At 41.7% G+C, this 53,908-nt stretch overlaps 2 protein-coding genes across 3 annotated transcripts; one reads left to right on the top strand and one right to left on the bottom strand.

Moving 5' to 3' along the window:
* Window positions 1–226: 226 nt before the first annotated feature.
* nup88 (nucleoporin 88) lies at window positions 227–33,085 on the bottom strand. Its single transcript, XM_059972914.1, has 17 exons — window positions 32,871–33,085; window positions 30,443–30,612; window positions 25,579–25,704; window positions 24,263–24,349; window positions 23,679–23,843; window positions 20,474–20,660; window positions 18,667–18,817; window positions 18,309–18,407; window positions 17,429–17,519; window positions 16,095–16,199; window positions 8,514–8,666; window positions 7,154–7,279; window positions 6,727–6,792; window positions 5,512–5,592; window positions 5,279–5,405; window positions 4,123–4,253; window positions 227–1,524 (listed from the first exon to the last, which is right to left on the bottom strand). The coding sequence occupies exons 1-17, from the start codon at window positions 33,075–33,077 to the stop codon at window positions 1,461–1,463; spliced, it is 2,136 nt and encodes a 711-aa protein (XP_059828897.1). The 5' UTR covers window positions 33,078–33,085; the 3' UTR covers window positions 227–1,460.
* A 66-nt stretch (window positions 33,086–33,151) lies between these two features.
* Window positions 33,152–53,320, top strand: rpain (RPA interacting protein). Of its 2 annotated transcripts, none has more exons than XM_059972912.1 (7): window positions 33,152–33,280; window positions 42,773–42,961; window positions 45,453–45,525; window positions 46,376–46,490; window positions 48,221–48,284; window positions 48,516–48,650; window positions 53,158–53,320. In XM_059972912.1, exons 1-7 carry the CDS (start codon window positions 33,218–33,220, stop codon window positions 53,185–53,187), a joined length of 669 nt encoding a protein of 222 aa, XP_059828895.1. In that variant the 5' UTR covers window positions 33,152–33,217; the 3' UTR covers window positions 53,188–53,320. The 2 variants fall into 2 exon arrangements, with proteins under 2 accessions (XP_059828895.1, XP_059828896.1); XM_059972913.1 differs by having other exon boundaries at window positions 33,164–33,280; window positions 42,860–42,961.
* The last annotated feature ends 588 nt before the right edge of the window (window positions 53,321–53,908 follow it).

The following is a 53,908-nucleotide window of genomic DNA, read 5'->3' as shown; positions in this document are numbered from 1 at the left end:
CTTCTCATTTCAAATGGGTACAGAGTCCATCTGCTTAAGAGTGGCAGATTAGGGAAATTCCACCTTTTCCAGGAATTCTTTCCACTCTTTTCACTGTGTAATAGGATCAACCTGGAAAAGCCTTATTGTACATACTGTCATAACTTCTTTCCTCCAAGTCAACTCAAGTTCCGACTAACATGGCCAAACCTGCTTTATCGAAATTCATGAACAAGATTATACAAAGTACCACAAAAATATTTATTCAGACATAAGTTTGTGCAGTACAATAATTACATCACAATTTACCTTTTGAAAATAAGTCATTTGCTTCTATACTTTAGGTTGCAGGTTTAATAATTTTAGTTTTAGAGTGCAAAACTGAGCAAAATGTGAAACCTTTGACATGATCCGTACATTACAGATTGGCCAACTTTGGTTTTGCACAGCACTTTTCCTTCATCCAGATTACAGATTCACATGAGTAAAATATGTGTGGTACAAAAATAAATGAGAGTGCAAAAGGTGACAGACTCATCTGCAGGAGCTCCTGAAATATTCCAAATATTAAAAGGTTTTCTTTAGTCATTATAGAAACGGACTGAGGCAGGATGATTAAACTGCCTGAGCAGCATCCTGTTTTGCTAACGGGTTAAGCAACTAACATTTACGGCTGACACATCTGTGCTGAGATGTACTGAAATGGCAGCACTATGAGCAGACGACTGTTTCTCAGATCACTTTCAGTGGTAAAGAATGTTGATCACTACAGTCTAGTACTGCTGACTCACAGCTCCAAGCACCCAGGTCCAACGTTACTTCTGGGGCTGTCAGTGTGGAGTTTGCATGTTCTCCCTGTAACACCAAGGTTTCCGTCCATAAATGTTTTTAGATTGATCAGTTACTGTAAATTGTGCATGGTTTATGGTAGGAAAATGGGTTTGGGGTACAAGAGGGTTATGTGGGGAATGGTCAGTATTGAAGTAAGTAAACAAACAAATTAAGAGCAGAGCATATCCAAGAGGTTTGGTTTCAGCTCCTCATGAAAGCTGATGCCCAAATAGTGGATCCAGTTGATATACAATCCTTTAAAGCATAGAAAACCTGCATCGAGCAAGAGGGGGAACTACTTGTTTCACCCAGTTTCTAGTCTTACACAAGAACCAGCATTTAGGGAAGGGATGCATCTGTCCACAGCATGAATCAGGGACTTGATAGAAGACAATATTCTCTTGAAAGGAGCTTTTTAACAATGAAATATAGAAAGCAAAAACTAATTTAATCACCTTCAATGGAGGGCAATAAAAAAACAATGTGTATTGTAAACAAACCAATTCCATCTTGTACAAAAAGCCATCAAAACTGAAAGCTGGAAGTTAAAGAGTCTGAAACACTGCCTCTGTTTCTAGAGAATTCTCACTGTTTTGCATCCTGTTTTACAAACATTTCACTTTGAAGAATAAACTGCTGTCTGAGAACATTTAAAAGTTTATATGAGTTCGTATGCTATTAATTTTCTTCACCATTTCAGCGATATGTTCACCCCTGAAACAGAAAACAGTAACAAGTTAAAGGAGCTTGGTTTCTCTGCCAAGTAGTCCATTCAGATCCCCACTATTCCACACTTCAGTTTAACCACAACGAGCAGCTTAATTCTCTACCAGCCAAGATCCCAGATTATTTTAATCACATTCCATCTGTTCCAAAAAGTTATTCTGCAAATCAAGTATGGTGTTAGTCAACTAATCTACCTACTATAAATAACATTTAACTACTTCATACAAACCTCATAATACTTGGGCAAATTTTAAGTAATCATAGACTATTCTTTGGAATAAGATGTGGAACACAAATTCCTTAATCAATCTTGTGCTGCACTCAGTACCCCAGCGACCAGCCAGTTGCTGTGTGTAGGGGGCACTGACCAAACACTCATTTACACTAATCCTACCCAATCTCATTTTACTTCCCCTCATTTTGATCTTTTCTCAACTACCACTAGCAGCAATTTAGAAGACAATTAACCCAGTAATTCACACACCTTGAGGATGTCAGAGGAAACATTGGCCTTGGTGAACAAGGTTCAATGTTGATCTTGGCTGTCTGTGTGGAGTCTGCATGTATTCTCTCTGCCTACATGGGTTTCCTCAGGTGCTCCAAAGCAGTAACTCTAACAGCGGTTGTGCTGTCAGGAAGAAATTCAACACTTTGTCCTAGTGACAACACATACATTTATAAGTCAGGGGCGGAGTCATCTGGAAGAGAACTTGCTGTAAATGTTATGTTATACAGCTCAGATCTGGGACTTAGAATCAAAGGAACCTTTGAGTCTTTGGAGTGCATTGTATATTTACAGAAAAGGCTTTAAGAAATGGAATTTGGAATTCTCTTGGACAAACTGATGTTGGAGATTAAGATCTCCTGAGCATCAGATCAGGGGACAGCTTTGTCTAGCACTTTCACCTCATCTGCCACAAAAGGTGCATTTTCTCAGTAGTCACCAATTTTAATTCTTCTTCCCATTCCCACTCTGCCATGTCAGTCCATGGCTTCTGTGTTGCCTTTATGGCATGTGTTTAGTTTATAATATTTTCACTTAGTAATTCATTTGTTAGCATTTTCTAGTTAAAGTTAGGATTGTTTAAAGTAAATTCGTTGTCTGTGATATATCGCGGCATGCGATGACGTCACATCCAGTTTCACTGTGTCTTGTGGGAAAATACCGGTTTGGAGAAACAGGAAGGTGGGGGCTCACATGTGCAAGATCAGCGCAAGAAAAGTTGTCTTCTACGCATTAGAAACATAGTGAAGCAACGCCGTAAGTTCATGAGATAATCGATATGTTGAATTAAAATGTTAACGCTGATTCTGTTAAAAGTAATGACGGTTGATAAGGTTTATGTTTTCATTAGTTAAAGAGATGCGGATAGTTTGTGTTGAAGTGTATTTAAAGCAGTCAATGGTGTAGGTAGATTCTGACTGTATGCTGCACTTTAATGTAATGTAGTTGTTGTAGTTTTACTTTTGCAAGTATTTACGATGTACATGTGATATCAAGAAGGAAACAAATGCTGTACAAATCTTGTATTGTTTTGTCAACAGTTTTCACCATACGTTAATGAGGAAGAGTGAACAGTAAATGGTTAATCTTACTGCGACCCTGTTTTCATTGACTACGGTTTATCTCGGCGTTTAGTTCGGCGTTCCATTACACCCGAGCGAGAACACTACAGCTTCCACTACTGCCACGGTGAGGCCACTCTCCAGTTGGAGGAGAAACGCCTCATATTGTCTGGGTAGCCTCCAACCTTTACAACCAAATGTCAATTCCTCTAAATTATGGCAACTTCTCCCTACTCCAGGAGTCCAATCTGTTGAACCAGATTGATTTGATAACTATCATAGGTTATCCTTGACCAGATAATTAACTAAGTATCAAATATCAAGCTTCAAAGGTAGTGGATCATATGGTTTCCCTGTGTATTTGTGAACGAAGATTGTGATAGCAGGTTTCATCTATTCCTCAAAGTGAATTCTCTTCTTTATCCTGTTTGCTTCCCTCAATATGATCACCATTAGCTCCCCACAGGGAGAGAGTCTATCATGCTACAATAGACAGCAGGGACAGCCATAATTGGTTTAAGAATATTCTGCCACATGAAAATCCCATGTACAGTATCATCTACTGCAAGTACAGAGTTGTGATTAAAGACAGTGAATCTAGGTAACATTGTGGGGAAGAGGTAGTGACGACTGTGGAGACAAACAAATTTTGAGGAAAAAGCCAATACATTTGTAGGTGGGGGAGGGGTGAGAAGCAGGTCAAAATTAAAGGCACTACTTTCCTGGAAAGTGATAGGACTGCCCAACTGATGAATTTCTGGAAATCTAAATTAAACTTTAACACTGTTCCTGAGCACACTCACCAGCTTCCTTTGTGCAGCAGAATGTACACTTTATGCTGCTTTACATAACTATGTGCTCAGCACTCCTTGATCACAGAAACAGCATCAATAACTGGTGTGTGGTTGCCTGCTCCAGCCTGAGAAGCTTCAGTACTCCTGATGTACAGCAACGTTGGTAGCTGCTGACCAGTACAATCTATAATTAAACCAACAATCACAAAGCCCCAGTGGTACTCACTGTTCCTTTAGCACGGAATGGATGCATTTCTTCTGAGATGCACTGAGAGTGATGCTCTTCTTCCGTGCAGAAGGGAAACCATTCTCTTCTGGCTGTATTTCCTTCTGCTGGTACTCGGTCTTCATTTGAACCTGAGATTAAAAAATGTTAAAGTCCAAAATACTGTTTAAAACCAATCTGAGCACATGCAAGACTGCAGATTCAATGATTTACAGTTTTTCTACACTATGGTAACTCCATTAGTATTGCACCAATCCAGTACAGCACAGTCAAGAGCAATTCTAATATAGTGCTTGCTGCACAATACCAAAGGAAAATAACAGCACTGGAGATCAGAGATACGAATATGGAATGTGGAAAATACTCAGCAGGTTTGTAGAATTGATGAGGAGGGAAAGAGAATTCACATTTGTACTGCAGCTAAAAGGGTTGATAATGGAACATGATGGTCACGTAACAAAATATCGGCACAGAGTTGGTGCTAATGGCAGAAGCAGAATTATCTGAATTAACAAGGGAAAATAACTACAGTTGCCTGAAATGTGCAAAATGGAAAATGCTGGTAGCTTGATAACTGAAATCTTTGAACTTGCTGTTGAGTCCAAAAGGGTACTATGTGCCCAGTTGGAAGTGATGCCCATTCCTACAAAAAGCTTCACTGAAACATTGGAGAATGAGAGCAAAATTACGTCTTGGGACTGGAACAGGCAATTACAATACAAGTAGTCAGCCAGGTTGAGCTTGGTTACCCCAGTAGACAGAGGGCTAGTTTATCATAGTCAGGGAATAGGGAATAGCTAATGGAAATATGGGTAAACCACTATTTCACTAGGAGAAACACTGAGTTCTGCACCGCCCTGAAATCAGCGTGCCCACTGCTCTATTGAATAGGAGGGTGCTATTGAACTGGAAGTAGGGACTGGTGGTGATGGAAGAGACAACCAGCCGTCATTTCAAAATGCCAAAACTCCTGAAGCACAGAGACCACATGCTGCTTTTCAGACCAATGTCAGAAGTCAAGGGATGTTGTTTCAGAACCACTTACAGAAATCAAAATGTGCACATTATGTAAAATAAGATCTCACAGTTGTCAGAAACAATATCCTCCAAAAAAAAACATTCAGGAATTAATATTAAATGACAGTAGGATTTATGCCTGTGTAATGCTGCTTTCCAGGTCACTGAGCTGGTCATGGATAATAACAAGTTCTTTCTTCATATCCCTTTCGCTGTCAGACAGCACAGGAAGACGCGAATTAAAATTGTGCAAAATGCTCTTCACCCTGTAATGTGAAAAATATCATAAGTTTTTCCACAAATACTGAACTTTACTACTCAATCCTTGTAAATCTAGAAAGTTTTCTTCCAGATTCTTCCTTTGACACATACCTTTGCAACACTTCCTCTTGTTTGAACTTCACCTCTTCATATTTACTAGCAAGTTTCTCTGCCATTTCCTGTAGAAGCTTTCTGTTGAAAAACGTTAAAACTGGTCAGCACCTCCAAAGCTCCTCAGCTGATAATCTGTTAAATTTACTCAATGTATTAAACAGTAAATGACAAAAGATGTCAAATATCCCCCATCACTTTCACATAGCTGTACTATCAAACTGTCTTACTGGATATTGACATAATGTCAAAGGGATACATTGATAATGTTGCCTGTTTACAGCTACCAGGAGAGAGGCGTCAAAGCCCGGGGCTCCACCGGGGATGGGGAGCCACTGCATCCAGTCTGGAGGAGAGACTGTGTGGCCTAACTGCTGCGCTTGGAGGGCAGGCCTTTGGGTCTCTCTCTTTCGAGATATTGGAGAACATTAGAGGTTTTCTGCATTTACTGATGTGGACAATGGACTATTTTTCAGACAGTTTTTATATTTTGTTTTCACCCGTTTTCTCATATTTTTGTGCAGGGGAGGGGAATGTGGGGGTTGATATTCTTGTTGCATTTTTTGAGGGCAGAAGGGGATTTAGAGCCCAATGTTCTTATTGCATTTCATGCATGGGGAGGGGGTTTGGGGATCAATGCTCTTGTTGCAGTTTGTTTGGGGGAGAAGGGAGTGTTGATGATCACGTTGCCATTCTGTTTTTGTGCAGAGGGGTGTGTTTGCTGTTTCTCTCTGAACTGACTTCCATGGTTTTTCTTTGCTTTGTGGCTATCTGGAAAAGAAGAATCTCAGCTTTGCATACGGCATACATACTTTGATAATAAACAAACCTTTGAACCTTCATTACTATTCTTTCTGTGTATACTCAGAAGCTCTGCAATTTGGCTTCTTTTGGTATTGGCCCAAAACATTGACTGGTTATTGCTCTCCACAGATGCTGCCAGACCTGATTTCCTCCAACATTTTGCGCATATTGCCCTGGATTCCAGCAGCTGCAGAATTTCATGTTTACGATTGGCTTCATACAGTCTATAGTTTATGTACATTTTCTACATGTAATCTATCTTTGCTTAAACTGTTTTTTGTCTTCTTCCAACTTGAAGATGCTTTGAAATCAAAATAAAGTAGCTGCAGCTTAAACGAATGAACCAGCAGGCTAGCCTTCCGTGCACCGTGATCTGAGTGCTGCGACTGGAGATCTACGCCACATACTTACTCCTCCTTGAGGCACTGCACAAGATCCTCCTGCTGCTTATTCTTCTGATTACTTAGGAGCTTCACCCTGGAATACATAAGTTGTGTGAAGCAGCCTCACTCAAACAGGCAAAGACTGTACAGTACTGAGAACAATGGAAAAAATATCAAGACTCAAAATTCTGCACACATCAGCCAAACTTTTGCCCCAATACTGCCTCAGAGACAGAGAGATCAAGAAAAAAAAAGCCATCAGAATTAACTTGGTGATAAAGCAGTGTAAAATTTAATCCAGGGTTTGAAAAATTCAGGAAGCTTGGAAGAAAACCACTGTTTTGTTGCACTACAACACATTTCATACAACTCAACCTTGGAATGTCTGGGCCAATTGACAAAAACAGTGTGTAGCACTGATTTTAATTCATGTTATAAATGACCTAGAGGATTACCTCCGTGATATCTCTTCTCTTGCAAGAGCCTGTTTGAGGATGTATTCTTCTCTGAAAACTTGGGTGGCTCGACTCAAAAGCTGCAAGCACTCTTGTGGTGGCGGAGTTCCCTCTGCATCTGAAGCTCTGAATTAATGAGATACGACTACTTGGTTAATACAATTGCATGAACTAAAATGTCTAACCATGGCATAGTTTAGAGTAAATTTGTTATCAAGGTATATGTTACTATTCACTACTTTGAGACCTATTTATTTAGTGATCCAGCATGGAGCAGGCCCTTCTGGCCCGTTGAGCCTGACAACCCTGATTCACCCTAACCTAATCGTGGGACAATTTACAAGAACTAATTCACCGACCTGGTAAGTCTTTGGATGGTGGGAGGAAATTGAGCACCCAGGAAAGCTTATGCATTCCATGGGGATGACGTGCATACTCCTTACAGATGGTGCTGGGGTTGAACTCTGAGCTCTGTCACCGAGCTGCAAAAGTGTCGTGCTAACAACTATGTTACAGTGGCACCATTAAATCACATGTAGAGCCAGAAACTTGCAGCATAATTTTACAAAAACTACGTTCTAAGACTGACAACCAATGTACAAAAGACAAACTGTGCGAATAAAAATAATACAGTGAACACAAGTTGTAAGAAAGCCCTTGAAAGTGAGCTCGTAGGTCACAGAATCAATTCAGAGTAGTGGTGATTGAAGTTATCTGTGCCAGTTTTGATGGTTGTAGGGTATTAACTGTTCCTGAATCTATACAAGCCTTATTGCATCGTAAACAGGATGCAACAGAATAGAAAAAAAAACATACACAATTCGGGCAAGAACAGTATACACCAATGGGGTTACTAAATAATGCAGGCAAGAATGAATAAGCAGCACAGCACAAGTACATGAGACTTCTGACAACCAGTTACAGAATCTGTGTCCTCCATGTTTGCAAATCACGTTAAAAATGGCAACACCACTTTATTGATGAGGAGTATCACCTCATTCTATTGCATTATTTACACTGACCAACTAATAATTTAGTAATATAACTGCCAAATTACAGAAAAAATTAATCCTGCAACACACCTAAAGTTCAACATACCAAACAATCGTGTCATTTACACTTCAGTTATGGGACAGTACAGTGGAAGATGGTCAACATAAATAGAGTTTGCCCAATTTATTGCTGGCCAACTAAACTTGCAAATGCTCTTTTCTTCAACCTTCAACACTACATTGTGCCTCTACACATTAGTTTATCAGGGATGTTATATAAAAACATTTTAAGCCATTTTGCTAGGTTGCATTTCAGTCAGGAACATAACTGCAAGCAATGAGTGCACAGTACAGGTTAAAATCACCACCTCAGATGCAATGGATTTGTTGTATTGCGACGCAAAATGTTGGCGATGTGTTGCTCGAAGGAACTGCTGGAGAAGTTCCGCAGTGGTGATACTATGGAGCTGGTGTCTGGGTTGGAACACAGTAGTGGCGGTGACACTGGTCGTGTGGTTGCCCTGCGAACAATTGGAAAATCCATTACATAACGATCAAGACACGAAGTATTCAGCAAAGGAAGATATTCTTAAATTTTCTTTTTCATCTTCATTATATCAGCTTAGTGGTTGATATGTCAGTGCAGAGAGCACATTAGGAGATAGTCACTATAAATCTTTCAGTTTCAAGATATAGACATGGAATAAGATATATTTAAAATCCCAGACTGGGATTGATAGGATTGTGGGAGTGGTGGTGGAAGCTAATTTTAATGACATTGATTGGGTGAGACTGTTTGCAGATAAAGAGGCTTCTGACAACTGTGACACTTTAAAGTAGTGGTCACCAATCTTTTGAAGCCCAAAGATCCCCTACCTCGGCCTTAGTGGAAGGCAAGATCGACCCCAGATCGATTAGCATGCGCACTGGAGCAGAAAAGACAGGAAAGTAAAACCCTGCAGTCCGGAAGTAGAAATTAGGGATAAACACCAGGGGTACCCACCCTTCTTTGCATTTTCGCGGCTCTCGGTACTTAGCTTCTGTCCCGCTTGCTCACGTTTTGTCTTTCAGCGCAGGGTGCTTGGACTCAGGGTAGCAAAGCAGGTTTGAGGGCTTCATTGCCTCATTAGACAGCCTCTGGGCCCGAGCTCCAGCCTCCCACCCAGACGCCTTGGCCAGTTGCGGCTGGTCGTGGGTGGGGTGAGAGGACGAGGTCAGGTACTTACGGAACTCTGAGCTGGATTAGGTCGTCTGCGAATATTTTAGCACCGGGTTCCCCATGTCATTCAGGGTGCTAAACAGGTTCAGAGGTGGTACCCATCTGTCCGCGCTCCTGGCCAGTAGCAACGGCACTTCCCGCCGGCCGCCCGAGGCCAACCAGTGATCCCTGGCACTAGGGTATCACTGCGTTTAGGCGACCGATGACCTCGCGTGTATTCAAGTTCAACAGTGGGCGTGACAGGGAATGAGGAAAGGTGCAGCTGACTCGTATCGTTTCCTTGCGGCCCGGTGGTTGGGGACCACTGAAGTACACTGTAGTGTGTGGCGGGGGAGTTACACGCACACGCACTGGGCAGAAAGAACGGAACTAAAACCCTGCAACACGGAAACAATCTCTCAACAATATTTGTGTATTTATTTTTCTTGTTTTTGGGATCTACTGGGAAAGTCTCAAAGATCGACGGGTTGGCGACCACTACTTTAAAGTGAGATAGTAAAAATTCAGGACCAGTATGTTCCTGTTAGAATGAAGGCAAGACTACCAGGATTAGGGAATCTTGGTTGACTAGGGATATTCAGAGTCTGGTCAGAAAAAAGGGGCATTTATCAGGTACAGGTAGCTGGGATCAAATGAACCCCATTAGTATTACAGATTTAGGAGTACACATCTGGCAGGCAAGTTCAGAAAAATCTTGATTTTTAAGTCTAAGAGCGAAAGAGGAGATATGGAGAGAGATTCCCTTAAGGATTAGTGTGCTAATTGTGTGTGAAGACATGGCAAATGGTGAGGCCTTAATACTTGCTGTTTGTATTTATTGTGCTGACATGAATGGTGGTGAGGGAGGAGGTGTAGCTCTTGCACCGCTTGCAAGGATAAGTGCCAGGACAGAGATCAGAGGACAATGGAGTTGTGTAGGGAGTGATCCCTCCAGTAAGCAGAAAGTGGGCGGGGGGGGAGGGCGGGAAGAGAAAGATGTGCTTGGTGGTGGGATCCCATTGGAGGTGGCACGTTTTGGAGATTTGCATGCTGGATGCATAGGGTGGGGTGGTTGGTGAGGACAAGACCCTATACCTCCTCCCTCACTATCACCCAGGGCGATAAACAGTCCTTCCATGTGAGGTGACACTTCACCTGGGAGTCTGTAGGGGTCAATTAATGTGTTCACCTTGTATTCCTTACATAACACCTTATATTCCGTTTGGGTAGCTCCCAACCTGATGTCATGAATGTCGACTTCTCAAACTTCCAGTAATGCCTCCCTACCCCCACTTCTCCATTTCCTATCCCCTTTTTCCTCCCTCACCTCATCTCAACAATCAACTCTCTAGCTCTTTACTTCATGCCTTCCGCTCCCGGTTTCACCTAGTGGTTTTCCCTCCCTTCCCTCCGCCTTTTAAATTCGCCTACCGACACAGCCGATGACAGATGACACAATAGCCACTGCTCTACATACCACCCTTACACATCTGGAGAAGAAGGATGCTCATGTGAGAATACTGTTCTCGGACTACAGTTCAGCATTCAATACCATAGTTCCATCCAGACTCGACAAGAAGCTCAGAGACCTCGGCCTTGACCCTGCCTTGTGCAGCTGAAGCCTGGACTTCCTGTCCGATCGCCAGCAGGTGTTAAGAGTGGGTCCCCTCACCTCCAACCCTCTGACTCTCAATACAGGAGCCCCTCAGGGCTGCGTACTGAGTCCCCTCCTTTACTCCCTGCATACCAGTGACTGTGTCACCATCCACAGCCCAATCTGCTCATTAAATTTGCCGACAATGCTACATTGATTGGCCTTATCTCAAAGTGGCTTACAGGGAAGAAGTCACCTCTCTGACACAGTAGTGTCAAGAAAACAACTTCTTCCTCAATGTCGCAAAAACTTTGCTGGTTGTGGATTACAGGAGGAATGGAGATGGGATAACCCCTATTGAGATCCATGGATCTGGGGTTGAGAGGGTAAACAGCTTTAAGTTCATCGGCATTCTCATCACCGAGGACCTCACATAGTCTGTACATACAGGCTGTGTGGTGAAAAAGACACAACAGCGCCTCTTTCACTTCAGACAGTTGAGGGAGTTTGGTATGGGCCCCCAAATCCTAAGGACTTTCTACAAGGGCACAATTGAGAGCATCCTGACTGGCTGCATCAGTGCCTGGTTTGGGAACTGTACCTCCTTTAATCGCAGGACTCTGCAGAGAGTGGTGCAGACAGCCCAGTGCATCTGTGGTTGTGAACTTCCCATGATTCAGGACATACAAAGGCAGGTGTGTAAAAAGGGCCCATATGTTCATTGGAGACCCGAGTCACTCTAATCACAATCTATTCCAGCTGCTACCATCCAGGAAATGATACCGCAGCATAAAAGCCAGGACCGACAGGCTCTGGGACAGCTTCTTCCACCAGGCCATCAGACTGATGTACTCACACTGATCTGAGTGTACTCTCTGTTACATTGACTTTTATTTATTATAAATTACTATGATTACCTATCTAGGTGGAGACGTAAAGAATTTTGTGAAGGATTAAGAAATAAAGCTCCTCCTCAGCTTTTCTCCCCTCAGTCCTGCCAAAGGGTTTCAGCCTGAAACATCGACTATACTTTCCATAGATGCTGCCTGACCTGCCGAGCTCATCCAACATTTTACGTGTGTTGCTCGGATTTCCAGCGTCTGCAGATTTTCTCGTTTGTGGAAGATAGTGAGCCCGGAAAGGAACTATGTCAACTTGGAACATATCAATATTACTAAGTATGAAGGTCTTGAAATGCTTTCATCCTTGGTAACATTTATCCAAATTTAGTAAAAGATGGATAAACTCTAAGGAGCTAAGCAGCTATATATTAGGATGTTATGGGAGCTGCAGAGATCACTGAGCCCCTGGCAAAGCTTTTGTACCTTTGCCACAGATAAGTACTAAGAGACTGGAGGATAGCAGCAGAGATAAGCCAGATAACTACAGGCCAGTGAGCTGTAGATAGGGTAGGGCAGTTGTAGTGTCATACAGCATGATAAAGGCCGTTCAGCCCAGCTAACCCAGATTACTGCCCAAGATGGTCTCACTGCTTGCGTTTGGCCCATACTTCTTTATCTGAACTTTTCCTATCCAAGCACCTGTTCAGGTACCTTATAAATGTTGTTAATATACCCACCCGAGCACTTCCTCTGGGAAGTCATTCCAAATACAATACAGGGTGCAGTAGTTGCCTCTCAGTTTATTATTAAACCTCACCCTAAATCCGTCCTCCAGGTTTGAAACCTCAACCCTGGAAAACAGACTGCACATTCACTCTTCCTATGCCCTTCAATTTTGTACACCTCCAAGATCACCCCTTATTCCTCTATGCTCCAAAGAAACAAGTTCCAAACTGCTCAGTTTCTCTCCATAACTCAGTGCTTTGAGTCCCAACAAACACCCCTGTAAATCTCTGCACTCTTTCTACCTTTCAGGCAAGTTTCTCTTTCCTTCATTATTGCACAGGCAGAGCAGTGAGAATGGTATACAGGGCAGTGGTGTGCCCCTCTGTTGATTTCTACAGCTGAAAATGTAACTGTCTGCAGCTCATTGCAGTCTGCAGCAGGGAACTGGAGCTGGATGACCTACAATCATTTGGAAGAATGAGGGGTTGATTGACTGAAACTAAAGGGAGGCAGTGACAAGCAAGTTGCTAGCAGGCATATAGTTGAGTGACTGTCAGGAGAGGGAAAGGGTTTATCAAATAGTGAAGAGTGCCCTTGTGGCTGTTAGCTTCAATAACAAGAATACCACCTTGGATACTATCAGGGATGAGGGAAACATACTAGTGGAAAGCCACAGTGACCAGGGCTCTAACATAGTCTGGCTCTGTGGCTCAGCAAGGAAGGGGTGCAGGAGAAGAGAGTGGCAAATGAAAGGATTCAATTGTCTGGGGAACACACAGGAGACATAGGAGAGTCTGTGGAAATGAGACATCCAGACTGTATGTTACCTCCTAGATACCAGGGTCAGGGACATTTCAGATCAAGTCCAAACCATTCTTAAGGGAGAGGTTGAGCAGCCAGAAGTCATTATAGATATTGGTATGAATGACATAACTAGGAAAGGGATGAAGCCTTGGAAAGTGAATAGAGAGAGCTAACTAAGATGGAAGTAAAATTCAGGAGTAGTTTCCGGATTCCCAGTGTGGGTAGGAATAGGATATCACAAATAAACGTGTGGCAAGATGATGCAGGAGGCAGGATTTCAGAAAGTTAGATCATTGGGATCTGTGGGTATGACCATGCAATAGGGGCAGGTTACACCCAAACTTATCAGGAATAAGGGTTAGGAACTTGAGTACAGAAAAGTACATGGAAATAGACATTGTGACCATTACAGAGACTTTGCTTTCACACGAGCAGGAACGGTTGCTGGATGCTCTGGGGTTTAAAGAAAGCTGCAGAAAGGGAGGACACCATAGAAGGATCACCTACTGTGAGTGGGTGCAAGTCAGAAATAGGAATGACACAATCACTCCACTGGGACTATTCTGTAGACATCACAATAGCAAGAGACACAGAGGAACAGAATGGGTGGCAGAACTGGGAAATATGACAAGAGGAATTGAGTATAGGAGTAAAGAGGTCCTTCTGCAGCTGTACAGGGCCCTGGTGAGACACCACCTGGAGTATTGTGTGCAGCTTTGGTCTCCAAATTTGAGGAGGGACATTTTTGCTATTGAGGGAGTGCAGCGTAGGTTCACAAGGTTAATTCCCGGAATGGCGGGACTGTCATATGTTGAAAGATTGGAGCAACTGGGCTTGTATACACTGGAATTTAGAAGGATGAGAGGGGATCTGATTGAAACATATAAGATTATTAAGGGATTGGACACACTGGAGGCAGGAAGCATGTTCCCACTGATGGGTGAGTCCAGAACTAGAGGCCACAGTTTAAGAATAAGGGGTAGGCCATTTAGAACAGAGATGCGGAAAACCTTTTTCACCCAGAGAGTGGTGGATATGTGGAATGCTCTGCCCCAGAAGGCAGTGGAGGCCAAGTCTCTGGATGCATTCAAGAGAGAGTTAGATAGAGCTCTTATAGATAGCGGGGTCAAGGGACATGGGGAGAGGGCAGGAACGGGGTACTGATTGTGGATGATCAGCCATGATCACAGTGAATGGCGGTGCTGTCTAGAAGGGCAAATGGCCTACTCCTGCACCTACTGTCTATTGTCTATATCAGTGACCAACTTCAACTTCCCCAACGTTAATTGGTACCTCCTCAGTACAAAGTTCAAGTGGGACAGAGATTGTTAGGTGTGCCCAGAAATGATTCCTGATGTAGACAGGAGAAGCCATATTGGATCGAGTAATAGGAAATGAGTCTTGTCAGGTGACCGATCATGTGGGTATTTGGGGACAGTGATCACAACTCCATGATCTTTACCATAGCCTTGGACAGGAATAAGAGTAGTGAGTATGAAAAAGTGTTTAATTGACGGAGAGGGATATATGGCACGATTAGGCAGAAACTTGGGCAACCATGATTGACGAAGGAAGTTAAAAACAAAACAGTGGGCACATAACATAGCAAGCAAGTAGTGGAAAGTTAGAAGATTGGGAAGCTTTTATAGATTGATAGAAGGTAGCTAAAAAGTCACCAGGAGTAATATAAAGGCCATAAAAGCCAGTAAGACAATGCAAACATTTTTTTCAGATATACAAGGAGTAAAAGAGGCAAGAGTGAATTCCTACACTGTAGGAAAAAGATGCTGGAGAGGTAGTAATGGGGACAAAGAAATGACAGACAAATTAAATAAGTATTTTGTGTCAGTCTTCACTGTAAAAGCACAGTATGCCAGAGTTTGAGAGTGTTAGGCTAAAAAGTGAGTGTACTTGCTATTACTAAGGAGAAGATGCTTGGAAAGCTGAAAGTTCTGAAGGTGGACAAGTCACCTGGGCTTGGTGGAATATACCCCAAGGTTCTGAAATAGATTGTGAAGACATTAGTAATGATCTATCAAGAATCACTAGATTTCGGAATAGTTCCAGAGGACTAGAAAATTGCAAATCTAACTCCATTCTTTAAGAAGGGAGGAAAGCAGAAGAAAGTAGGCCAGTTAGCTTCAGTGGTTGAAAACTATTGGGAGTCCATTATTAAAGGTGAGGTTTTAGGGTAGTTGGAGACACATGATAACGTACTTCAAAGTCAGCGTGGTTTCTTTCAGGGGAAATCTTACCTGATAAATCTGAATTCTTTGGGGAAATAGCAGGCAGGATAGACAAAGGAGAGTCTGTGGATGTTGCTTACTTGGATTTTTCGAAGGCTTTTGACAAGGTGCCGCACATGAGACTGCTTAACAAGATAAGAGACCGTGTATTACAGGAATGATACTAGGATGGATAGAAGATTGGCTGACTGGCAGGAGACAAAGATTGGGAATAAAGAGGGAGGCCTTTTCAGGTTGGCTACCAGTGTTGGTGATGTTCTCTAGGGTTCAGTATTGGAACCACATCTTTTCATGTTATATATCAATGATCTGAATGACAGAATTGATGGCCTTGTGGCCATGTTCCAGCATCTGCAGATTTCTCGTTTCTTCCTAGCCCACATAATTTTGACTTTAATCATGCAATTCAAACACCATTGCTCTTGTTCATCATCCTTGCCTCAACACACCCGAGACAGGCAACTTTCAGTCCTTTGTCCAAGTGGCCATTCATTAACCATATTACAGGAAAGAGCGTGAAAATTATACCCAATACTTACAGTAATTGTCTTATGATGCATTCATATGTATCCATAATGCAAATCATTGCAGCTCCTAGAGAGAGATCTGAAATGATCCAGAATCCTTTGATTGGTGCAGGCTGACTATATGAATTTGTAAAAGAAAAAACAAGATGGTAAAAGCAAAGCCTTTGCTAATTTCTTTCTAAATAAAATACTATCTTCTTTAGGTACTAGTGTTCCTGCTTCTTCCTCCTCTCTACCATTCCTGTAGCAATTGTACCCTGAAACTCTGAGCTGCCAATTCTGCCCACCTCAACTATGACTACATGACCTCAATGGCTACAATATCTTAGTTCCATAATAATCCATACCTGACATCATGGTGTTGGCCAGGAAGAACTACAGTCTACAAATCAGCAAATTCAAATGAATCAAGGACAGTGCAAGCAGACAGACCAATTGCCTTTGTTCTTGCCATGAGGAAGATGATGGAGTTGCTTGGCTTAATGTTTTAAAGCTGACATAATGATGCTCCAGGTAATCTGCTGGACTAGAGATCAGTTCCAAATAAGAAGTTATTTGTGAGGTGTTTTCTGGTTGAATATACCATGCAGGTTTGTGAATGTTGGGGTCTATATTTGTCATGTGTAATCTAAGCTGGTTGCTGATTAAGAACATAAATTAACTATTATCACTTGCTGAAGAGGGTAATAAATGGATACTAGCTTGAAGCAGAACCAATAAAGGTGTTAAAAGTCAATCAGGTGACCTAAAGTTAATGATACTGGAATACAATATTTGAATTGATAGGAATGGATATAAAAGTGGATGCTTCATGTGCGCTGGCAGCAGTAACTTTGAAGAATGACCACTGCAGATACAAAAGTGAGCGACCCTGTGTGGAATACGTGAAGAGTGAATTGGCACGAGGAATGCCTACCCAGGTGTTACCTTTTCTATTCTTTTGACTATTCAGTAGAGTCAGGGAAACTTAGTGGGTGTACAAACAGGTAGTGTATGGCTTCACGTACTCGTTAGTTTAGACGTTAAAGGTACTTGTCGATAATTACAGATTCTCTCAGTGCCTCCCTCATCATTATTACAAGGGTGATTCTTGTAACAATGCATTATACTGTGTCTACCTTGCATTAAATATATGCAGTTTAGCTAATCAGATCTTCCCCACTTGCCGTTTTGCTTACTGGGCTAGTTCACTTTAAATTATAAATTTGCCTCAACTTTAATCTTCCACAGTACAACTTCAGATTTAGAAGATTAGGGCCTATCCCCAGCCAGGCTAATAAACCAGAGGATAACAAACGAAACTGGGTTTCTCAAAGTGTTTGGTGTTCAGAACAAAGCAGCAATACCTGCATGGCAGTGGCTTCGTGCACAGAATATGTTCCACTATGCATTTCTGCTCTGCTGCCAATTCCTGGAGGCAAGTTTTATCTTGTTCTTCTATTAAAGGAAAATCATGAATTATCATTATCAAAATAGCAATCACACACGAGCACTCCTTAAAATATACAAATAGCTATAGTGAAACCCCATTAAGTTGTACTACTGATGGTGCAGACCAACAGATTTTCTGGACTACCTGATGTTGTTCCAATTAATACCTCAACATAGTTTATTTATTTTTTAAAAATGTTACATAGTAGAGCTTTTATTATAAATTCAAGTGGGCCCTGCGTATTTAGGAATTGGCGCCCTGTTGAGTCAGATGCTGGAACATTGAGATTGCTAAGCAATGTAAAAGAAAAACAGACCAGGTAGATCCTTTGAGGATATTAAGTATTTGAGCAGAAAGGAAACTAATCATCAACAGTTCTCCACCTACAAGCTGTTGCATCATTGATACCATCTGCTCTTTTACACAGAATAAAGACCATCTAGCCCATCTTGTCTGTGCTGGTGCTTATCCATCCCATCAACAACAATTTTAATCCCATTTTTCTTCTTTTCTGTGGTTTGCTCTCTCCTTGACTTGAAAGCTCTTTCCTAACTTTCCTGGTGGGTATTTCCTTTCCGTTCCTCTCCATGAACAAGCAGGAAAAGTGAATTAGCAAAATTTTAAAATCCTACTTTAACAACATAAATGAACCAAAAGGAATCCATTCCTTCTCATACAATATTACATGTCACAAAGATTAAAACAAACAGATTAATCACACTATTTTGTCTTTAAAATCAATAGTGATTGCAAGACAACCTTTTGATTGTTAAACGTTGAAATGACAGACTTACCCGTAAGGAGAAATTGCTCCAGTTTATTGACCCACGTTAGCCCAATGCTGTGGACACCAGCAATGTGCGTGCAATGATAACGCGTAGGACATAGTGAATCTGCAACGAGAATATTATACCAATGCAAAAAAAATTATACCACTTGGAGACTACAGTTAAATGGCACAAACTGAAACTGTATGACAAGGAAAAGCTAATCAGTATCATCCTTACACACATAGGGTAGAACAGATATTTAGTTGCCATAACAAGACATCAGTTTAATTGTGTGCAGCATTACTTCAGCTACATTTAGTGTCAAGCATGTGAACTATTATTCATACAAAATACATATGAAATACAAAGAAATATAGTTCACCTTTGTGTAATGTGATTGGACAGGAGAAATCTGATTGTAGCTGCTCATCATCATCCCCTGTTGCCAGTTTCAGGGTCAATTCCAATTCCAGACATTCAAATACGTATAGTGAAGGGATAGGCTCACACCTCAGGTCCCACGATTCATTAGTCTAGAGGCAACATGGAAAAAGCAACCCGACAATTTCCTAACGTCATTCAAAACTATATAATTCAACCTACAGAATCAAAATTTTACAATTCTTAATGAAATCATTCCTTGAATCAGCATACAATAAAAAAATTTCAGAAATTGAAGCCAAAAGTTGATACGATTGTCCTGTCAGCCTGAATGGGAGATGCTGAGGATTCACTCCACACAGGCCTGCTCCTATCCTCATCTTACCCAATTACTATACCATCCAATTCCTTGCCTCATGAGTCTTTGTTAACAGTTAAATGCATCGATTTGACTTACGAGCTCCAGGCTGACTTCTGTTTCTATCACCTCCGTAGGTATTTCAAAAAGCAAATGGTTAGCATTTGTAGTGGAAAAACTTGCAGAACATTCTAACTACTCACAAGGACTTTGGAATTTCCTACATTTATAAATACAAGGTAGTTATTTATGACATCCACTTCTGGTCACTCAACATTAGAACAGACCTGGTGAGACACTTTCAGGTCAAACATTATTTTTTTTTCCCCAAATGAGAGAACAACTTCAACCCTTCCTTGTGACTGCAACTTGGCCACTCTTCTATCAAGGATAATACTTTTTGTACTACTTCAGTTTTTCAATATCATGTTTAATAATATGGAGAGAAAAACCATCCATTTGGCCCAGATAAGTTAAGCATAACAGGTCTACTTTATCAAACGATGCCTCCGGAAATAAACCTCAGCCCTTTTGAAGTCTGATGACCCGACTCAACTCAAATCACTAATTAAAGTGACCACTGATCTGTACTCTAGATGCCGATGCACCATTGCAAAAGAACAATATTAAAGATTTATTTACCTAAATCCATCACTTCACAATGCTACGAACATTTGTCAATTAAATATATACTCTGCATGTTAATCTTTGTAATTATTCCTTCTGCTGGTTATCCCATCAAGTTGTAGTTTGCTTTGGTTGTTTTACATCCTGTATTGAACAAAGTGGCCACTGAGTACATTTGTGGTCTTCCGTTGCTGTAGCCCATCCAACTCAAGAAGTGCTCTTCTACACACCACTGTCGTAATGTGTGTTTGTGTTACTGTCGACTCCCTGTCACCTTGAACCAGTCTGGCCATTCTCCTCTGACATCACTCACTAACAATGCATTTCTGCCCACAGAGCTGCTGCTCACTGGAATTTTTTTTTGTTATTTGCCCATTCTCTGTAAACTCTAGAGACTACTGTGTGTGAAAATCCTAGGAGATCAGCAGTTTCTGAGATCCAATCCATCCCATCTGGCACCAACAATCAAAGTTACTTCCATCATATTTCTTCCCCATTGTGATGTTTGGTCTGAATAACAACTGAACCTCTTGACCGTATCTGCAGGCTTTTATGCATTGGGTTGCCACCAGACAATTGGCTGATAAGATCTCTGCATTAAAGATCAGAAGTGCAGGTGTACCTAATAAAGTGGCCACAGAGTGCATCTTACATTCAAAGCCTAGCTCTGCCATGAGAAAGGTCAACTTCAATAATACTCTACTTGTAGCAGTAACTATTATCAACTTAAAACTTCACTTTAATAGGTGAATTGGAGAGTGAAGACACTGTGGGTGGATGGGGTAAGGTGAAAAACATGAAAGAAAAACTTTGCCAATCTTACCATCTGATCCTCCTCTTCATCCCCCTCAAGCACAACGCAGTGATACAGCATGCCAGACTGAGTAGCAATGACCAGAATGTTGGGGACACTGGGTAGGCAGAGTATTGCACAAGCATCATATCCATAATTATCCTCAGCAGCTGGGTGCATGGGCAGCGGACCCAGCAATTTTCCAATAAGACCAGTGCTAGAAGGTTGGAAATAACATGACAAAACAGATTTACAGATATGATTAACTTCTCCTGCTGATAATAGCTAATTGTGAAGATTAAGAGTGCCCATTTCATTGTGTAGTAATATACTTGGCTCTCACACAACAGTCATTGAGAGAACATTAATGTGAGTTCTGCATCATTTAGCTTGGAGCAGGGGTTCCCAACCTTTTTATGCCATGGACAAATGGCCATTAAACAAAGGGTCCACAGACCCCAGGTTGGGAATTCCTTGCCTAGAGGTAGAATGGGAGACTTCCCTCATTGACCTGAATGGAAGGGAACATTTGGGATGGAACTATGCTAAAAGTATTTGTATATTCAGATTTCTAAAGTATCAAAGGGAACATCAGAGCACAAACACCTGGAGCCAAGTATTCTTTAGAGGGTTCATAATGAAGCTGTGCAGCTGCTCATACGTCATCTCTATTCGCTTTTTGGTAGGCAGTGCTAGTTCAAAATATATTTAATTTACTTCCCTAAGTCCTTAGACACACAGGATCGTATACTTCTCTGCAAGTTTATGTCAACAAAATCACATCAAGCTCACTTCCTTTTTTTTAAACTATACAGAGTAGTAGGTGCGTGAACACAATGCCATAGGTGGTGATAGAGGCAGATACATTAGGGACATACTTTCCCAACCTCCCAATAAGACATTCAAACTCTGCTCAATTGTAATGCAAGCATCATTTGCCTTTGGTCATTCCCATCCCTTTGACCAAGGTCAAATCCCAACCTGACTGTTCTGCCACTTCAAACAGATGAGATACTAAGTTATCCAGAACCTATCCTGCTGTCAATGGAGAGAAAATTACAGGCTTGACTTTTGATTTCTTCACCATGAGAAAGTCAGGAGGAATTTGTGCTTTCTACACGTTAAAATACATCCGCTCGTAGCATCACATAAGTGTATCTAAGTGTATCAGTGTACCACTCAGAGATCTTTCCAACACCCCACACTGCCCTTACTGTCCCAAATTTTTTAATGTTGAGAACTAACAAGCATATAAGAAACCAAAAGCACCTCCTGGTCAGAATTGACCATACATGTGATCCTCCCTTTGCATCCCCAGAGAAAGGGCAATATGGCAATTTTCTGCAATGCAAAGCTGCATTGCTTGCACCAAAAACATTTAGCACAGTACAGGCCCTGAGGGCCATGATGTTGTGCCGACTTTTTAAAACTACTCTCAGACCATTTTATCCCTCCTCTCCCACATAGCTCTAATACTTTTCAACCACATGTGCCATGGTAGTGTAGCATAATCATAGCTCAGGGCACTGGAGTTCAGAGTTCAATTCTGCCACTGCCTGTAAGGAGTTTGTACGGTTTTCACGTGACCATGTGGTTTTTCTGGAAGGTCCCGTTTCCCCTCTCAGCCCAAAGATATACCAGATAGTAGGTTAATTGGTCAATGTAAACTCTCCTGTCATCAGGCTAGGGTTAAATAGATGATTTGCTGGGCAGCACTACTCTTTGAGCTGAAAGGGCCTTTCCTGTGCTTTCTAAATAAAGAAAAAAAATTTAAAACATCTGAAAGAGTCTCTTAAGTGCCCCTGACATACCTGCCACTAGCACTACTTGTGGCAGTGCATTCCACACACATAACACTTAAAAAAAAACAGACACTCCCCAATACTTTCCACCAATCACCTCAAAATCATGCCCTTTTCTATTAGCCATTTCTAACCTGCGAGTCTCTGGCTATCTACTTGATCCATTCCTCTTATCTTGTACACCTCTCACCCTCCTTCATTCCAAGGAGAAAAACCTCTCCACATAAAATACACTTTAATCCAGGCAGTATTCTGGTAAACCTCCTCTGCACCCTCTCTAAAACTTCCATATCCTTCCTACCATGAGGCAACCACAAATGAACACAATACTCCAAATATGGTCCAACAAGAGTTTTATAGCACTACATCGTTTCATAGAAACATAGAAAATAGGTGCAGGAGTAGGCCATTCAGCCCTTTGAGCCTGCACCGCCATTCAGTATGATCATGGCCGATCATCCAACTCAGAACCTTGTACCTGCTTTCTCTCCATACCCCCTGATCCCTTTAGCCACAAGGGCCTCACGTTGCTTGAACTCAGTTCTGACTAATGAAAGGCAATACACCATATGCCTTCTTAATCACCCTTTATCAACTTGCCTGGCAACTTTGAGAGATCTATCGACCCCCAGATCCTTCTGTTCCTCCATACTGCTAAGAATCCTGCAATTAACTATTCTGCCTTGAAGTATGACCTTCCAAAGTGTATCACTTCACACTTCTCTGGATTAAACTCCATCTGCCACTTCTCAGTCAATCACTGTATCCTATCATTGAAACCACTGACAACTTTCTACACTATCCACAACATCCCCAATCTTCATGTCAACTGCAAATTTACTAACCGACCCTTTCATTTCCTTATCCAAGATACTTACATAAAAAAAGAGCAGGGGTCCCAGAACAGACCCTTATAGAACACCACTGGTCACCAAGCTCCAGGCAGAATACACTCCATCCACAACCACCCTCTGCTTCCTATGGGCAAGGCAATTCCGAATCCACATAGCCAATTCTGGATCCCATGTCTCCTGACTTTCTGAATGAACCTTGCATGGAGAAAACTTGTAAAACAACTTACTAAAATCCATATCACCACATCCACTGCTCTACCTTCATCAATTGGTTTTGTCACTTCCTCAAAGAATTCAATCAGTCTTGTGATGCACGACCTGCCCCTCACTAACCCTGATCATCCCACCACTACTTAAATTCTGAGAACACAGATTTTATTCCATAGCTCAAATAACTGAGAAATGACTACAAGATTTTATTTCTGTAACCAAACAGCAATAACAAAGGGTTTGTTAGGATCTTTAAAACAAGTTATCTAACAATCGCTTGAAACATCTACGTATTTAACTCTTTTGCACATTCTCTAAGCTGCACCCTTCTCAACTTATATCTAGACCAGTGTTATAGACAGTGATTACCTTTTCTGAGTAAGATTGCAGTATATTAAGAAGGTTTCTCCATTTTCATACAGGATATAGAGTGGATGAACCAAGACCTCTTTGGAACGATGCCTGGGAGCATTCATCAAAGGTCCAAAGTCGAATGCAACTGCAATCTCACCCAGTGTTGCAGCATATGACCTACTGTGGAAAGCAAAACACAAGCAACAGTAACAACCTGAGCTGGGCACATTCTACAAACAGTAGAAAGCTGAAGTGCAATAACTATGGCCATATTAACAAAACTGATCATAAGGCTCAATGTAAATTCTGATTCACATCATAGACAAACCATTGTCAAGCAAGAACAAATTATATAAAAACTGTGGCTACAGTAGGTCAGCTCTTTTTGACATATAAACCTTTTTTATAAAATAGGAAAATGGCCACACCAGGTTTTAATCTTATTCTCAAGCAGGTCGCAAGTACAGTGGTCTACAAAGTGGATTAGTGCCGTATTCAGGGGCAATCAGGAATGAATAAAATATTTCTGATCCCTATTGCCAAGAAAACTCTCCTTCAAACTCAATCATAGGTCAGATACAGCTCCCATAGACTTTTACCTTGTAGTTGGTACAATACTGTCTTCTTCACTCTGAGTAAGGCAGAACATCTTGACGGGTCTCTGAGGTTGCTTTAAGTCATAAAACCTGTGATGAGAAAACATTGACTGCAGATGAACTTTCATTAGCTGCTCTCTTAACATTGGCTAGTATAATGATGTAATTAATATACAAAGAGAATGCTGGAAAGCATCTGCACCAGGATGGGTCATCGGCCCGAAGCACTGTTGTTGTTCCTCTCTTCAGACAAGCTATCTGATCCAAGTATTTCCAGCATTGTTTTAATTTCAAATTTTCAGATCTGCATTTAGTTTTTGCTTTCCAATGATGTTATAGTTCAGCAGTATTCCAGTTTAAGATCCAACATCAATATTAAATGATGACAGTTCCATGCAAACAAATCCTTTCCCTTCTACCTAAATAATGTAGATATTCCATCCTCATCTGGAGTCTAGATCAATTCCACATTAAATGAAAAATTCAGTTCTGCCCCTCCAAAAGCAATTATAAACACAAAAGACCCTAATAGTGACAGACACCTCCCAATCTGTACTGGACTTGCGAATTCTGCCATTTCAAAATGGCCTGATGGAAGGAGAAACATAACATAGCAGAATTACATGAAAATTTCATTGGTTAATAAAAAATAAGATGGTTCATTAGGGTTTATGTTTGAATAGTTTTGACTTTGTGAATTGACAGTGAGCTGGCTAAGTGTTAAAACACAATCAGTAGCCACTTTATTAGTTACACGCTCTCAGTCTTCTGTTGCTGTAGCCATCTATTTCAAGGTTTAGCAGTCATGAATTCAAAAATATTCTTTTGCACACCACTATCGTAATGCATGTTACTGTCGCCATCCTGCCAAAACCAGACTGGCGATTCTTCTCTGACCTCTCTCATTAACAAAACGTCTTCACCCACAGAACTGTTACTCACTGGATGCATTGAGTTTTTCTGCACCATTTTCTGTAAACTCTAGAGACAGTTGTGCATGAAAATCTCAGGAGATCAGAGATAGTCAAACCACCCCATCTGGCACTAATAATGATTCCATGCTCAAATTTGCTTAGATCACCTTTTGTCCTCTGATGTTTGGTTTGAACAATAACCTCATGACCATGTCTGCATGCTTTTATGTATTAAGTTGCTGCCACATGATTGGCTAATTAGATATTTGCATTAACAAGCAGGTGTACTTAATAAAGTGACCACTGAGTACATTGGTAGCCTAGCAGCAACGCATTAAAGTGCGGAAATACCATTTTCAGATCAATTAGCTTGTTTTTAGTGATCTTACACATAACGTGCATTACCTCACAGAATTATCAGAGGTTAATACAGCAACGTGAGGCTCCTCAGTTTCACTGGGGTACCATGCAGCATGTCTTACTGTCAGTGATGTTGAACTCGTAAAGAATCTTTCTGCTATTGGAACTGTCCTGTGAATTCAAAAGAATTAACTTAGCAGTCAGAGTATTTTCTTATTGTAACTAAAATTAAACAATAAAATTCTCATTTTAAGTTAGTGCACTTTTATCAACACATTGATTTCAACTCACAACCATAGGCACATTGGAAACAAAAAGCAATTACGAATTTTTCATTTCTAGCATCTTTCATTTGGAATTTCAGATAAGATTCTTCCTTTACTTTTATTTAGAAATACAGCACAGTAACAGGCCCTTCTAGCCCAATGAGCCAGTGCCACCCAATTACACCTATGTGACTGCTTCACCTACTAACTGGCAGGTCTTTGGAATATGGGAGGAAACTGCAGCGGCTGGAGAAAACCCATGCAGCCATGGCGAGAAGTTACAGTCTATACTAATCATTCATACCTTGTCTCTTCAACACTCTTTCACCTTGCATTATTATCCCTTGTCATTCAATATAGAACATAGAATAGTACACTACAGGAACATGTTCTTCAGCCCACAGTCCTGCAGCTCTCTGTATGACAATCATCCACAAAATGATTGCCAAATGACTGATGGTTACGTATTAATAATTCAGGGCTACTTGTTACTCTGATAAAAGCACTACCTTTGGCATACGAGGCCATGTCTGCACATGCTTTGAGAGTTTTCTAGACTCAGGTGTATTTAAACCTGGGTGGAAAAGCACTTCAACACACTTAATGAATTACGAATAGCTTCTTTTCCTCCACCATCAAATTTCTGAATAGTCAATGAACTCGTGAACATTATGAAAAAGGATCTAGAGCTTTTCAGGCATATGTGACAAATAAATTCTTCTCAGGCTTCAGCCGGGTACAGTATCGATTATAACCAACGTTTTGATGACAACGGACTGGTGCAGAGCCAACAACCGGTCTCTGAAAGTGAACAAAACAAAACAGATGGTTGTTGACTTCAGGATGGCACGGAGTGACCACTCCCCGCTGAACATCGAAGGCTCCTCGGTAGAGATTGTAAAGAGCACCAAATTTCTTGGTGTTCACCTGGCGGAGAATCTCACCTGGTCCCTCAACACCAGCTCCATAGCAAAGAAAGCCCAGCAGTGTCTCTACTTTCTGCGAAGGCTGAGGAAAGTCCATCTCCCACCACCCCCCACCATCCTCACCACATTCTACAAGGGTTGTATTGAGAGCATCCTGCGCAGCTGCATCACTGCCTGGTTCAGAAATTGTACCATCTCGGATCGCAAGACCCTGCAGCGGATAGTGAGGTCAGCTGAGAAGATCATCGGGGTCTCTCTTCCACCATTACAGACATTTACACCACATGCTGCACCCACAAAGCTAACAGCATTATGAAGGACCCCATGCACCCCTCATACAAACTCTTCTCCCTCCTGCTGTCTGGGAAAAGGTTCCGAAGCATTCCGGCTCTCATGACCAGACTATGTAACAGTTTCTTCCCCCAAACTATCAGACTCCTCAATACCCAGAGCCTGGACTGACACCCTACTGCCCTATTGGTTTGTTTATTATTTATTATAATGCCTGCTCTGTTTTGTGCACTTTATGCAGTCCTGTGTAGTCTGTAGTCTACTGTAGCTTTCTCTGTGTTGTTGTTTTTTTTTATACATAGTTCAGTCTAGTTTTTGTACTGTGTCATGTAACACCATGGTCCTGAAAAAACGTTGTCTCATTTTTACTATGTACTATACCAGCAATTATGGTCAAAATGACAATAAAAAGTCATTTCCACCATCTTCATCATCCCTAGCGAGGCAGTTAGCACAAACATTCCCCTCGTGACCATGTGGGTCTCCTCTCAGAGACCAAAGACATACCGGTTGGTAGGTTAATTGGTCATTGTAAATTATCAAATGATTACACTGGGATTAAATCTGGGGATTGCTGAAGGGGCATTACCAGAAGAGCCTATTCTGCCCTGTATCTCAACAAATAAAACAGACTTCACATCAAATAAGCCAGTGATAATATACCCAATTCAATATTGCTTATAACACATGAAAACATCCTGACGCTCAGCCATGTCTTTCTAGGAATTCTGTAAACTAGTGTAGTGATTGTGCTTGGTTGGATTCTGTTGAGTTTCAGTTTTGCACCATTGTAAATGTAACATTCTTCCTGCCAGCAGTGTTTTATTTTGCACTATTACGTGGTTAATTCATGGGCCATAAAGCACACGAATTTCCTCTAATTCAAAACAGCGACACACTGAAACCTTCAACTGAGACACTACCAATGCTGCAAGAATCTTGAATGCATTTAGATTTCAGGACCATTTTAATGATTAACAACTTTTAAGTTCAATTTTAAAATCACAGCTAAGTTTAACACAGAAATTTAAGTCTGTAGAACAGTGAACTTAGGACAGTATGCTGAATTTTTAGGACAGTCTATATTTTGAGCTTTTTAATATATTGTTTTTCTGGAACAGAAAACAGACCCCATTTTGTATACAAATAAAACCATTTCAGGACTTGCAATTAAAGGTGTGATTGTAAAATTAAAAATCTCACTTGTGTATAAATAAAGAAATGGTTAAGCAAAATAACTGCATGCCAGTGAGCATTACATCATTGACTGGAGAGGACTTGTACAGGTGTCCCCTGCTTATGAAATTTTGCTTTACGCCACTTCGCTTTTACAAAAGGCCTACATTAGTACCTGTTTTTGCTAACCAAAAGAAATCCAAAGAAGATTTTCGCTTTTATGAAAAAAGGTGCCTGCTTCAAACTTGTGTTTACCCTGAAAAGACTACCATGACCGTGAAGCCTTGCGCGGGCAGGTGTGCGCAAATGCGTGTATGTGCTGTACTTTTTTACAGATTGGTTTTTGGCTAAACCTTCCCGGTTCTGGTAAGTGAAACTACACTGGTCATGCATTATTTCTACTCTATATGGGGTGTGTATTTATCGTATCACTCCTGCTTTTACTATATGTTGGTGTTATTTTAGGCTTAGGTATATGTTGGTGCTATTTGGAATGATTTGGTAGGTTATTTTTTGGGTCTGGGAACGCTCAAAAATTTTTCCCATATAAATTAATGGTAATTGCTTCTTCGCTTTACACCACTTCGGCTTACGAAAGGTTTCATAGGAATGCTCTACTTTCGGATAGCGGGGGAAACCTGTATATATTTGGAAAGGTAGGGGCAGATCAGGAATAGCCAGGAACAGGCTTTGTGTAGGGGAAAGATGGTCACACTAGTTTAAGAGTTTTGTGGAATTATCTAAATGATTGGAGTCAGAGTCAGGATCATACAGCACAGAAAAAGACCCTTCAGTCCATCTAGTCCATGCTGCCCAAGACACCCATTTAAACTAGTCTCATTTGCTTAAATTAGGCCTGTATCCCTCTAAACCTTTCACATCCATGTACTGTCCCAGTGCCCTTTAAATGCTGTTAATGTACCAGCTTCCTCTGGCAGCTCATTCCAAATACGTACCACACACTTGGTGATAAAGCTATCTCTCACTTTCATACTAAATCTTTCCCCTCCCACCTTTAACCTATGCCCTCTAGTTTGATTCTCTAACCCTGGAGAATCCTACACTCTATGCCCCTGAGACATTTCATTCCTCAGTCAGATTCATTTATTTACCACATACATAAAATAGTCTAACGTGTTGTTCATGTTAAAACCAAAGATGGCTGGGCTCAGCCTGTAAGTATCTCCACATGTTCCAGCACCAACAAAGCATGCCCACAATATTCAGCAGAAAAAACATAATAGCAAAACAAGCCCTTTTCTCCCTCCCATCCACACAATATGGACAGGCAGCCTCCGGTACTACAACCTCCAGTCCCTGGCCCAGACCAGCAGACACCAGGCCACTGACTTCCAGATTTTCCAAACCACGGGCTTCAACCATCAGGCCTTTGACCTCCTGGCCTCAACCTCCAGACTCGCAAAGAACTGGACCCTGGGAATCGCCGACCTGGCAGTGGACTGGCTCTCATCCAAAGGCGCGCTGACTTTGGTCATTGACCATGGGAATCATTGATCTTCATCCTCAGCAAATGGCGAACTGGCATCCATCCATTGAGATCCGTGGCCTTCAACCACCAGCTCGTCACCAATTCTTCATTAACAGGCCTTGACCTCAAACTCCCCCTCATCCCCGTCCCTAAACCCAAACCTGATCTCCAACACCCCAAAATCTGAAACACAACCACACCACAACCTCAACAGACATAGCAGCTCGTCACCAGTTTGACTGGATGGTGTGATGCTCATTCTCCAGTAAATGAAGCCCAACTTGTCCAACCTCTTTCTATAACTCAGTCCCTCAAGTCCCAGCAACGTCCTCAGAAATCTCCCCTGCACACTTCCCAGCTTATTGGCAGGGAGACACAATACTCCAAATGGAGCCTGACCACCTTCCTGTTCCACTTGGAAAGCTCGTCCTGCTCCTGACAGTCAGCTTTCTTCATAAGTTATACAAAAAGTGAGATAAAGAGTAAATCTGTCATATCAGAACAGAACAGTTCTGAGACAAGTGTACTAGTAATGCAATTCACTTAAGAACCAATGGGAAAGAATGAACTGCCAAATTCTGTTTACATTTTAGGACATACATGCATGAACTGTAGAGATTTTTAAAAATTAAAATCAAATGCTGCAGTGTAATTGTTAAAATAATTATTTTCCATTAATTGGCAGACTCAAAAACTCATAATAACTGAACCTTAATTGCAGCAGTTTAACTTTTAAAAAAAAAATCACAAAAACTACTTACAGACAATTGATACTGGATTTTCCACCCTCAAATTCAGATCTTTTGCCCCATCGTTGTGGCAGCTCCAATACCATCATACCTTTAGTTCCAATAAGCAGCACATGATGCTGTGTTGGACTAAGCAAGACTTCATTCACTTCAAACAAGGGTGGGTTTATGCAGAGTAATGTCTGAAGAACAAAATGAAAAACTAATGCCATTATATAATAAAACCTGCAGTTACCTTAGAAATACCTTGAGCAGGTCATAATTAAATATCCTGAAGTGAAACGTCAATGTGATACTTCAGCATTAGACCAGACATGGCCTATTTATTGTCAGTTGAGGTCTCTAATGCCACAAGATATAGCACAAAAGACAAAAATGAATTAAGAGGACATTTGCCCCACAGAAGCCACTTAAATTGTGGCAGCTTATTTATTGTTGGTCACTACTAAAAGAGCCAGGTTTTACTGATAAGATCCATCTAATCTGTGACAAGAAACTGCAGAATTGTGGATGCAGCCCAGCCCATCACCAAAACCAGCCTCCCCTTCTGTGGACCCTATATATAATTTGCTCTACCTTAGTAGAGCAGCTAACGTAACCAGAGACTGCACCCACCTCAGACATTCTCTCTTCTTCCCTCTCCCATACAACCAGGCTCAGTAACAGATATTAACCACAGCCTCCTAATACAATAACTCTTGACCTTACAATCTACCTCATTATGGCCTTACACCTTTTTGCCTGCATTTTCTCTTGTAAGCAACTCCTGACGAAGGGTCTCGTCCCAAAACATCGACTGTGCTTCTCCCTATAGATGCTGCCTGGCTTGCTGCGTTTCACCAGCATTTTGTGTGTGTTACTTTATTCTGCGTGCTGTTACTGTTTAACCTTGAAGTGCCTCAAAGCACTGTCATTTCCTGGCAGCAATCTTGCAATAACAGTCACACTGATTTAACATAACACAGGTTGGCATTCTCAGGCTTTACTTATGGACTCTGCAGAGACTGGTGCAGACAGCCCAGCACATCTGTAGATGTGAACTTCTCACTATTCAGGCTATCACTGCCTGGTTTGGGAACTGTACTTCTCTCAATCGTAGGACTCTGCAAAGGGTGGTGTGGACAGCCCAGCACATCTGTAGATGTGAACTTCTCACTATTCAGGCTATCACTGCCTGGTTTGGGAACTGTACTTCTCTCAATTGTAGGACTCTGCAAAGGGTGGTGCAGACAGCCCAGCACATCTGTAGATATGAACTTATCACTATTCAGAAAATTTACAAAGACTGGTGCGTAAAAATGGCCCAAAAGTTTATTGGGGACCCGAGTCATCCCAACCACAAACTATTCCAGCTGCTACCATCTGGGAAATGGCATAAAAGCCACAACCAAGAAGCTCTGGGACAGCTTTTTCCACCAGGCCATCAGACTGATTAACTCATGCTGCCGCAACTGCATTTCTATATTGACTATCCTGTCGTACATACTATTTATTATAAATTGCACATTTAAGTGGAGGTGTAATGTAAAGACTTTTTATACCTCATGTACACAAAGGATGTAAGTAATAAAGTCAATTCAATAGTGACATCAGTATGGATGACAGGCAAAAACATTTTTCTACTGGATCTCAGTACATGCAATAATAATGATCCAATTATTTGGTTTTAAAGTGGAATTATATTGATCAGAGACTCTTCCTTTAAAGTCAAAGAAAATCAGCACCAAGACTTACAAATCCTATGCAACTTTCCTAGCAGCAATCCACTGATAATAATTCCACTGATTAACAAAGCACATGTTGGCTTCTACTTATGAAGGAAGGCAAGTAACAGGAACAAAAGTTTACAGAGAACATGTCCTTAGCTACTAATAATACTACCATACTTTGCACAGGGACAATGTACTTTTAAAATCAAAGATCAACTACATTTCTGCAATAGCAATTGCAGCATAAAGAAGTGGGGACATTACACAAACTGTGCAAGTGCTTAAGTAAATCTAAACCATTAAAGACACATGAGCCATACATCAGGAGATTTGGAGGCAATGATTATTCATACTGACAGCATTGTGGCCAAGTTTGCAGATGATACAAAGACAGATGGAGGAACAAGGAGCATTGCAAAGCCAGGGATTTGCAGAAGGGATTGAGTAACGTGTCAATTGGTGTGGTGTTATGCAATCTGGTAGGAATAAAGATGTGCGCTACTTTCCAAATGGGGAGAGAATTTAGAAACTGAAGGTGCAGAAGGACTTGAGAGTTGTGTTCAGGGTTCCCTGAAGTCTAATGTTCACGTTGAGTCAATAGTAATGAGGGCAAAGGCAGCATCAATCTCAATTTAGAGGGAACTAGAATATAAAGCACCGCTAACGTTTTATAAGGTGACAGAGTTCAGAAGGGTTACCCACCCTCCCCACCCCCCCGCTGCCGACGCTACCTGGTACGAGACGACCCCGGAATTCAGATTCTTGAGGTTGGTGGTATAAAACAGGCTCTTCGCTCCATCCCAGAAGAAGATGTCGCTATCCAGGCAGAAGATGAGATTCTTGGCGGGTTCGTTGAGGCGCCGGCCGCTCTCCCTCAGTTGCCCCAGCAGCGGGTGTTTCAGCAACTCACCCCACCAACGCTCACACACATCCACCATCTTTCCTACCCGCCCTCTATACGTCACTGTCACCCTAGCCAATGGGGTGTCAGGTCGTGTGCATGCGTATTGCGTACAAAGGGCGGGCGAGTGCGCATGCGTTGGCTGGTCTTTGCGGGAGCCGGGCTGAGGGAAGCGGGATGTCGCGGTACAGAAATCTGTTCAAGCCTGGTGCTGCCCCGTGGAAAGAGACCTACAGGAGGGTGAGTGAGCCTCAGCGGGACCAGGGCCCGAATGCTGTGTCCCAGTGCGCTACAGTACCGGCGGAGGGCTGCCTTGGGCCGCCATCATTTGGCACCGTCGGAGTGCTTCCCTTGTAAAGTTAGTATAACGGTGGTTGTAGACCGACATCGGGTGAGTTGGAGTGTGAGGCAAAGAGACAGAAAGTATCCCCTCCCCCGAAAAAACAGAACATAAAAAGTCTCATTCTTTTCAGCATCTTAAATACGCAGTTATATAAATATTACAATGCAATGCTATCACAACAAACATATGTCAGCCTGTGGATGGTTGACTACATCTCAACATTTAACAAAATCATTACTACCGTCCTGACGGAAAGCTGCAGAACCGCCCTCTGCAACTGGATTCTCGGCTTCCTCACCGGAAGACCAGAGTCTCTGTGAATCAGAAATAGCATCTCCACCTCGCTGACCATCACTGGGGGTGTGCTTACCCCACTGCTTTACACCCATGACCGTTTGGCTAGGCACAGCTCGTGCCTTCTATAAGTTTGCTGTTTGATACAACAATTATTGGCAGAATTTCGGATGGTGATGACAAGGTGTACGGGAGTGAGATGGATCAGCTAGTTGAGAGGTGTCGCAGCAGCAACCTTGCACTCAGTGTCAGAAAGACCAGATAATTGGATTGTGGACTTCAGGAAGGGTAAGACACCAGTCCTCAGAAGGATTAGAAGTGGAGAGAACGAGCAGTTTCAAGTCCCTGGGTGTCAACGTTTCTGAGGATCTATCCTGGGTCAAAACGTTGACTTTACAAAGTAGGTGCAACAGCAACTATATTTTATTAGGAACCATAGAACATTACATCATAGAAACAGGCCTTTTGGCCCTTCTTGGCTGTGCCAAAACATTGTTCTGCCTAGTCCCACTGACCTGCACCTGGGCCATGTCCCTCCAAACCCCTCTCATCCATATACCTGTCCAAGTTTTTCTTAAATGTCAAAAGTGAGCCCGCATTCACCACTTCATCTGGCCGCTCGTTCCACACTCCCACCACTCTCTGTGTGAAGAAGTCCCCACTAATGTTCCCTTTAAACTTTTCCCCCTTCACCATTAACCCATGACCTCTGGTTTTTTCTCCCCTGGCCTCAGTGGAAAAAGCCTGCTTGCATCCACTCTCTCTATATCCATCATAATTTTATACACCTCTATCAAATCACCCCTCATTCTTCTACGCTCCAGGGAATAAAGTCCTAACCTATTCAACCTTTCTCTGTAACTCAGTCTCTCAAGTCCCGGCAACATCCTTGTAAACCTTCTCTGCACTCTTTCAACCTTATTAATATCCTTCCTGTAATTAGGTGACCAAATTAATTTGGATTGTAATTAGGAGTTTGAGGAGATTTGTTGTATTACCGAAGACACTTGCAAATGTCTGGAGATGTAGCATAGAAGCATTCCATCACTGTCTGGTATCGGGAGGGGGCCCTCGGGGTCAAAAAAAGCTGCAGGAAGTTGTAAGCTCAGTCAGCTCCGTCACCGGCATAACTTACTTCACTCTGTCATCACGTTTACCGATGGACATTGAAGCCCATGAACTCTACCTGACTCTCTTAATTTAACTTTTTAATGTATACTGTAATACAGTTTTATTATTATGTATTGTTGCTGTATAACAATTTTTCACGACATAAGCCAATGATATTAAAGCTGTTTCTGATTCTGAACTTTCCATGTTAGATTGTGTGTATCCTAAAGATCTGAATTTGGCAATTTGACACTTCCTTTGAGCCTCATAGGAACTGCATCATTATGCTGCATCATTTCTTGACAAGTATACTGCCTACAAATTTCCATATCATATATATTAATTCTGAGCAAGGAATTATTTAACCCAGCATGTCCAATACATAAACGTCTAAGTGTAATTTTTACTCCTTTTGTACCCATCTCCAGTTGAGTTGCTACCAGCCTCTGAATTTTGTATAAATGCCATCCTTTCTTTTCCTTGTCCTGATCTTTGTTGCCACAGTGATCGAATGGAAATTTTAATTATGGCTTTCACCTCCCCTTTATGCAAAGGCACCGCTACTTTGAAAGTACAGTGCAAGAGTCTTGGGCAGATTAACAGAAAATCTGTAAAGCAAAGATGCTTTAAAAATGATGCAATGTAAAGTTTCTAAATATCAGAAAGTTACTTTAAGAGCATTAAGAGGAAACTGCCTTTTGATCGCTGGTGGGATCACTTGCTGCTGGAGGAGGAAAGGCTTGCAACAGTACCCAGAGAATTTTACCCAGGTTTTCTGCATTTTGGAAATGAGCTTGGATGATAGATTTTTTTTCAGTCTTATAGTTTTTTATATTCTGTGTTTTCCACCCGGTCTGACTTGTTTTTGTTGTGTGTGTGGGGAGGGGGATTTGGAGGTTGATGATCCTGTTCCATTTTAGTTTTTTTGTACGGAGAGTGGGATTTGGGGGTAGATGATGCTGTTGCAGTTCTTTCTTGGTTTTGTGGCTGTCTGAAGAAGGAGAATTTCAGAGATAATAAATGAACCTTTGGTTAAATAGTAAAAAGACTAAATCAAATCAGTACCTGTATTTTGTGTGACCACTCTTTACCTTTTCAAACTGCATCAGTTCTGTAAGGTACACTGTCATGCAGCTTTATAAGAAAACTGGCTGGTAGGTGGTTCCAAACATTTTGGAGAACTTGACACAGTTCCTCTCCATCCTTTGGCTGCCTTGCTTGCTTCTCCAGATAATCCCAGGCAGCTTTGATGATGTTGCGATCAGGCCTCAGTGGAGGCCATTACATCTGTTACAGAACTCCTTGTTCTTGTTGAAGAATTGAATTGACTTTATTACTTACATCCTTTATATACATGAGGAGTAAAAATCTTTACCTTACGTCTCCATCTAAATGTGCAATTTGTAGTAATTTATAATAGAGTATGTACAACAGGACAATCAGTATAACATAGAAATACAATTGTATCAGCATGAATTAATCAGTCTGATGGCCTGGTGGAAGAAGCTGTCCTGGAGCCTGTTGGTCCTGGCTTTTATGCTGTTTCCCAGATGGTAGCAGCTGGAACAGTTTGTGGTTGGGGTGAGTCAGGTCCCCAATAAACTTTTGGGCCATTTTCACAAACCGGTCTTTGTAAATTTACTGAATAGTGGGAAGTTCACATCTACAGAGGCAATGGGCTGACCGCACCACTCTCTGCAGAGTTCTGCGATTGAGGGAGGTACAGTTCCCATACCAGGCAGTGATGTAGCTAGTCAGGATGCTCTCAATTGTTCCCCTGTAGAAAGTTCTTAGGATTTGGGGATCTTACTTCAATCATCTGAGGTAAAAGAGCTGCTGTTGTGCTTTTTTCAACACACAGCTGGTATCTACAGACCACATGAAATCCTCGGTGTTGTGTATGCTGAAGAATTTAAAGCTGTTCACTCTCTCAACCCCAGATCCATTGATGTCATTAGGGGTTAGGCTGTCTCCATTCCTCCTGTAGTCCACAACCACCTCCTTTGTTCTTGCGACATTGAGGGAGAGGTTGTTTTCTTGACACCACTGTGTCAGGGTGATGACTTCTTCTCTGTGTAGGTCGCCTAATTATTATTTGATATAAGACCAATCGGTGTTCTTTATTAACTTTGCTGTGTGTTTGGGGTCATTGTCCTGCTACAGAATGAAGTTGGAACCAATCAGATATGATACTGTTTGATTGATGAGAACCTGCTTGTATGTCTCAGCACTGAGAATTCAATTAATTCTGATTGGATCACAACTCCATTTGCAGAAATGCAGCCGCAAACCTGCAGGATATCTCTACTATGTTTCACTGTTGCCTCCAGACATTCACTCATGTAGCATTCTCCTAGCGCTTCTATGGACAAACTCCCTCCTGTTTGAGCCAAACATTTCAAATTTTGACTCATCAGTCCAGGACACTTGCTGCCATTGTTCAGCACCCCAGACGTTGTGTTCAGGTGAGTCTCGTGGCTTTGTTTCCACTTTGGAGGAATGGCTTTTTGGCAGCAACTCTGACATGAAGACTACTTTTGGCAAGACTTCTCTACACTATAAAGAGTGCACCTGTAAATTCCAGTGTGTAAGCTGAGAATTTAGTCCTTAAATTTTGGTCCTAAAATTAGGGGGTTTGTTTATACAGAGGGTGCCAACTTTGGAAAAACGAATACACAGAAGACAGGTTGTATTGGCTGTTTTTGAGTCAAATAAAAAGAAAATACAAATGCTTATGAAATCTACACAAAAGAAAAGATCTACAAAACACATTGTTTCTCAATTTACTTGTACACACTGTTGTCATCAAACATTCAGAGCTTGAAACTCTCACACACTTAATTATCTGACTCTTTGAAAATTGCGTCCCATTCTTCGGCAGTCACCATATCATCGTAAGGATTGTCAATGTCTGCTTCGACATCGTCAGTTGCAGCTTTACTGGCTACCAAACAATACACGGGAATTTTTCTTTCTTTGGGAATGTTTTCCTCTTTAAAAATCATCATCGGTGGTAGTTTGGTCCCATCAGCCGTACACGTTAACACAACAGTAAAATGTTGCTTCTCGTATCCAGTTGTTTTGATAAGGACCGTTTTCTCCCCCTTCTGATTGACAGTGCAGTTGCCAGCAAAATCAAAGAAAATCGGTGTCTCATCCACGTTACCAATCTGTGAGAGTGGTTAAGAATGTGCCTTCTGATGCTTGGTTACAAATGATTGGAAGGCCATAATCTTGTTCTCAAGGTCGCTCAGCAACTTCTGAGCAATCTTTGTTTTTTGTCTCAACACAAGATCATGTCTATTCATAAATCGGGTGCACCAACTTCGTGTAGCTTTGAAATTTTCGCTGACCTCACGGTGTTTTTCGACCCATTTCACTGCTTGAACTCAAATCATTTGTCTGGTGACAATGTATCCAGATGATTGCTGGTGATTCACCCACTCTAAAAGTTTTTCTTCCAGTTCTGGCCGCTGGCATGTCTTTCCGTGGTTTGCACACTTCGTCTTTGGCATTTCCCTTAGTGTGTCCTCTGCCTTTCTCCACTCTCTCACTCTCTCTCATTTACACTAAACTTCTTAGCAGCTGCAGAATTATTCGTTCCTTCAGTAAAATCAACAACCTTCAGCTTGAAGCCAGCATCATATTGCATTTGTCTTAATCTTTTGTACGTGGTGGTCACAAACTCAATACCGAGTACATGTACTGATCCTGCCACCCTGTGTCAGGTTATAACGAGATTACGATGGGCACTAAATGGTTTCACAGGTGTTACATTTCAGAGGATTTTTTACCATTGGGAACCTAATCCAAAACTTCCCTCCCTGATTTATTTATTAAGAATGCACTTATAACGCTCTACAATGTGTAGGCCTGTTTTCTTAGCAGTTCACAAAATTTCCAGGTTCCGGATCCGGCAAAACTGAGTACCGGCATGTGAGATCTCGTAATCTTTTCTGGTTAAATCAAAAATCTACAAAAGGGGTCGGCTTATACAAAGTTAAAATGAAAAAGTCACTTTTTTAACCTTGAAAATGGGTGGTCGGCTTATACACTGGAATTTATGGTATTTATGTTCCAGTGGTATCTGTGAGTTCAGAGCAGATAGAAGAGCTGGACTACTTTTGATTTTCAAAGGGACATCAGTTTGATGTGCAGTTGCAAGAAAAATTATGTGACCCTCTGGGCTAATGCCTGCTATATAAGCTATTTGGAGTCAGGTGTTCCAATCAATAAGATAAGATTGGAGATCTGGGTTGTAGAGGTGTCCTGCCCTATAAAAAAGACACACAAAGTCTGGTTACTTCTCAAGAAGGATCTGTTTATGTGCACCATGCCTCTATCCAAACAATATTCAAAGGACCTTAAAAGAAGAATTGTAGAGATGCATGAAGCTGGAAAAGGCTACAAAAGCATTTCTAAAGACCTGAGTGTTCATCACAGTAAGAGAAATTGTCTACAAATGGAGGAAATTCAGTACTATTCTACTCTCCCTAGGAGTGGGGGTCCTGCAGAGATCACACTGAGAGCACAATATGCGATGCTGGAGGAGATGAAAAAGAAACTAAAGACCTCCAGAAATCTCTAGAACTTCCTAAAGTCTCTGATTATGTATCCACTATAAGGAAAACACTGAAGAAGAATGGTGTTCATGGAAGGGTACCATGGAGGAAATCACTGCTCTCCAAAATAAAACATTGCTGCACATCTCAGGTTTGCAAAAGACCCTCTAGATGTTCTACAAGATTCCGGAACAATGTTCTATGGACAGATGAGACAACACTTGAACTTATTGGCAGAAATTCAAACTGCTGTGTTTGAAGAGAAAGGGCCAGCACACCAACACCAAAACTCATCCCAACTGTGAAACATGTGGGAGGGTGCATCATGGTTTGGGACTGCTTTGCTGCCTCAGGACCTGGACTGCTTGCAATTGTTGGGACAATTAATTCAAAATTGTATCGACATTTTACAGGAAAATGTCAGGGTACTGTCCGTCACCTGAAGCTTAATAGAAGTTGGATGATGCAACAAGACAATGGTCTGAAACATAAGAGAAATCAACACCAGAATGGTTTAAAAGCCTGGACAATATCCAGGCTTGGGCTAATAAGTGGCAAATAACATTCGAGCCACGCAAGTGCCAGACAATGACCATCTCCAACAAGAGAGGCTCTAACTATTGTCCCTTGACATTCAATAGCATCACCATCACTGAATCCCCTACTATCAACATCCTATGGGCTGCCAATGTCAGGAAAATGAACTGGTCTTGCTATATAAACACTGGCTACCAGAGCAGGTCAAAGTGTAGGAATTCTGCAGCATGTAACTCACCTCCTGACTCCCCAAAGCCTGTCCACCATCTACAAGGCTCAGGTCAGGAGTGTAATGGAATACTCACCACTCACCTGGATGAGTGCAGCTCCATCAACACTCAAAACCTGACACCATCCAGTGCAAGGGAGCCCACTTGATTGGTACCCCTTCCACAAGCATCCAATCCCTCCACCATCGACAAACAGCTGCAGCAGTGTGTCCTATTTACAAGATGCACAGCAACAACACACCAAAGTTCCTAAGGCAGCACCTTCCTGACCAACAACCACTACCATCTAGAAAGACATGAACAACAGATACCTGAGAATGCCACCACTTGGAACTCCCTCTCCAAGTCACTCACCATCCTGACTTGGAAACGCAACACTGTTCCTTCATTGTCGCTGGGTCAAAATCATGGAATTCCCTCCCTAACAGAATTGTGGGTGTACCTACAGCTCAGGGATTGCAGCGGTTCAAAAAGACAGCTCATCACCACCTCCTTGAGGGAAACTAGGGATGGGCAATAAGTGCTGGCTTAGATGGCGATGCCCAAATCCTGTAAATGGAATAAATTAAAACAAAAGAAAATTCATACTTTGGAATGGCCAAGTCGGAGTCCATAGCTTAATCCAATTGGGATGCTGTGACTGACCTGAAGAGGGATGTTCATGCAAGATATCCCAGAGATATTGATGAACTGAAATCGTTTTGTATGGAGGAATGGTCTAAAATTCCTCCTCACCATTGTGCAAGTCTGATCAGCAGCTACAGGAAACATTTGGTGGAGGTTACTGCTGCTAAAGGAGGTTCTGCCAATTATTAAATACAAGGGTTCACATACTTTTTCCAGCTTGGACTGTAAATGATTAAACAATGTGTTCAATGAAGACACAAAAGTACAATTGTTCGTGCGTTATTAGTTTAGGCAGATTGTGCTTGTCTATTATTGTGACTTAGATGAAGATCAAACCAAATTTTATGAGTGATTAATGCAGAAAACCAGTCAATTTGAAAGGGTTCACAAACTTTTTCTTGCAACTAAATATCCCATCAACTGCACTCAGTTTCCGTAGTTGACTGCCGTGCTTCTGGTCCTCAACCTTGCCCGTTTCTTCAGAAGAGCTTGGTCAGCACATCTTGAAAGTCTTTCCTGCTGCAAAATTTCTGTTTGGAGAGACCTTGCTGATGCAGGATGACCACCGTGAGTCTTGTTGCTGTGCTTGCTCTTGCCATGGTATAAGAATTGATGATTCTCGCACCATTTAGGAGGGAGATTGAAAATCTGGCTGAGTGATGCCACAACACCAACCTCTTACTCAATGTCAGCATGACCAAGGAGTTGATTATTGAATTCCGAAGCATGCAATCAGTGGTCCATGAGCCAGAACTTATTGGAGGATCAGAGGTGGAATAGGTTAGCAACTTTAAATTCCACAGTGCTATTATTTTGGAGGGCCTGTTCTGGAAGTGCAGTTACGAGGAAAGCACAGCAGCACCTTTAGTTCCTTAGGAGTTAGTGAACATTTGGCATGACATCTAAAATTTTGACGGACTATTATAGGTGTGTAGTGGAGAGTATATTAACTGGCTCCTTCATAGCCTGGTATGGAAACTCCAATGCCCTTGAATGGAAATTCCTACAAAAAGGCCTAGTCTATCATGGGTAAAGCCCTCCCCAACATTGAGCACAATTACATGAAATGCTGTCGCAGGAAAGCAGCATTTATCATGGGGACCTCTAGCACCCAGGACGTGATCCCTTCTTGCTGCTGCCATCAGGAAAAAGGTACACCAGCCTCAAGACTCACCACCAGGTTCAGGAACTGTTACCACCCCACAACCATCAGGATGTTGAACCAAAGAGGTAACTTCATTCAGCTTCACTTGCCCCCATCATTGGACTGTTCCCATATCCGATCTACACACTTTCAATGACTCTTCATCTGAATTTCTCTGTTTATTTCTTTTCTTTTGTATTTGCTCAGTTTGTTGTCTTTTACACTCTAGTTGAATGTTCAAGTTGGTGCGGTCTTTCATAGATTCTATTATGGTTGTTATTCTATGGATTGAATGTGCCCACAAGAAAATAATCTCAGATGTATATGGTGACGTACATATGGTTACTTTGAACATGGTGCTGAATATCTGCAATGAGTTGCCGGAGACATTGGAGTTGGATACAAATAAACTTAGTGAGTAAAATTACTATCAAAGTGAATGTGAGTTAAGAGTGACATGAGGAACTACTTTTATGTAGTGTGTTGGAATCTGGAATGTTCTGCATTCAGATTCAACTGAAGTTTGTTATAACTTAGAAGAGGGAAGTGGATAAACACTGAGGGAAAATTTGCAAAGGTATGAAGAAGGGGCGGGAATAGTGAGTTACTGTGGCAGAGTGCTGCTGATGGAAATTTGCCACCTCTGCATAACTACCATGATTACCCACCAGGTGATGGATACACCATGTGTATCACTCAGTCCAAGCCAAGCTCCAGAAGTGACCAGATTTAAAACAAATATTTTAATAGTCCTTTTCTTGGCTTCAGCAGTAAATTTCTAGGTGACTGTGTGTGGTGTGTGTGTGTGTGTGTGTATTTTAGATTTTTGTTCATTTGCTGTATGAAGCATTTATGATGAGTGTTAATCTTCTTCTCCTTTGATAGAGGTGTGTTGCAAGACTGAAGAGCAGCCGAGCAAAGCTGTTGGAAAGGTACAGGCACATGGGAAATAATTCGGGTTGTAACTTACAGGAGACCTTCCTTGTGCGGGAAGTGATGGAAGAAGAATGGATAGCCCTGAAGGCACTGGACACACATCTACCATCACTGTGGAAGAAGGGGAGTTTGTCAGAGGTTTGATAATTTACAAACTACTGGATTGATTAAATCCTATTTTGTTGGTTTTGAGATTATTGTACAAGTATGATAAATTATACTCATAAATTATAGGGCCTCTGCCCTCAATGTCCTCTGAGTCCTTACCACTTATGAAATAAGAGCAACAAATATACTTGCAGTGTGTTTCAAGTCTTAATCTTTCAGTAATCAACAATTAATGCATATGTCCTGTAACAAATATTTTGATTTGTAAGGAATGAAGAACTCTAGATGTGTATTAATTGAATTTGTATTGATTTAATGTTTCATTGAAATATCTTGAGGACCAGTCTGATATTTCAGTACAGTCTTATTCAGCTTGATACATTACTGTTTTGATATGTTTACAGGACCAAATACTACTCTGCAAGTCGTTAGCCACATAGCAGGGTCCAGAGGGAGCACAGTTCTCCTTTCAATGTAGCTGTACTGAGCATGAAGTTGTGCAGCAATATTTGTTGTAAGTGAGACTAGTTACAGATACATTGAAAGGTCTGTGTAGACCTTGACAGAGGATCTGTCCCAGTTAGTTCTGAGCAGCAATAATAGTGAATGTCTGATGGGAACAATAGTGTTGGTTTATAATAGTTTAGAATTCCCTTACTGTGTAAGAAATATTTTTTAAACTTTCCCATTGTTTGCCTGAGTTTTTTTATGCTTGCCAGATCTTTATCCTTTTAAAGTCAATTCTCTGTTCTTGTTTCTCTTGCTGCTATCACTTTTTGTCTTAAGTGCCTTAATTGATTCTGCAACCATCAGCTTGGGCAGGTCAGGCAGCATCTGTAGAAAGAGAAACACAGTTATATTTCAAGTTGAAGACTCTGTCAGAATCGGGAATGAGAGAATACAAATTAGTTTGAAGTTGTGGAGGAGATGTTGGAAAGATGGATTGAAAAGGGAATGGAGTCGGCAGCACCTGTGGAGCAAAGAGGGATTGTTAATGTTTCAGGTCAAGACCCTTCACCTGGATTGAAAGCTGGAGGGGAGATGACTGCAATAAAAACTGTCTTCATATTGCCTGAACTACTGGGTTCCTCCAACATCTTGTGTATTGGACACAGGGATGTCTGATTGGGTGAGGCTAGATTGTCAACGTCTGTAGTTTCTTAATTTTCATATAATTGGGCAATGTATACAGAATCTGACCCTGTTCTGATGACAGGTTTCCAAGCTCTGCTTCTCTTTCCACAGAGTAGGTGGCACTGTGGTGTAGAGCTGCTGCTTGAGCTCTGGTGACCAAGGATTAATCTTGACCTTGGGTAGTGACTGGGTGCCCCATTCTCCGTCTCCCCCAAGTGCTGTTGATTTTCCCATCTCCCAGAGAGGTGTATGTCAGGTTAATTGGCTACTATAAATGACCTTACTATGTGGGTAAGTGACAGAAGCTGGGAGACTTGTGCTGATGCGGGACAAATAAAATGGGATTATTATAGAATTAACATAAATGAGCACTTAATGGTCGAGGAGGACGTTGGGCTTAATTATTTGCTGAATGACTGTGATTCTGCTGCTGCCTGACCTGCTGACTGTCTCTAGCACTCTCCACACTGCCCCCACCCCAAGTCCCAGCATCTGCAGTTTTCACTGGTTATTTTGAACAACATTTATTTCACACAGGGCTGTTTGAGTGGATTAACTCAGTTGAAATGGAGTTGTAGAAAGATACAGCCCAGAAATGGACCCTTTGGCCTACTAAATCAGTGCTGGCCACCATCCATGTATTTTCACTAATCATACTTAAATATCAATTTTCTATAAATTCATGCTAGGTGAAGTGGGGGGGGGGGGGGTGGTGGGGGGGGTTGGTGCAACCAGAAGTTCGAGAAATCGATGTTCATGCCATCAGGTTGGAGACTACCCAGAGGGATTATAAGGTGTTGCTCCTCCAACCTGATAGCATGAACGTTGATTACTCAAACTTCCAGTAATACTCCCCCCTCAACATTCCCTACTCCCATTTTCCTCTCACCTTATCTCTTTACCAGCCTTCCATCTCCCTCCCTTTGGTGCCCCACCCCCTTCCATGGCCTTCTGCCTTCTGTCAGATTCCCCCTTCTCCAGCCCTGTATTTCTTTAACCAATCAACTTCCCAACTTGTTCCACACCCCCCCCCCCCCCCCCAGTTTCACCAATCACCCTGTGGTACTTCCTTTCCTCCCCTCCCCTCACTTTCTTACTCATCTTTTTTCCAGTCCTGATGAAGGGTCTCAGCCTGAAACATTGACTATACTCTTTTCCATAGATGTTGCTGAGTTCCTCTAGCATTTTGTGAGTGTTGCTTGAATTTCCAGCAGCTGCAGATTTTCTATTTTTTGATTATCACTTTCGTTGCCTGCTCTGAGAGTGCATTTTCTTAGTACCTGCATCAAGGAATATATTGGCTTTGTTTTAACTTTATGGTTCTACTTTGTTCATTTTTGTATATTCATTTTTTTGAATGTTTTCTTTTTTCTTGTTTGAAACCTAGGTGCTGAATACACTGGAAAATATAAGTGAATTGGCAGAGCTTGAAGAAATTGAACAGGAACTCCTCAGTGAAGGTTGATGCTTTTATAAACCATACCACTTAAATTAACATTGCTACCCTACCTCCTTTCTCTTTGGACCTGTGTTTTTGAAACGGCTTATAACCTGAAGATGGTTGTCCTGTCCAGAAAGGCTGTTGTATCATATGTTACTATCTGAACTGTCAGCTCATCTATTTCATTGGAAATGCTAAATGCATTCAAGTCAAGACCGAGAAGGCTTTGATTTTTTTTACACACCTTTTACTGACTCTGGATTTGTTCTGTGATACATACATTTTACATTTTCTATCACACTTGGCTTGTCAATTCCCCCTCACTGTCCTGTGCACCATTATATCATTTCCCCTTGATTTATTGACCAAGCTGTTCTTGGAACTCTCCTTCCTATTTGGCTTAAAGCCCCATTTATGCAATTTATCAATATATTGGTCCTGGCAAGGTTCAGGTGAAACCCATCCCACCACAGAGCTCTCTCTTTCCCTGGTACAAATAAAACCATTCTCACCTGTGGCAAATTTATTTACATTAGAAATAATTGTGCTTTCATCCCTTGAAAAACAATCATAATTTGTATTAAAATGAAATATGGGAATTAACACAAAACTGGAATAACAAAAAGAACAATATCAGCGGAGGAATTGGAAGAAGTTTGTGGTATGTTGGTGGGATAATGGTGGTGCAAAACAAAATATAATGATAGAATTAACAAGATAAACAGAAGAAAATAGAATTGTCTCTTTACTGTTTAAATTTTGAATAAACCATAAGGAGCTTCTAAAAGGTTGTAGTTTAGGGAAGATTTACACAAATTAGCAATTATGATTCTAGTAGTGATTTTTGTTTTTTCTTTTTCACCCTTTAGAACAAGCCATCATAGAGGAGTATGAGGCCAGTTTGCGTTTCGATGATGCATGCTTGAATGCTATTATTGAAGGACTTAATGATACTGACAAACTCGTGTGCCCTCTTTGTAACAAGTGAGTATTCTGGAAATAGGTTATGAACTGTATTTGTGGATGATTTCCTGGATGTTTTATGTGACATCAGCGCCGGACTCTGGAGCGAAGGTTCCTGAATTCGAATCCAGTGGGGCCACTCCCGGACACACTTTCCATCCGTGCCGGGTTGAGTGTCGAGCTCACAACTCGGCCTTGTATGAAAAAAAAAAACACTGTGCTGTGAGAAGGACATGGGAGACCACTCGCACAATCTTTCCTCCAAGACAGCCACTTGAAAAAAAGTGGTCGCCGAGGCTCTAGCAGAGTATGGCACACAAAAAAAAATTTGTTTCAAATAGATTGAAATATAAAAAGGTAAAAGCTCCTGTTAGAAAGGTGCATTCAGTTTTAGCTTTGCATTTTTGGAGAACAGACAAGCCATGGAGAGGGCAGAACAGATAAAGGGCTAAAATTTGTTTGTCTAGACTAGATTCGCATTCCATGTAGAAGCTAGAAGTAGTCTAATTGAAGAGTTTGAGAATAAAAACAAATCTGAATTTAAAGTTAGTGCTAGACTGTTTTAAGGGGTCTCAGAAAGCACTACTTCACAGTTAGGATGGTGGAAATCTGGCAGCATTTATGGAGGGGAATAAACTGTCAACGTTTCTTGCTGAGACCCTTCATTAGGACTGGAAAAGAAGAAGACAGGAGCCACAATAAGTAAGAAATGCCTGAAACATTGACAGTTTATAGATATTGCCTGATTTGCTGAGTTCCTCTAGCATTTTGTATGTATTGCTTCAGATTGGACTACTCTTAGTGGGTATAGTTGTTTAATTTGTGCCCACCTCTTTTTGGCTTCCTTGCTTCTGTGTTAATGGAATTATTATAACTGAAGTTAGTAAGCAGTTGCTTAAATAATGTCCCAGTATTGTTTTTTTTTTTGGCTTTTGCAATGTGCTAAAGTTCACACAACAACTTGTACTGTGAACTAACTGGAAAACTGAGAAACTATTCGTCATTCAGCATGTTCTTCCAGTCAGTTCTAGAGGAGAGGCTCTGCAGTGATTTGTTAGGACAATCCTTCCTGAACAGAAATCCAGTTTAAGTTTAGAACTGCACTCTGTTATAAATTAGAGAGAGTGCAGAGACGATTTACTAGGATGTTACCTGGGTTTCAGCAATTAAGTTACAGAGAAAGGTTGAACAAGTTAGGTCTCTATTCATTGGAGCGTAGAAGGTTGAGGGGGGATTTGATCGAGGTATTTAAAATTTTGAGAGGGATAGATAGAGTTGAAGTGGATAGGCTGTTTCCATTGAGAGTAGGGGAGATTCAGACGAGAGGACATGATGTGAGAGTTAGGGGGCAGAGGTTTAAGGGAAACACGAGGGGGTATTTCTTTACTCAGAGAGTGATAGCTGTGTGGAATGAGCTTCCTGTAGAAGTAGTAGAGGCCAGTTCAGTTGTGTCATTTAAGGTAAAATTGGATAGGTATATGGACAGGAAAGGAGTGGAGGGTTATGGGCTGAGTGCAGGTAGGTGGGACTAGGTGAGATTAAGCGTTTGGCACTGACTAGGAGGGCTGAGATGGCCTGTTTCCGTGCTGTGATTGTTATATGGTTATATTTAGGGGAAAATGGATAAAGGTAAAGCTAGTAGATCGTATTTTGACAGAATTGCAAATCTGATATGATAACCATACTTTTTTAATGTACATGTTATATGCTGAAATAAATTAATCTAACCAAAGCTATGTTTTTTTTTGTAGAAATTACCTGAGTGTTAGTAGTGATGTTATAACTTGCTCATGTGGAATGTGCATTAATACACAGGTAAGCTTCTTGCACAAACCAATCTAACTTCAGTTTCTTTCCTTCATGGGAATAGAAAATTCCGTCCATTAATGGTCAAAATACATCAGCTATTTGACCTCTAAACATCCATTTTGTATGTCTAGAAGTTCGTACCTTTGTTTCTTGCGTGAACTCTACTTCCAGTACTTACTGAAGAGTTTACGTGATCATTATTGTTACCCCACGATGATTCCATCTGTTTGCTTACAGGGGATGACGGTGCAGCAATTTCGAGCCCTTCTTGAATACAATGTCACAGAACATAGCAGCGTATGTGAATGTTGTCCAGTCTTCTCTGTGGTGTATGGTACAGAAACAGAAGCTATGCTTCTAATGAGCTGTCAGGTGAGTGTGGTGATTTGTTTTGTTTAGTATTTTAGCATTTGACACAGGATAGGGCCTTACCTAGTACTGTTACATCATTAAAGTGTCTGCTGGCACATAGGCATAAATTTAGCAGCTAGACCATGTATCTGTCCTTGCTCTGCATATTTTTATACTCTTGCAAGTATCCCTTCTGTTTCTTGTCAATGTTATCTAGACCAAGGTTGAGCTTTGTGTGACTCCTGATCACCTCTTCCAACCTCTGCACTGCCTCTGTAGTCAGTCTGCTTCATCATGCTCAGCCCTGTCTACCTGGTAATCTACCGAATCATTTCCTTTGTTTGAGTTCTGAGTAACTTTTATTATTTCCTGCTGCAATTTCTGTCCCTTATTCATGGCATCACTGTTGTCAGTTTGGAGCAGCTTTGATTGAGTATTTTTTTTTGCTGCAGTTGTCATAGAAACAGAAATGGGAGTGGACCATTTGCTTGTTGAGCCTGCTCTGACATTGAGCAAGTTCTTGGCTGATTCAAACTTGGCCTCAACTCTGCTTTCCTGCTTTCCCCATCCCTTCATGGTAATTAAATGACTGTCATTCTCCACCAAGAGTGTACTCAATGATTCTATCCCTACAGCTCTATGCGGAAGTTCAAAGTACCTTTATTATTGAAGTATGTATACTATATACAACCCTGAGATGCATCACCCTACTGGTAGCCACAAAACAAAAAGCCAGTAGAACCCATCAAACACCAAGTATTCAGGAAAAAATCAAATCATGCAAACAATAAAAATAAATAAACAACATTCAGAACTGAAGTTCATGAAAGTTGGACAACAGCCACAAAGTCAGTAACAGCCAATCTAGGAGAGACGAGTAAACCTCATGAAGAAGCAAGCTGAACATCACCACCGGCCCCAACACCCTGACCTTTTCAATCTAGCCCCGGGCTTAATCCTGCCTGGGGCCCTGCCACTTTTATACGCTCTCATGCCTGAAATGTGATTCGGCCATAACTGACCTTTACCGTTTAGCCCAGTGCTTAAATCAGCTTGTTTCTTGCTGTTGGGCCCAGGCCCTGCGCCTCAGTTCTGCTGCTTCGAATCATTTCCAAATCTGTCCTGAGACATCAGTTCACACTGCAAAGATGTCTGGTCATATAGGTGGTTCAAAAGCTTGACTCCAAAAGGGAAGTTACAGGATATTGATTGTTGTGATAATTTTTGAGAAAAATTGTACTTAATACAGTAATTAATTGTTGTTGCTGTGCTTCACTAGCCCCATTTAAAACCTGGTTTATACCAACATCCATGTTGATCTCCATCAGAACTGTGGTGCCTCTTAACCTGAAAGTAATTCTAGACATTTCCATGACAGGAGTGTAATCTATATTGCCAACCGGACACTCCCATGACAGGAGTGTAATCTATATTGCCAACCGGACACTCCCATGACAGGAATGTAATCTATATTGCCAACCGGACACTCCCATGACAGGAGTGTAATCTATATTGCCAACCGGACACTCCCATGACAGGAATGTAATCTATATTGCCACGAAGTCATTCCCATGACAGGAGTGTAATCTATATTGCCAACCGGACACTCGCATGACAGGAGTGTAATCTATATTGCCAACCGGACACTCGCATGACAGGAGTGTAATCTATATTGCCAACCGGACACTCGCATGACAGGAGTGTAATCTATATTGCCAACCGGACACTCCTATGACAGGAGTGCAATCTATATTGCCACCCAGACACTCATATGACAGGAGTGCAATCTATATTGCCAATGCCTTCCCCACAAACTTTTATGAATCTGTAAGATTACCTCAATTTAGTGTAGGCCCAGCCTTTCTTCATATATCAATCAATTCATCACAGGAATCAATCTATTGAATGCCAAAACTGTATACAAGATGCCAGGTGTGGTCTTGCCAACTTCCCCTAAACTGGCACCAAACTTCATTACTTTAATACTGCACCCCTCATGCAGTGAAGGACTGCATTCTATTGGTCTCTCAACTTGTTGTTCAACTTTGTAGTATGTATTTTCAGACCCATACAAGCCTTTGTGCTACAACATAAGACATAGGAGCAGAATTATGCTGTTTGGCCCATCTATATCCTCTGCCATTCAATCATGACAGATTTGTTTTTCCTCAACCCCATTCTACTGCATTCTCCTTGTAACCTTTGATACCTTTACTGATGAAGTACTATCAACCTCTGCTTGAAATATATCCAACGACTTGGCCTCTGCAGCTGTCCGTGGCTATGAATTCCACAGATTTAAAGAAATTCCTTGCCGGCTCAGTTCTAATGCAAAGTAGCGTTGTGTCATCACACTTTGTTTTTTTAAAAATTCTTCTTTCCCAATTGGGAATCCCACATTTTCCCATATAGAAACAGCTTGTTCATTTCTGTCCTGAACTTGTTAACTTGTATATTCTTGAAGTGTTAGTTCCAGTACGTTTGGACCCTTCACCAAGCCAGCAAGATGTAAAAATCCACAGACTCACGATCCCTGTGGTCCAAGAGTGACCCATTCTGTTAGTCAGTGGTCACCAACGTTTTTGCACCGTGGACTGGTTTAATATTCTTGTGGACTGGCCGGCGGGTGGCGGTGGGTGTTAAACGCGACGGGAATACAGCGATACTCGAAGGAGGTTCCTTATGTCCAGTCTATTCTGCAATTTAGTTTAAGTGGCTATCAGCACTTGCTTCTGTCCCGCATGCTCATGTTTTTTTTTCCCACTCAGAAAAACTCAATGGGTTTGTCTTTAAGTGCAGGGTGCATGAACTCAAGGTACTGAAGCAGTTTTGAGGGCTTCATTGCCTCATTAGACAGCCTCTGGGCCCGAACTCCAACTTCCCGCCCGCCCGCCGCCAGACACCTTGGCCAGGTGCGGCTGGTCGTGGGTGGGGTGAGGGCTGGAGGTCCCCATGCCGGGGCTGCGGCTGTTGCACTCCGGAGAGAGCGACTAACTGAGCGAGGGGTGCGACAGAGTGCGTACAGGATCCCCTTGTAGGATCTATCAGCCGACAGAAGTTTGGCTCGAGGGATAACTCTCGGTAGATGGCAGTGAGGTAGCTGCTCTGCTACTTACAAAACCCTGAACCTGAATTAGGTTGTCTGCGAATACTTTATCACCAGGTTCCTCACGTACATTTAGTGCGCTAAACAGGTTTAGAGGCAGTGCCCATCTGTCCGTGCTCCAGGCCAGTAGCGACGGCACTTCTCGGCGGCTACGTGAGGCGGTCAGTTACCTGAGGCCAACTAGTGATCCCTGGCAAGAGGGTGTCACTCCGTTTAGGCGACTGATGACCTCGTGTGCGTTCATGTTCAACAGTGGGCGTGACAGCCAATGAGGAAAGGTGCAGCTGACTCGTATTGTTTCTTCGAGGCCTGGTAGCACATGCTTTGCTACCAGGACCAGTTGGGGACCAGTGCTGTTAATTATTCAGTTCCCTTTCAATTCCATTACACCCAACTTTGCATGGCCTTTTCTTGTGCAGTACCTTTCATGCTTTCTAGAAATCCAAGTACACTACAGCTAGTAGTGTACTTTATCTATTCTGATTTTACATTGTCTGAGAACTCCATAAGAAGTGACAAACACAATGTCTCTTTTTGCAAAGCAACGTCTGTTATCTTAAAGCTTTCTACATATGTTGCTATTACTTCTAAATTAACAGATTCCTGATGTCAGCCTCACTCTCTCCCTCCTTTCTTAATTTATATTTGCTGTTTTCCAGTCCTGGAATCCAGAGTGTAACCAACATGTCCAGTACAAAAAGGTACATTGTGGAAATGGATATCTTGGCTTAGTGAAACTCTGGACCACTATGCAGCCATTGCTGTCCCTTTAAGCCTCAACTGCAGGCTGTTATGTCCACACACCACATTAACTGTGCATTTCCCTGTAACCCACTGTTGTACATGATTCCCCTTCCACTTAAGTACACCACCAAAAATAATTTAACCCAGGCAGTTAATCCACCCACCACCCTACCTTTGGGACAAGGAAGGAGCCAGACCGTGGAAGTATGACAGTACCGAAGGTCAGAGTGAAGCTCAGGTTGCTGGAGCTGTTTCGCAGATGCATGTCCCCATCTGTTATGGTCCTTGTAGTTAAAGCACTGGTCATGCTGTATCTGTAGAGGTAGTTCCAGAACTTGATCGAAAGTACATTTGTATGTTTCCAAGCATGGTGGTCTGAGATTTGGAAGAGAAATTCCTCCTCGTGTGATATGCATGAATGTATATTCATTTTTACATTAAGTTGTGAAGGGAAGAAAATTATCCCACTAGTTGTATGACTGCAAATTATTAAAAAGGATGCCCCCTTCAAACTAATCTACTCAGTGGACTTGTGCTCCCCCACAGCAATGTAACCTGACATCAGTTTTCTATGGTAATACAAGTTATCTTTTAACTACAAAATAGTTAATGTCTTCTAATTTACTTTAGTATACCACCTTGTGTTAGTTTGTGTTACATATTTGTTTTTTCTTTCAGGCTTGTGATTACCTGTCTGTCATCCTATAGTCCCATAAGTCTTCTGAGATCCTGTCAGAAAAATAGCGATGAACAAATATCTCTTCAATGAGAAATCTATACTTTGCCACACTACACTGTATGTTCTGCTTTCTACCTTTAATAAAGATATTTTTATTGTGTACATATGTATATTTACCCCAAGTGGAAAGTTACTTTTTAAAATTCATCCCCTCCCCTCCCCATGTGGTTCAATAAAACAAGAATATAATACCAAGTTGGACCTCAAGGATGCAATAATAAGTTTTGTCTGTATTTGGGGATGGGACAAAATAACAGTTCATTGCTTCAGCCACATTTTTGGTGCCTATTTAAGTTGCCTTTGTTGAAAGGATTTGATTGACATACTTAAATGAACAGAATGAAAAGGAAACACGAGGAAATCTGCAGATTCTGGAAATTCAAACACACACAAAATGCTGGTGGGACACAGCAGGCCAGGCAGCATCTATAGGGAGAAGCGCTGTCGACGTTTCGGGCCGAGACCCTTCGTCAGGAATAACTGAAAGGAAAGGTAGTAAGAGATTTGAAAGTAGTGGGGGGAGGGGGAAATGCAAAATGATAGAAGACCGGAGGGAGTGGGATGAAGCTAAGAGCTGGAAAAGTGATTGGTGAAAGTGCTACAGAGCTGGAGAAGGGAAAGAATCATGGGACGGGAGGCCTCGGGAGAAAGAAAGGGTGGTGGAGGGAGCACCAGAGGGAGATGGAGAAC

This window comes from Hypanus sabinus, chromosome 6 (genome assembly GCF_030144855.1).
Source record: "Hypanus sabinus isolate sHypSab1 chromosome 6, sHypSab1.hap1, whole genome shotgun sequence".
In the NCBI taxonomy this organism is placed as follows: domain Eukaryota; kingdom Metazoa; phylum Chordata; class Chondrichthyes; order Myliobatiformes; family Dasyatidae; genus Hypanus; species Hypanus sabinus.
Note: the sequence above shows the minus strand (reverse complement) of the source record. Positions and strands in the feature narration are given on the sequence as shown.

Bases quoted from the DNA above. Each gene is read 5' to 3' on its own strand.
- nup88 (XM_059972914.1), bottom strand. From the start codon at position 33,077: ATGGTGGATGTGTGTGAGCGTTGGTGGGGTGAGTTGCTGAAACACCCG. The intron at 23,844-24,262 runs GTAAAAGTCTAT...TGCTTTCCACAG, and splicing joins AGTATTGTACCAACTACAAG to TAGGTCATATGCTGCAACAC. The intron at 8,667-16,094 runs GTAAGTATTGGG...AATTGTTCGCAG, and splicing joins TGCATCATAAGACAATTACT to GGCAACCACACGACCAGTGT.
- rpain (XM_059972912.1), top strand. From the start codon at position 33,218: ATGTCGCGGTACAGAAATCTGTTCAAGCCTGGTGCTGCCCCGTGGAAA. The intron at 42,962-45,452 runs GTTTGATAATTT...TTTGAAACCTAG, and splicing joins AGAAGGGGAGTTTGTCAGAG to GTGCTGAATACACTGGAAAA. The intron at 46,491-48,220 runs GTGAGTATTCTG...TTTTTTTTGTAG, and splicing joins GTGTGCCCTCTTTGTAACAA to AAATTACCTGAGTGTTAGTA.